General features: G+C 41.2%; 1 non-coding gene across 1 annotated transcript; it reads right to left on the bottom strand.

Annotated features, from left to right (window-relative positions):
• Window positions 1-498: 498 nt before the first annotated feature.
• Window positions 499-605, bottom strand: LOC133813574 (small nucleolar RNA R71). The gene has a single exon (XR_009884584.1). It is a non-coding gene; the product is annotated as a small nucleolar RNA R71 (small nucleolar RNA).
• Window positions 606-72,089: the final 71,484 nt, after the last annotated feature.

Raw genomic sequence — 72,089 nt, 5'->3', positions numbered from 1 at the left:
ATAGATCTTGAAATTGAGAGAACGTGCAGAAAGAATCGAAAGATAAAGAAAAGGTTGGACTTTACCATGGCTGAAAATGCAAATAATGTTGTCAACAACAATGCAAATATGGGTAATGAAGCTGAAGTTGGTCCACCATTAAAAAATTATGTACTCCCTACTGTTACGGGGATACATTCAAGCATTCGTCCTCCAACTGTTGAGGCTAATAATTTTGAGATAAAACCCTCAATTATTCAGATGGTGCAAAACTGTGTACAATTTTGGGGGTTACCAAATGAGGATCCAAATCTACATATCACAAAAATTTTGGAGTTATGTGCGACATTCAAAATGAATGGGGTGAGTAACGATGCTATACGATTGAGACTATTCCCATTTTCACTAAGGGACAGAGCTAAGAGTTGGTTGAATTCTTTACAAGCCAATTCTATACATACTTGGAAAGATTTGGCTAAGAAGTTTCTTGGTAAATATTTTCCTCCTACTAAGTCAGCCAGAATAAGAGGAGAGATTAACAACTTCCATCAACTGGATGGGGAGTCTTTGTATGATGCATGGGAACTATTTAAGGAATTCCAAAGGAGATGCCCACATCATGGAATAGAGAAGTGGCTGTTAGTTCATACTTTTTACAATGGTTTGGGGGAAATATAAGAACAATTATAGATGCAGCATCGGGATGAGCGTTTATGAGAAAAAATGCTAATGAAGCATATGAACTTTTGGAAGAGATGGCTATGAATAATTATAATTGGCCTACTGAGCGTGAGAATAAGAAAGTAGAAGGAGTCTTAGAAGTTGATCCAATAACGCTATTGACTGCTCAAGTAGCATCTCTAACAAAACAATTGCAACAAACTAATCTCGCCGCATAAGTAGTGCAAGTACAAAATGTTGTGAGTTGTGAGATTTGTGGAGGACCTCATTCTTATGAACAATGCTCGAGCACAGCTAGTTGCTCAGATGATGTGAATAATATGCCCTTGGAACAAGCACATGTTATAGGTAATTTTTCAATACCTGCACCCAACACTTACATAAATTCCCATACATCTGTTTGGAAAAATCACCCTAATCTTTCTTGGAAAAATAATCAAGGGTTACAACCACAATATCCACAGTACCGACCTCAACAACCCCCTCATAAACCAACTTATGGATTACATGCTAGACCATATTATGATCCAAACCCATGCTCATCTCATCCACCATCACATCCTCAAATGAACCCACCAACAATTCAGCCAAACCAATTAAATCAATTCATGACAGAGACAATGTCTTCAATTAGGAGTTTGGAGACACAAATAGGTCAATTGGCTTAAATGTTTTCTAGTAGACAACAAGGAAATTATCCTAGTTCCACAGAGGTAAATTCTAAAGAACAATGTCAAGCTGTCACTCTGAGGAGTGGGACTAAGTATGATGGACCTACAGTGGAGAAGAAAGGAAAGAATACAGAGAATCAACATGTTTCTAGTCCAATTTAAGAGGAGGTTACTGAGGACCTTCCAAAACCAGAAAAATCCAAAATATACTGAGCCTCCACCAAAAATTCCATATCCTTAACGGTTTCGAAAGGCTAATCTTGACAAACAATTCTCCAAATTCCTTGAAGTATTTAAGAAACTTCACATTAACATCCCATTTGCAGAGGCTCTAGAACAAATGCCTAGTTATGTGAAGTTTATGAAGGAGATATTGTCTAATAAGAGAAAAATGGAGGATTATGAAACCATTGCATTAACTGAAGAGTGTAGTGCAATTATTCAAAAGAACCTTCCTCAAAATTTAAGAGATTCGCACAATTTTACTATTCCTTGCACTATTGGAAACTTTCATTGTGAGAGAGCTTTATGTGATTTAGGTGCAAGCATAAATTTAATGCCCCTGTCTGTATTTAAAAGACTTGGTTTGGGGGAAGCTATACCCACTACTATTACTATTCAATTAGCATATCGTTCATTAACACATCCCAGAGGTATTATAGAGGACGTTCTAGTAAAGGTAGATAAGTTCATTTTCCCAGCGGATTTCATTGTATTAGATATGGAGGAAGATGGAGATGTGCCTATTATATTAGGATGACCATTCTTAGCCACGGGGCAAGCGCTAATAGATGTCTAGAAAGAAGAATTAAGGCTTAGAGTACAAGGAGATGAAGTTGTTTTTAATGTTTTCAATGCTTTGAAATATCCTTCAGCTAGTGACACTTGCTTTTGTGTTAATATATTGGAGGAACCAAATAAAGGGATTGAATCTATTAAAGATCCATTGGAGTTGAGTCTGATAGAAAGTCCTGAAGAAAGTGCTGGTACTGAAGCCAGTGAGTATGTTAAGTGGTTGAATTCACTAGGGCAAATATATAAAAAGAGATATGAGGAATTAGGGCAACTGCCCGAGAGACCTCTTCCATCCATTGAGAAGCCACCAATTCTTGAATTAAAAACCTTACCTGATCATCTTAAGTATGCTTATTTAGGTAAGAATGATACTCTCTTAGTTATTATTTCAGCTTCTTTATTTGAGACTGAAGAAGAGAAGCTTCTGAGGGTATTAAGGGCTCACAAATTAGCAATTGGTTGGACTTTGGTAGATATAAAGGGTATTAGTCCTTCAACAGTGATGCACCATATATTAATGGAAGAGGATAGTAAGCCTAGTTGATGCTCAAAGGAGGCTCAATCCTTCACTGAAAGAAGTGGTAAGGAAAGAAATCCTTAAATGATTGGATGTTGGGGTAATTTACCCAATATCTGACAGTGCTTGGGTTAGTCCTGTTCAGGTAGTTCCAAAGAAAGGTGGCATGGCGGTGGGTAAAAATAATAGTAATGAACTTATTCCGACTCGTACGGTGACAGGGTGGAGAATTTGTATTGATTACCGTAAACTAAATAAAGCCACTAGGAAATACCATTTTCCATTACCTTTTGTTGATCAAATGTTAGATAGATTGGTCGGCCATCATTATTACTGTTTCTTGGATGGATATTCGGGATATCTTCTGTAACGACCTAAATTTGCTAATAAGGCTTAAGGGCTTTGATTAGCGTGCCGGGAGGGCATAATTGGATTATATGTGATTTAATGATTTAAAAGCATGTTATATGACTATTTGAATATCTGTGATGCATGACTATGTGTATTAGTATGCATGTAGGCCCTGATTAGGTAAGAAGGGCATAATCGTAATTTTGGCCCGTTGAGGGCATAATTTTATATATATATATATGTGATCAATTGCCAAGAACACATTATTATGTGGATATATTTATAATCAGTGACTCAAGGCGATCCTAGTGAGCGAGTTAGCGAAAAAGTCACGGCGGGGATTTATACCCGGCCCGGGGCGAGTCTGGGGGTATTTCTAGGAATTTGGAGAGTATACTAGGGTCAATTTTGACATTAAGGAATATAATTGGTGATTAGTTAGGTGTCGGGGAAATAAGTGGTAAATATTAGAGACACGTGAGGAATTAGCGGAAATTGGGTGAAATGACCAAAATGCCCCTAGGTAGATTAAAAGGCTTATGATATTGTGGGAGGGTATAGTGGTCATTTGGCTTATAAAGGATAGGTATTATTAAGGTTTTATACTTAGTGGAATTTGTAGAAGGGGCTGGAATTCTGAAGGAAAGAAAAGAAAGGAAAGAAAGGGAATTAGAAGCCTGCTTTTCTCTCCATCGGTTTAGGCTATTTTCTTCACCATTTCTTGGGGTCTCTTGGAGCTAAGGTTCAGAGGAGAGCTAGGTCAAGCTTAGCAATTGGGTTCCTGAGTTAAGCTTGAGGATAAGCAGAGGTTACTCATCCATTTGAGGTAAGATTTCAAGGTTTTCTTCAGTTTCTGGTTTTGCTGCTGAACTAGATTTCTAAGCTGATTTTGATGGGAATTCTAGGGAATTAAAGTTAAGGGTTTGAGGAGGAGGAAGCCAAGGAAGTGTAAAGGATATCCTAACATCAAACTTTCCAATTAAAGGTAAGAAACTTTGAACTTGGACACTTGAATTCTGAAGTTTTGTTGTTTGGCTGAGTTTTTGAGCTCTAGGTTCAACTATGGTGAATTTTTTTTTTGGGGGTGCATGTGATTGAGTTTTGTGTGGTTGGGATGTTTGGGATGAGTTAGACATGTTGATAAGCTTGTTTTTAAGTTTGGTTGAAGTTTGGAAAAGTTTTGGTAAGGTTTGACTCGGGAAAATCGCAGGAGGGAAAAATGCAAGGGTGCTGTTTTGTGACTAGCGCTACAGCGCTAGGCCAAGTGTTTTGAGGGTGTTTTTGGTTCTGTTTGTAGCGCTGTAGTGCCCTCCAAAGAGCGCTGTAGCGCTACCCTATTTCCAGAAAAAGGTTTTTGGGTTATTTTCAAGGGTTTTTGCCCGAGGGTTCGGGGTTTGATTCCACCACCCCGTTTGGTGGAATTAGAGCTTCCCGAGGGCTCGGGATTGGTCCCGAGGCTAGGTTTTGGACTTGAGGTTTGGTGGTGATTTTGATCTATGGTTGTGACTAGGTGTACGCTAGGGCTCAAGAGGGATCGTGCTTGAGGATCAAATCGAACAAATCTAGCAAATCCAAAGGTAAGAAAACTGCACCCGGTTATGTGTTTGTGATGGGACTAAGAGCTCCCTATATCTGTATGATGTCATAGATGGTATTACGCCATGGGACATATGATAAACGACCTAAGGGTGCCGTGAATTATATTTGCGCACAGGGCACGGCTCGGCCACTGGTAGCCGAGGACAGCTTAATATTCACTGAGCTCGGTTTAAGCGGGCCGGAGTCAGTGGGATAAATAGAGGGTGCGTCCTAAGGGCGTTAACCATAGTTATCATATGTGAATTGATTATTAATATGAGTTGATGTACTTGGTATGATGAATACCTGATTATCATGAATGCCTAAACTGATTGAGTGCATGCTTATGCGGTATGAGATATCTGATTGTTTGTTGATTGATTGTGCTTTGTTATTGTGTTTTCTTGCTGGGCCTTGGCTCACGGGTGCTGTGTGGTGCAGGTAAAGGCAAAAGCAAGTTGGACTAATCCTGAGATGGAGGGCTGCGGGGTTGAATGTACATAGTCAGCTGTTTGGCCGCCATGACCGAGGAGTGGAACAGGACGGGATATACTTAACTGTCTGTTTTGTCTTAGTATGGCTGAGCACTGTATTTAAATCTTGAATCTTTTGTAGACAGACTTAAACTTATTATTTTTGGGATCCCATGTAAAAAGAAAATGATTATTATAAGAAATGCAGTTTTTAAAACCAAAATCTTTTAACCCTAGTTCAACTATAGTTTCAGTAACACGTTTTTAATTAAATGACTTGATTAGCAGGTCTTGCACATTTATAAACACATAGTGTAACGGCCTTGGTTATCCAGGGCGTTACACCTTCAAATTCCCATAGCTCCGGAGGATCAAGAAAAGACTACCTTCACATGCCCGTATGGAACATTTTCCTTTAGGAGGATGCCCTTTGGGTTATGCAATGCTCCCGCCACATTTCAAAGATGTATGATGTCAATATTTTCAGACATGGTGGAAAAATGTATTGAAATTTATATGGATGACTTTTCAGTTTTTGGACCCTCTTTTGATGGATGTTTACTTAATTTGGAAAGGGTTTTGAAAAGATGTGAGGAGTCAAATTTAATTTTAAACTGGGAGAAATGTCACTTCAGGTGACATAAGGAATAGTCTTGGGCCACAAAATTTCTCGCCATGGAATTGAGGTAGATAGGGTCAAGATATCAACAATAGAAAATTTACCTCCTCTAGTGTTTGTCAAAGGGGTTCGAAGCTTTTTGGGCCAAGCTGGATTTTATCGGAGGTTTATAAAGGATTTTTAAAATTTTTTGAAGCCCTTATCTACCTTACTCATGAATGATGTGGTATTTGATTTTGATTTTGATGGTTTAAAATCGTTTAATACATTGAAGGAAAAATTAGTCTCCGCTCCAATTGTTATATCACCAAGTTGGGAAATTCCTTTTGAATTAATGAGTGATGCTAGTGATTATGCAGTAGGAGCGGTTCTTGGACAACAAGTTGACAAGGTATTTCGAACAATTTATTATGCTAGTGGAACCTTGAATGATGCTCAATTGAATTATGGAACTACTGAGAAGGAATTACTTGCAATAGTCTTTACATTTGATAAGTTTAAGCCATATTTAATTGGTAATAAGGTGATTGTTTACACAGATCATTCAAAGATTAAGTATCTTATGACTAAAAAGGATGCTAAACCTCGCTTGATTCGATGGGTTTTACTATTGTAAGAGTTTGATATGGAAATTCGTGATAAGAAGGGGATAAAAAATCTAGTTATTGATCATTTATCTAGATTGGAAAAAGAAGAAGAGCATAGTGCGAAAGAAGAGTCAATTGATGAAAATTTTCTGGATAAAAAATGATTTTCAATTGAATGTGAAGAAAAGATACCATGGTTTGCAGATTATGTTAACTATTTGGTAGCTAAAGTTGTGCCTCCTGACATGTCAAGGCAGCAATTAAAAAAGTTATATTCAGAAGTGAAGCATTATTATTGGGATGAGCCCATTCTTTTTTGTCATTGTGCTGATCAAGTGATTAGAAGATGTGTCCCAGAAGAAGAAATGGCTTCCATACTTACTCATTGCCATACTTTACATTGTGGTGGTCACTTTGGGGGAACAAGGACATCAACAAAAATTTTGCAATGTGGGTTTTATTGGCCTACGTTATTTAAAGATGCTAATGTCTTTGTTAAGAGTTGTGATCTTTGCCAAAGGACCGGTAATATATCTAGAATAGATCAAATGAATATGACTGGAATTCTGGAGGTTGAGCTGTTTGATGTGTGGGGCATAGATTTTATGGGACCTTTCCCATCATCTTATAATAATAGTACATTTTGCTTGTAGTAGATTATGTTTCTAAATGGGTTGAAGCTGCAACAACTCCTACTTGTGATGGCAAGGAGGTACTTAAATTTCTTCATAAGAATATTTTTACTCAGTTTGGTACTCCAAGAGATATTATTAGTGACAGAGGCAGTCATTTCTATAATAAATCATTCACATCTCTATGTGCTCGTTAAGGACTTCATCACAGAAAGGCTATGTTTTATCATCCATTAGCTAATGGTTAAGTTGAGGTGTCAAATCGAGAAATTAAAAGTATTTTTGTAACGACCCAAAATTGCTAATAAGGCTTAAGGGCCTTGATTAGTGTGCCAGGAGGGCATAATTGGTATCTATGTGAATGAATGATTAGATGCATGGTTATGTGATAAGCATGCTTATATGATTATATGAATATATGAGATGCATGACTATGGGCATTAGTATGCATGTAGGCATGATTAGGTTGTAAGGGTATAATTGTAATTTTTGGCCCGTTGAGGGCATAAACATGATTATTTGTGATAAATTGTTGAGACCACATTATTATGTGGATATATCTGCGGTTTGAGATTCAAGGCAATCCTCGTGAGCGATTATGCGAAAAAGTCACAGTGGGGATTTATACCCGGCTTGGGGGAGCCTGGGGGTATTTTTGGGAATCTGGGAAATATATTGGAGACTATTTGACACTGAGGAAAATAATTGGTGATTAGTTAGGTGTCGAGATGTAAGCGGTAATTATTAGGGACACTCGAGGAATTATCGGGAATTGGGAGTAGTGACTGAAATGCCCTTAGGAGGATTTAATTTTTAGGTTTAAAATGGGAGGGAAAAATAGTTATTTTGCTAGTTAAGAAGTGATAAGGATGTTCTCAGCTTTATGGCTTTAGTGGAAGCTGTAGGAAGTCTTAGAAATCAAAGGAAAGAAAAGAGAAGGAAAGAAAGAAGGAAAAACATGGTATATGGCATATCTCTTTCTCTCTCTCGGTTGGGTCATCTCCCCACCATTTCTTGTGGCTGCTGGAGCTGGAAACTCAGGGAAAAGGCTGAGCAAGGTCTTGGGAGCTTTGATTCTTGGAGGTGGTTGAGAAGCTAACTGGAAGTAGCAGCTAATTAAGGCTTGAACTTGGGGGTTTGAGGAGCTAAAGTGTGGAAGAGCATCTAAGACAACTTAGGGTCGAATTCATCCAGCTAAGGTGTACGCTAGAGCTTGGATGGGATCGTGCTTGAAGGTTGATTTCACTAGTCAAAGCTATTGGAATCAAAGGTAAGAAAACTGCACCCGATTATGTGGTTAGGTTGGGACTAAGTGTTCCCTATGTTTGTATGCATTGTTATGTGATTGTGATAAGCCATGTGAACATAAAGGGACTAAGAGCTCCCTATACTCGAATATGATGTCATGAGATGGTATTATGCCATGGGGACATATGATAAACGACCTAAGAGTGCCAGAATCAATATTTGCGCACAGGGCGCGGCTCAGCCACTGGTAGCTGAGGACAGCTTATTACTCACTGAGCTCGGTTAAGCTGGCCGGAGTTAGTGGGTATAACACTGGGGGCGGCCTAAGTGAGCCGAAGACAGTGGGTTAAACAGAGGGTGCGACCTAAGGGCGCCGACCCTGAGTATCATTTGATGGTTGTGATAAACTGTTGATTATGAATGTGATTATTATTGTTAACCTGATGAATATGAAATGTTGATTTTATGGATGACAAGTTGCTAATTTGTCGATTGCTATTATTGAATAGGTGAATCTTAGGAATTGTTGAATACTTGGTCTTGCTTGTGAAGTATTTGTTTATTGATATAGATCATGCCGCAATATTATGTTTTCTTGCTGGGCCTCGGCTCATGGGTGCTACGTGGTGCAGGTAAAAGCTAGGATAAGTTGGATCAACCATGAGTTGGAGAGCTCTAGGGGCAAGGTGTACATTGTCAGCTGCTCGGCCGCCATGGTCAAGGGTTTGTACAGGGACAGAAACCTAAAATGTGTATTTTGCCATTAGAGTGGCCTGAGTTATTTATGACTTCTGGAATTTTTGTAAACGTGTCTTTTAAACCCTGTTTTGGGATCCCATATACTAATTAATTATTTTAATGAAGATTATCTATTTATGACCAAAATCTTTTAAACTTAACCTGTTTATGATTATAGGATCACGTTTTCAACTATATGACTTGGTTAGCAAGTCCTGCACTATTTAAACTACACAGTGTAATGACTTTGGTTGTAACGCCCCAACTCCTGGGACTGTTACGGTGTGCCTTGTAAACAGTGCTAAACTCGCTAATCGAGTCATTTGGCCAAAACGTGATCTAAGTATGATTAGCAGTTTAGGGTTTAAACACTTTGGTTATGATGTAACGTTTCATTAGAACGTTTAATATATATACATTGGGATCCCAAAAATATAAATTTCAGAGTTTATTACAGAAAATATTTACTACAAGCCGTCCTAAGCGGCAAAACAGGGTTCAACCCTAGTTCCACTTTAAACCTCGGCCGTGGCGGTCGAGCAGCTGCATATGTACACGTCATCACCTAAGCTCTCCAACTCAAGGATGGTCCAGCTTCCTCTTGCCTTTACCTGCACCACATAGCACCCATGAGCCGAAGCCCAGCAAGAAAACATAACATTTTTTCATAAACATTATCAAATGATTATCATTATAATCACACGGAGCATAAATCTTTCAAACCAATGGGTGAATATCACATGATTCTAGCGGGAGAGTGGCTGTTAGGTAAGCCACTAGCCTCCAAGCTCTCTTTTCTAGCGGGACAGTGGCTGTTAGGTAAGCCACTAGCCTCCAGGCTCTATTTTCTAGCGAGAGAGTGGCTGATAGGTAAGCCACTAGCCTTCAAGCTCTATTTTGTAGCGGGAGAGTGGCTGATAGGTAAGCCACTAGCCTTCAAGCTCTATTTTGTAGCGGGAGAGTGGCTGTTAAGTAAGCCACTAGCCTCCAAGCTCTGTTTTCTAGCGAGAGAGTGGCTGATAGGTAAGCCACTAGCCTTCAAGCTCTGTTTTGTAGCGGGAGAGTGGCTGTTAAGTAAGCCACTAGCCTCCAAGCTCTGTTTTCTAGCGAGAGAGTGGCTGATAGGTAAGCCACTAGCCTTCAAGCTCTGTTTTGTAGCGGGAGAGTGGCTGTTAAGTAAGCCACTAGCCTCCAAGCTCTGTTTTCTAGCGAGAGAGTGGCTGATAGGTAAGCCACTAGCCTTCAAGCTCTGTTTTGTAGCGGGAGAGTGGCTGTTAAGTAAGCCACTAGCCTCCAAGCTCTGTTTGTTCATCGACCCTCAGGGTCGGTCAGGCATTAATGCTCCTTGAGTCATTCAATGCTAGTAGTCGATTAGATCTAATCTCTGTTGGCTTGCGTGATTCACGCTAAGGCCGTTCTGACAAATAAGTCAGCACTTCCTGACCTGTGTCCAGTAACACTGCCGAGCCTGACAAATAAGTCACAGCCTCACAGCTGATACTAACACTTTTGTCGATTATGACTAATTAGTCAGTACCATACACAAGTAAGCAATGCTATCAACATATATCATATGCCAGTTATCCAAGAATAGGGCATTCAGCAGGCTTACTAAACAGTTTCCAGCATAATCATAATCATGCACAAATTCAGAGACTCAAGCTCTGGCCAATCTCATATTCATCATTCATGGCATGCCCTAATCACATGTTTCTCGTGCATTACATGCATCACACTTAATCATCAAGCATGCCTCAACAACAATCATATGCAAATGGGCAAGATTGCCAAGCATTCATTATGCTATCAACATTTACATTTAAACATCCAACATGCTTCAATAATAACCATGCATGTCATACTCAATAATCAACCAACATGCTTCAATGATAACCATGCATGTCACATATACACAGGGTGCAGTTTTCTTACCTCAGATTCGAGCTAGTACCAATATAAGAACGATCCTTGAGAACGATCAACCTTTAAGTCCTTAGCGGTCACCTAATCATAACCATATATGGAATACCATTAATAACATGATAATCAAAGGTTCCACACCAATATCTAGCCCCCAAGAGATCAATCCAAACTAATCCAAGTAGTAGGGACACTCCCGAGGCCCATAGCTAAGTTCCCGGGGTCAAAACGAGCAAACGGGGTGAAAACAGGGCAAGGGCTGCGGCCCTAGCACCTTGGGCCGCGGCCCCCAGAATTTCCAGAGGCAAGCGCCGCGACGCCCCACACAAGGGCCGCGGCGCCCAGCGAAACAGAAAGGCCACCGCTAACTCGAGCTAGGGCCGCGACGCCCAACCCAGAACCATTCTCCAACATGTTTTCAACACTTCAAAGTCCCCAAAAACACACCTAAACATTCCCCAATCATCAAAACAAAGTTCCCAAGCTTCCCAATACCTCAAAACCCTCAAAACCCAAGGTTCAAACAAACCGAAAACTCAACGATTCACAAAATCAATTCAAAGCTTAGAAACTCGAAATAACTCAAAACTTAAACTTCAATTACCTTTGATTGGGTTGTTTCTCGTCAAATCCTTCGGTTAAGAAGCTTCTAATCTTTCCTAGGATCGCTATGCCTCGACCCTCGCTTGATTCCGACTCCTAGAACTCAAGATTTTCCCAAAAAGGCTCAAACGGTAAAACGGTCTGTTCTAAGAGAGAACGAGAAGTTTCTAACGTACGTTCTTATCTGTCAAGCTACTTCAAGCTTAAATAACCTCAAATAAAACCTAGTGCTCGGGGTCCCGAAATCACCCCCGGGGACATTATAGTCAAAACTTCCAGAATTTCACCCTGATCTCAAATATTCCCAATCTATCACCAAATAAACATTCCTATTACCCCAAAGTTGACCCCGTTATGGTAAAACCGCTAACTCATAATCTATGATCGTCTCATGCCAAGTAGCTCGAGTATATCTCCATAATAATGAAATCTCATTCAAAGATTACAATATGCACCCAATAGGCCAAATTACCAAAATGCCCTTATCACTATAAATACACCCATGTGCATGCATTTATCATCATATAATAATATAATTCACATGAACATGCATATATTCATTTTATAACATATTAAATCAATTATGGCCCTCCCGGCCTCCTAATCAAGGTCCTAAACCTTATTAGGAAATTTGGGGCATTACATTGGTTATCCAGGGTGTTACAATTTTAGAGAAAACCGTAAACACATCAAGGAAAGATTGGTCGAAAAAGCTTGATGATTCATTGTGGGCGTATCACACAAATTTTAAAACTTCGATTGGTATGTCTCCATATCGGTTGGTGTTTGGGAAGGCCTGTCATTTATTAGTTGAACTTGAGCATCGAGCTTATTGGGCGGTGAAAAAGTTGAAAATTTTGAATGAGCTTGATGAATTTAGAAACGAAGCTTATGAAAATGAAAAGATTTATAAAGAAAATTCCAAGGCTTTTCATGATAAAAGAATAATTAGAAAGGATTTCCAACCAGGAGATAAAGTTATGTTATTTAATTCTAGATTGAAACTGTTTCCTGGAAAATTAAAGTCTAGATGGTCGGGACCCTTCACAGTTGTGGTCTCATTACCTTACGGAGCAGTACAAATTCATAGTGAGAAAACATGACATTTTAAAGTAAATGGTCAGAGGTTAAAGCATTATTTGGAAGGACTGGTGGAAAAGTGTAAATCAGTGATGGTTTTGGAACCCTTTTAAATGGGGTGTTCAGCGTCCGACTAAATGACGTTAACGACAGCGCTATAGGAGGCATTCCTATATTTTATTTTAGTTTTTATTTTTATTTTTAAGTAGCAAAAAATTTTATTTAATTTTATTTTGGAATTGTAAAGTTTAGTTATTTTAATTTTATTTATTTTTCAGTATAAAGTTTGCAAAAATCGTGAAAATCGTGAAAAAATGTGTTTTTCAATTAGTCATTGGGCCAAGTCGTGACATTATCAAAGTCAGAGAGTATTCCAAATATAAAGAAGGGGCGGGTCGTGACTTGGGCTTATGAGTCGCGACCCTAGGTTGAAACAGAGAGTAAGGAGTTCTGGTATATAGGGGCGGCCCGCGACTTGATGATTTGAGTCGCAGCGCTTGGAAGCGAGTCTGCTGGAAAAATTTAGGGCGGGCTGCATCTTGAATAGGCTCGGTCGCGGCGCGCCTGTATCAGACAGAAGAAAAAAAACGATTAAAAATATTTTTTCAAATCCTTTCTCTCATTTTTCACATTCTCTCATTCCAAATCAATTTTCCTTAAGAAAAATCTCTACAATTTTCCCTATTTCCTTCTATTTCAAATTCTCTTAATCTATTTTCCTAATTTCTACTTCACATTCCTCATTGATTTCTTTCATTTCTTTATCCCTAATCCTAATTTTTGTTCTATTGGTGCTCATTGAGGAATGGAAGGAGGATTAAAGGGTGGTAGATTTTTCAAATTTCAAGGCTTGTAAGTTTTTCTTTTTGAAGTTTTCATTGAGTTGCATTTATATTAAAAGCTTGCCTTTGATTGTTGGACTCTTTGTTGGTATATTGGGTGTTTTTGGGTGAAATTTTTAGGAGTATTTAGAGAGGAAATTTCAGAATTTTAGGAGAAGTGTAGCAGAAATTTTTGTGTGCCATTTTTGAAAAATTGTGAAGGTATGTGACTAAGGAAGCAACCCACTAGGGCAACATCTTCAAAGAATACTAGTCGCCCTTCATCATCCCGTTCCCAACCACCCAAACCCGCCAGCACCTAAACAAATTTTAGAATATGATCCCGCGCGCTTCATTAACAAAGATGCCCATGATCTTTATCAAATGCTATCCAAGCGGCCAGTTATTCAAGAGCATGGGATGGACATTAAAGGAGAACTGTACCCTAATGACACTTATCATATTATTAGGAATGAAATTTTATGCCGAGGTTGGCAGTTGTTTGTGGACGATAAGATGCCAAAAGCCAATTGCTCCTTGGTTTATGAGTTTTACGCCAATTTTCCTGGGGCTGTAAATAGAAAGGTGTTTGTTAGGGGTGTTTCAGTTGAATGCGCTATTGATAATATTGATGCATTATTTAATGTACCTGAGTTATCTCCATAAGAGGATGAGTATTATCAATTGGCATATCATAGTGAGGTTGGTTGAACGGAGGTGGCTGAGACCTTAGGAATTCCTGGTGCTTCCTTTGTTATACAGAATGGGGAGTCGAAACATTTAAGAAGATACCAAATGAATGCCGTAGCTAAAGTTTGGACTCTTTTTTGTGAGTGCATGGCTTATGCCAAACACCTACTTGTCTGAAGTGGGGACTGATAGGTGTCTTCTGGTGTATGCAATTATGACGGGGCTCTCCATTGATATCGGGCGAGTTATTCGCCAAAGCATGATGGATTTATGTAGGTTAATCACTACTACTGGGTTGGGGCATGGTTCTATGATTACTGACCTGTGTGAAGTCTGGGAGGTGCCAAAATATCCTAGTGATATTTATAGGAAGTTGATGAGGGCTATTTCTCAGGCTATAGTGAATAAATTCAATGTCCCATCCTTAGGTCTACTAGTACTGATACCCAGGAATGTAAGAGTGGCAAGGGAAGGAGAAGCAGCTGAGGAGCCCATACCAGACAATGATCAAACAGAGGGAGTGAGGGCAGCTAAGGAGGAGAGAAGAGAAGAATACCCTAAATATTTGGTGATTGAGGCTCCACCGGATCCGCACTTGGCCAGACTAGATTACATCATTCGGCAGAACCAGCATACGCACAATTATTTGGGTGAGCTTCATGATTTTCATAGAGCTCAAGTTGATAGAAAGAACGAGTTGGTTTACCGATGGTCAAACCAAGAGGCGGACCGTCAGTACTTCCCTTATTCACCGCCTTGTCATCAATTTCCAGAGCCTCCACCATTCTGAAGTGATTCGCACCAAGTAAGTTTTCTTTTCTTTACTAATTTTTAAACATTGGGGACAATGTTTAGTTTAAGTTTGGGGGAGAGAGCTTATTTTTTTGTTAGTGTTTTTTGTGTTTTTTGTTAGTGTTGTTTTGTGTTTTTTGTTTATGTTAGTGTTTAGAGTTTTGTTTTAGTGTGTTTAGTTTGGTACCAACATGAATGAAAATTGGCAACAATTGCCGATGAGAATAAAATGAATATTATGAGTATAATTCAAAGAAAATGAAACCTGAAAACAAAATCTGTGTGCTTGATTAAACACTTTGTTAGTTCATTTTAGTTTAGATAACATTTGTTGAATATTTTTTCATGATGTTAAATTTATGTTTTTGATATTGATTATGCTTGCTGAAATTGGTTAGTGGAATGATTAATGGAATGTGAAAATTATTTTCAACAATTCTAGAACTTGCTTACTTATTTTTGAGGCGAAATAATATATTATGTATTCTTAGGAATATGATTTAGGCTATCATTTGCATCGTTTGAGCTTTTCTTGCCAACCTTAAATTACTTAATCCTTTATTTACCCCTTTTCAGCCTAATCTTGTATCTTTTTGTTCTAAACCATCATTTAAGCCTAATACTTTAAACTTGGTTATATATCCGTCCCTATTATACTATGAGCATATGATTGAGAAAAAAATTATGGGGATTGATGTGTAATGGGTTTAATTGTGATTTGAATGGGTTTAGAAAATGAAAAGGAAAAAAGAATGAGAGAGAGTATATATATTGAAAATATATATATATATATTTCAATACACTCCCAATATGAATATATAGAAAAAAATCAAGTTTGGGGGAGTGTAGTTATTATTGAATATATATATATGTATGGAAGACTTCTCAATGGTTACTACCCATAAATGTGTACTAACAATTATGATGATGTGGCAACATATTGACTTGGTATATCAAGTCACCAATAGGTAAATATTTTTTTTCTACATTAATTTCGTATTTAATTATTTTTTTTGCCATAATTAATGGTGTTTCCAACTAATGAGAAACACTAGCTATATTTAGAAATTGACATGCATTTGAAAAATGAAAAATTTACAATATTATATTTTCATAATAAATACATGTTTTTCATCAGGTAATCCTTCCAAAAATTTGAAAAAATCAAAATTTATTTTTAGAAATATTAATTAACAACTATAAATATAGACCATTGATCTTAATCCAATGGTTAACATTAAAGTAACCATTAAGAGTGCACCCATATATATATATATATCTAAAGAAAGAAAGAAAAAAATAAGAAAGGGGATTATGAGATTGTATTATTATGGAAGTAAAGTTGGTGAGTTTTGGGCATGTGCTTATAGTAAAGTGAGCTTAAAAATTCATTTTTCATCTACCTTTACCTAAGCCATCGTTACAAGCCTATAAAAGTCCTATTGATTCTTATTCATATTATGATTTATATTAGTGGGTGAGCTTATGGAATTATTTAGTTTGAATGGATCGATTGGAAAGAAATTTGGTGAGCATAATTGATTTCAAATTCATTTATTTAATGATCATGATTTGATAATCCAAAATGTTAGTAGACTAAGGTGTGTTGATTGAGTGTTTTGATCAAAATTCTAGATTGAATAAACTGTTGAGTAGTTTTCAGAGAAATTATATGATTAACCTTCATGATTTTGAGGCATAATTGTTGTTGTTGGTATAGTTCATGTTGTTAGAATCTAGGATTGTTTTGAGTCCTTTGTTCGAGGGCGATCAAAGAGTAAGTTTGTGGGAGTTTGATAACTTCATTTTAGGGTCATTTTAGAATGTGTTTTTGTGGTAATCTTGAGTTTTTATGTGTGTTTTGTGCAAGATTATGCTTTTGTTTGTCTTTGTTGTAGGTTGGAGCGATGAATCATGAGAAAAATGCAAAAAGAAGCGAAAATGGTGGAAAACGAGGCTCTTGGCGGTTATTGGACTAAAAATGATACTAACGATGCTTAAAGGACAGGTTTTGATGAAAAGATGAGTTGAAAGATCTAATTTGAGAAAAAAATTGAATTAAAGTCACGACTTGGGCTTTTGAGTCACTACTCAAGGTGAAGTCAGAGGCACATAGCTTGCTGGACGGAATTAATGTTGAGATTTGGGCTTACAAGTCGTGACTCAAGAGGGAAACAGAGGCTCAACTAAGGGGAAACTCAGACATGGGCCGCGACTTGAGATTCTTGAGTCGCGGCGCCAAAAGCCATTACACGAAAGAGAAGGGCCCCAAAACAGACACGGGTCGTGACCCAGAGAAGGCCAAGTCGCGGCCCACACACGAAAAAACACAGACTTTCTTATTTTTTTACTATAAATTTGTTTTTAGGGTTTAATTAAGTCATGAGGTCAGTTTTTAATTACATTTTTAGAGACTAATTTTGTTTCTTAGGCTAGTAATTCTGCAGTTTTATATTTTTCTTTGTTCTTTATGTTTACGAATCTTATGTTCTTTAATTAATATTTTATTGATTTAGTCATGTCTGATATGAACTAAACAATTTTTATCTAGGATTTAATGTAGTCACTTGGATTTCTATTTAATTTAATTATGATATTCTTTTGATTTTTCTTTCTATTCTAATCTATATAATGTGTGTTTAATGCTAGTAAATACTTGATCAATATTTGCTTGATTTTATGATTTTGATTCAAAATTTGAAAGATGAGAATTGAATATGCTATCATTATATAGACATAGGTTGCATATTGGATGAAAGTACCTGTATGACTTGTGTAGTAATTAGGTTTCCATGCTTAATGCCTTCTATATGTTTAAGTTTATCACAGAGGTGTAGAAATCCTGCATATAGATTGAGATCTTATATCTTGAAAAAGAATATGAATCAAATCATGTTAACCTGCTATTGACGGTGAGAACTCGTCAACGATATAAGGTCAGAAAACTCAAACTGTATTGTGAAAGATATGTAGGAAGAAGATGAAAAGAACTTGAAAGAGAGAGCATGCAGGGGTACAATGGAGCAAAAGTCATATATTCCTTAATGGTGTTTGAATACAAAGAATTTTCCAACCCCTTAACTTGAGGGGTTGAAGACTATTTATAGGTGGGCTCTATTGGCCCCTGATACAAGTAGGTCCCAGGGGACAAGGACGTACGCAAGTACATTGCTAGGGTAGTGGCTCAGGACATTGTGGTGTCTACTCTGACAATGCCAGGGCAGTGGCGCAGGACATCGTGCTATCGACTCTGGCATATGGTTGAGGGTGCTTAGGTAGTGCCTCCACTCTCTGTACGGGTTCGTACCGCCACTACTTGTCAGACGCGGATGTCAGGGCCATGCCTCTGTCCTCCTCAGGATTGTACACCCCGTACTCATATACTTACCCTGTACCTAATGGTCCTTCTTATATATCCGAGAGACATCATCTCTCCAAGATATCTCCCATTTCACTAAGTGTTTTTGATCTTGGGAATTCATCTCTATGGTATAGTGGGTTTCCCCTGGATGCCATGGGAAGAGTTCGTAACATCGGGGACACACATGTGTTCAGGCCAATCCATTGGCGGGTGACATTGGTGCCCACGGGGCCTAGCCCAGATCTTGCATAGCTAGACTGGCCGTCAAGGGTTCCTCCATCCAAAGACCCCAATGCGTGACGTACGGAGAGCCTTGTGGGGGTCTTCGCAGCAAGCCACCCTTGCACGTCTTAGCCCCTCGCGCAGTGAGCCACTCCCGTGCCTTGGTCCCTCGCGCAGCAAGCCACCCCTGCGCGTCTCGGCCCCTCGCGCAGTGAGCCATCCCAGCGTCTCGGTCCCTCACACAGTGAGCCATGCCCGCGTCTTGGCCCCTCGCGCATTGAGTCTCCCCTGCGCCTCGGTATCCCAACGTCTCAGTCCCTCACATAACGAGCCATGCCCGCGTCTTGACCCCTCGGGCATCGAGTCTTGCCCGCGTCTCGACCCCGTAGTTGGGTTAGGCCTCACATAGCGGGGCCTTTCATAGCAGTGGCTTCACTTGGGGGCATATAGGAAGGCATCATTCCACATAGCTTGACGCCTCCATATACAAGGCCTTCCTCCTAGTGGACCAACTAACGTATGGCCTCTCTTAGGTGAGGGACTACGTCCATGACCCCGAACATAGCGGCCGTTGTGGCTTCAATTTCATTATGCAAGCTAAGGGTGTCATGGCATCTGCATACCCTTGATTCTCATATAGCGAGGCAATTTCATCCTTCGTCGTGATGGCTTGTGAGACAGCTTACGAATGGCTAAGCATATGACTCTCCAATGGGGATCTCTACAATAAATTCTTCTTGGGAAATTATCCAACATTCACACTTACCCCCGAATCTATAAGTACACTTTTAAGTGTTCTTGTAGACTTTTTATTCTCCTCTTGGTTGATATGGATGGAAAGTTTTGGGAGGCTCAACTTTGGTGCACTATCCAATGTTGCTTGAAGAAACACAAAGTGGATTTAGATGGTGTGTTTCTTTCTAGTGTCCAAAGAAACACAAAAACCAACCAACTTTTGTGATGATCCAAGTATGTCCCTAAGATTGAATAAGGGCCAATCATTTCCAAGCGCGGATCCCGAGGTTGAGCAATGCTCTTGATCTCCACCATTCATGTAGATTGGATCCAATGGCTAGGAAGCCTTGAATTTCCTTATAAATACCCCAAGACTAGATCCCACTTCTCCACACCAAAACTTGTTTAGCATAGTGGCATTCCTCCTAAGTCATTTCCAAGACCTCCAAGGTTCTATCCTCCATAGAAACATTCTTGTGGTAATTGTCTTCCCTTTTCATTTATTCATCCTCTCCCTCTCTCTCTCTCTTTTTTTTACTTATTTCTTTTTATAACGGGCTTGCATTGTAGTGACACTAGACATTCTCTTGCTACTAAGGACCTGCCCTCGCTTGTCGCTCGACTGACCTTACGCCTCCACAAGTTTATCCTTGCACACCTGCGGATCCATACACACACCTCCAGGTATACCTCCTTCCTCCAATGATACATATGTTCTCTTTATCTATTACATGGGGGTAGGATCACTGGCTGTAATGCACTCATTCTTTAGAGGTTGTCATTCTCTTTTCTTATGGCCCTTCAAGTACATATGCATAGGCCCTTTTCTTATACCCCTCATACTCATGTTGTAGATATAGGGTTATCCTCACGCATATACGTCCTCGAGTCTTAGCTGGCCCATGGTGTCTAGGCGATGTCCTAAAGGTTCATCTAATGCTGAATTCATTGAGTTGTCATCCTCCGACTCTGAGGTTGATGTTCGCAGACCCTCTAATCGTGGGGGTGTGCAAATGCTCTACCTCCAGAGACTGTCTTACCTCAGGCAAAAGGCATGTGGCATGGAGAATAAACTAGAATCTATTACTAGTGACGAGGGTTTAGGTTTCTCCCCCTGGCATGCGACGTACGTTTCCTAGCTACAATCAGCCCTTCATGATTGCCTTTCTGAAATTGCCTGCCTAGAGGAAAACTTGCCCCCTGAGCCTTTTTCCTTTTGTGGTGACGAGCCTTCCAGTCATAGGGGTCCCCTCCCTGAGGGCAATAACTATGAATCAATTGAACATGAGTTTCTTTCTATGATCCCACCCACGCTTCCTCCCCTGTCCCCGGTCTTACGCCCTGGGGTCAAGCAGAGTGCTGGAAGATATAAGACGTGTGGGGGATCTTCCAGGACCTTGAGAAAGTCTATAGCTCACAAATTGCCTGTCTCTGTCCAGGTACCTGAGATGCCAAAGAGGACCTCCGACACTTCCAAACATGAGGGCAGGTCTACCCTTACTAGCGTTAAACTTTCCAACATGCTAAAGGCTCATCAGCTATCATCAGATCTTAAGTTCGTCATCCCAAAGCGTGAGGACCGCGCATCTGAACCACCCGAAGGGTTCGTGGCCTTTAGTGGCTCCATAATTAAATCTGGTGGGGCTCTGCCGCTTCACCCCTTCTTCGTTAAAGTACTTAACTATTTTGAACTAGCGCCTCTACAACTGTCCCCCAACTCTTGGGTGATGCTTAGCAGCTTATACGTGTTGTAGAGGGCCTTCCATGAGTGAGGTTCATTACCTCTTCACCCTTAGGGCGAATTCATCTGCTCCCGAGTTCTATCAGCTCCAGAAAGTTGTGGTCCATAAAGGGTCTCCCCTCACGGAGGGCCTTAGTTCAAACAGAGGCTCATGGAAAACTGACTACTTCTTCACTTATAGCATGTCCACCCGACACACTTGCTTCAACGCTTCAAGTAAGACAATTCTCACCTTGAGTTCATACATGAGAGGTTTCTCTTTTACTCAGCTTTTTCTTTTATGGTTTATCTAAATACGGTTATTTATTTTCTCTTGATTGCAGGTCTCATAGGGGTTGTTGGCCCTACCTTGAAATCGTCGGCTCGCGATCAAGTGATGAAGATCCTGGACTTGCCGGCTAAATGCAAACTAGCCTATGCCATTTTTTACTGAGAGCAACCTTCACTCGTACAAGCTGCTATCCCCGGACCAACCCGTCTCTTTATGTTCTGTCTCATATGAATCCACAAGTCCGTGGCTATATGACCATGATGAAGGTAATTACGACGAGGCAACTGATATGGAGTATGTTTACCCATCAGGTGATCATATGGACACAGAGGAGGCGGTGGAGTCTGAGAACTACTCATGCCTGCACTCTTTGGCCGGCAGGGCTAGGGACGTGGCCGACGACGGACATACCGACAGTGTTACTTCTCGGGTGCCACCATCGATGCCCGGCGATGAGTTTGCCTTCAACGCCTCTGTCCCCCGCCCTTTTGTGCCTAAAAGGAATTTTGTTATTCCTTCTTTTGGTGGGACTCCTCTACCCTCGAGGGGGTGTTCTAGGTGGGCGTCCTCGGGCGCCTCTTTACCTAAAGAGATGACTCCATGCTCCTCTGCCCCCCGCACCTCTGCGGATGGATCAGGACCTTCTCGGTCTCCTTCCCTGTCAAAGCGTGTCTCGGCTAGCGCACACATTTCCCCATGTCGTGCTTATGCTTCCGCTTCTAAAGACCATCCTCTGGCAAGCCAGTACGGGGAAGCCATGAGCCATCATTTGGGAAACCTTCCCAAAAGATAGTGGGGATCCTTGCATGACGTTCGTGACGCTGAGCTGGAAGACGCTTATATGCGAGCCTCCTTGCAGGTATTCGTCAAGACATTCGATTTATTTATTTATTTATTTTTATTATTTTTTTGTTTTGATATCGCTTGACCCTCGAGGCTTTATTCTATGTTTTTGCCCTTACTTAGGCTTCTATCCTGGGTCACCGGCTTATCGCCTCGAGCTCTTCATCAACCTAATGGCTACAACGCAAGCTCAAGGAGGCACTGGGGAATCTCTCAATGGCTGAGGCGACGAAGGATATCTTGTCCGCACGAGTTTGTGACTTGGAGAGTCAACTGGCCGAGGCGGTTTGCCAGAGAGACGCCGCTTTAGCCCAGGCTGCATTGACTTCTCACTTCAACACCAGGCTGGAAGCTACCATCCATACCTTAAATGAGAGGATTACTGCGCTCAAGGCTGAGCTTGTGAATGCCGAGAATGGCATAGTTGAGCGTACGCTGCATGCCGTATGGAGGACCAACCCAGCCGTTGACTTGTCTCCCTTTGGAGATTATGCAGTTGAGAAAATCTCTGAGTGGAAGGGTCGAGATGGAAACTTGTAGATCCCTTTGCATTCAACTTATATATGTTGTTTCCATGTAATCCCTCATATTATTTCCCCTTTCTCTTTTTTTTTCTTTGTGTTTATCAAACTTAAGGGGCTTTGGTAAGTCCCTCTTATTATTATTATTATTATTATTATTATTATTATTATTATTATTATTATTATTATTATTATTATTATTATTTTTGGATTACATATCTCTTCCTTGATCTGATGATGATAATCTTTTTGGTGCACCTTGACTATAATCTTTTTGGTGGTATGCATTGAGCGACTTGATAGGGTCTTTCCCAGTTCGCCCCTAGTACCCCCGCCCCCAGGTCTCGCGTGTTGGGGGGTACCTTTCTCAGTACCAAGTCTCCTACCCTGAACATTCTTTCTCACACCCTCGAGTTGTAGTACCTTGCTGCTCGCTGCTGGTATACCACCACTCTCATTTGCGCCCTTTCTCTTCTTTCTTCTAACATGTCTAAGCTTTCAGCCATTGTTGCATGGTTAACCTGATCCTCGTATGCATGTATCCTAAAGGAGTTAACCTTCATTTCAATCGGGAGAACAACCTCACATTCGTTGCTAAGGCGAAAGGGGTCTCCCCAGTGGTTGTGCGCAGGGTGGTCCTATAGGCCCAAAGCACATTAGGTAGCTCCTCAACCTAGGCTCCCTTCATCTTCTCTAGCTTCATTTTTAAGTTCTTCTTAAGGACTTTGTTAATGGCTTCCACCTGCCCATTGGCCTGTGGATGCACAATAGCTGAGAATCTTCTCCTTATTCCTCTTTCCCTATAGTACTCCTGGAACGTTCCCCCTCAAACTGGGTGCCGTTGTCAGAAATGATTTTGTAGGGCACTCTGTATCTGCAGACAATGAATTTGTTGAAAAAAGTGGTGATATGCTTGGCCGTTATTTTTACTAGAGGTTCTACTTCAACCCACTTGGTGAAGTAATCTACGGCTACGATTGTGTACTTTGCTCCACCCCTGCCTGCGAGAAGGGCGCTGATCAGGTCTATCCCCCAGGTAGCAAAAGGCAGGCTAGTTAACTCATTCGGGGGTTTCCGAGAGTAGTTTGCATGTCTTTGGCATTAGTCACATTTTTCTCGCGAAGTCATTTGCATCCCTCTCCATGGAGGGCCAGTGATACCCTTGCCTCATGGCTTTCCGAGCCATGGATGGTCCACTTGCACGGTTGCCACACTTGCCCTCATGTATTTCATATAGCACTTTCATTGCCTCCTCCTCACCAACACATCGCAAGAGCATCATAGATAACCCTCTCTTGTACAAGATCCTATCCACTAAGGTGTATCGGGCAGCCTTATACACCAGCCTCCGAGCCTCCCTCTTGTCTGTTGGCAAAGCTCCACCCTTTAGGTAGCTTACAATTGGGTCGGCCCACGACTCCTTTGGGATGCTAATCATAAGAACATCTGAATCAATGATGCTTGGCCTCGGTAAGTATTCCACAGGTACTGATTCAAGGATATCCCCATCCTTAATAGAAGCCAGCTTTGCGAGGGTGTCGGTACGGGTATTCCTCTCTCTTGGGATTTTCTCTATGCTATACCCCACCAACTGCCCCGGATAGCCTCTTACCCTTTCCAAGTATGCAGCCATCTTAGGACCCATCGCTTGATACTCGACCTTCACCTGGAACACCACCAAATGTGAGTCACTAAAAATGTGTAAATGTGTTACCTGTAGCCCCTGGGCCAACCGCAACCCAGCTAGGAGTGCTTCGTATTCCGCCTCGTTGTTCGAGGCTTCGAACCCAAACCGTATCACGCAGTACATCCTGTGTCCCCCGGGTCCAATCATCATGATACCTGTTCCAGCTCCTCCTTCGTTGGATGCTCCATCCACATTTAGGCTCCATTCCTCAAAATTCCTTTGCTCTCCTTCTCCGATCGACTGTCTCTCTCCTTCATCTCCTCCTTTATTTGGTCGATAGGTGAACTCCACTATGAAGTCTGCAAGCACTTGCCCATTGATGAAGGTCCTTGGGGTATAAGTAATGTTGAATTGACTTAACTCAATCGACCATTTCATCAGTCTCCCCGAGGTTTCAGGTTTATGCAAGACCTGTCTTAAAGGGCTATCAGTGAGTACCTCGATCGCATGGGCATGGAAGTAGGGCCTTAACTTCCTTGAGCCCACGACTAATGCGTATGCTAACTTCTCTATCTCCGGGTATCGGTTCTCCACATCTACCAACCGTTTGCTGATGTAGTACACGGGTTGCTGATGCCTCTTCTCTCCTCTAACCAGGGCAGCGCTTATGGCATGCTCGGATACTACTAAGTATAAGTATAGTCTTTCGCCCTTTCCAGGTTTAGCAAACAAGGGTGGACTCCCTAAGTGTTCCTTCAACTTGGTAAAAGCATCCTCACATTCTCCACCCCAAGTGAACTTTTTGCTCCCTTTTAGGATGTTGAAGAAGGGGAGGCACTTATCCGTAGACCTTGAAATGAATCTGTTAATGGCTGCCACTCGTCCCGTTAGACATTGCACCTCCTTCTTATTCTTGGGTGGGCTCATTTCTATTAGGGCCTTTATCTTATCAGGATTAGCTTCAATGCCTCTGGAGTTGACCATGACACCCAAGAACTTTCCTGAGGAGACACCGAAAGTGCACTTGAGTGGATTCAACTTCATTCGGTACCTCCTGAGTGTGTTGAACATCTCACCTAGGTCCCTGTTGAGTTCTGTGGCATTTTTGGTCTTCACCAACATATCGTCAACGTATACTTCCATGTTCCTTCCTATCTGGTTAGGGAACATTTTGTTCACCAATCTTTGATAGGTGGCACCTGCGTTTTTTAATCCGAAAGGCATTACTTTATAGCAGTGGAGTCCTTTATCCGTTATGAATGACGTATGCTCTTCGTCAGCTAGGTTCATAGGTATCTGGTTGTATTTAGAGTAGGCATCCATGAAGCTAAGTAACTCATGCCTGGCCATCGCATCCACCAGCTGATCTATTCTTGGAAGCAGAAAACTGTCCTTAGGACAAGCCTTATTGAGGTTTGAGAAGTCCACACAAGTCCTCCATTTTCCATTCAGTTTCGGGACTGGTACGAGGTTCGATACCCATACAGGATAGAATGATTAGCAGATGAACCCATTCGCCTTCAATTTGTCAACCTCCTCCTTTAAGGCTGTGTACCTCTCCGAGTCAAGCGCTCGTCTTTTCTGCCAAATGGGCCTTGCCTCGGGGGTGATATTCAAATGGTGGCACATGATCACAGGATCTATCCCCACCATGTATTTGTGACTCCAGGCGAATACATCCAGATTTTCCTTCAAAAACCTCACCAACTTCTCCTTCGTGTTGTCCTGAAGGTTTTTTCCCACCTTCAACTTTTGCAATGGCTCTTCCATCACCATGATTTCCTCTACCTCCTCCACGGGTTCTGCCCCTAGCTCCTCCATGATTCTAGGGTCTAGTTCCTGCGGGTTTGCGCCTCCATGTACTACCATCGCCATTGGTTATCGTGATTTTACAGACGTGCGAAAGGAGGTGTTATAACACTCCCTTGCTTCTCTATGTTCTCCTTTCATACTTGCTATTCCATAGGGAGTTGGGAACTTGATGGCTAGGTGATATATTGAAGTTATCACTTTTAATTATCTTAGGGATGGTCTCCCCAATACCGCATTGAAAGCTGAAGCACAGTCTACCACAATGAAGTTTGCCATGACTATGGTCTGTCTGGGTTGTTCTCCCATGGTGAGTGCCAATTCGATCACCCCTAAGGGTTATATCGAGTCCCCCATGAATCTGTATAAGGAGGATTGGCAAGGTTTCAAGTGTCTGACGCTTAAACCCATCTTCTCCAAGGCGAGGCGGTACAAGATATCCATGAAACTTCCGTTGTCTATGAGGACCCGATGCACCCGCATGTTGGCCAATTGAACCGTCAACACCAAAGGATCATTGTGGGGAAAGTGCACCCCTCGTGCAACCTCCTCCGTGAAAGTGATTGAGTCATTTTCTCCTTTAAAGCTTTTCAGGGGTTGTTGCTCCAAACTCATGACACACGGCGGTGGACTCCGTCTGGCTTCTCTAGCGTACCTGTCTCGACCCTTCCTGGACTCTCCTCCAAACCCCGGACCATCGAAGATCATTCTCACTTCTCCTTGTATCTCTGAGGCTCTTTATCGGGCTTGAGGTATCACCAGCTCATCCTTCGATTTCTGACTTTCCCTTCTGACATATCTGTCTAGGTGCCCCTGTGTATGAGCTCTTCAATTTCTTCCTTCAAATGGGTGCATTCTGCTGTGGTATGGCCGATGTCCTTGTGGTACTGAAAGTATTTGATAGGGTCCCTCTTTGATCGATCTTTTCTCATCAGCAGGGGCCTCTTGAAGGGAACCCGACCTTCATTCGTGAGATAGATATGTTCTCTGGTGTCTATCAAGTTTGTATAGAAGGTGTAAGCCGTTTGCCTGGGGTCACTTTCGCATTTGGGCCTTCTCTGGTGGTCATCTCTCGGCCCCTCATACGCCCTCTTATTTTTTGTCCCATTCGATCTTTCATGGGTTGAGGGCTTAACATGGGATTCATTTTTTTCCTGCCTTTAAGTTCTCATGGCCATCCTCGACATGAATGTTATTTTGTGCCCTTTTGTAGAAGTCATCTAAGTCGGTGACTTACCTTTTGAGCATATTATCCCAAAGCTTGCAACGTGGGCGCACTCCAGCTGAGATTGCCATCTTGAGTTCTCCCCTGGTCAGGCTTCCCACCTTGGCTGCCTCCATGTTGAACTTATGAATATAGCTCTTTAAATTTTCTCCTTCACCTTGCTTTATGTTAGTGAGACTAGTGCTCGACATGGTGTAATCTCGCACGACATGATGTTGTTGGAGGAACTCGTCGGAAAACTGCTGCCATGACCTAATGGTCCCCTTCCTCAACCTCTTAAACCATTTGTAAGCATGCCCTTTCAGCGTGACAGCGAAACAGTGACACCTCTCTTTGCTATTGATCCCTCTTAGCTTCATTAAATCATTGAAGGCATCCAAGTGGTACTTGGGGTTCGAGGTACCCTCGTATGGGGTCATATGTGGTTCTTTAAAGTTAGCCGGGAGTCGTTCCAATTGGATTTCTCACGTGAAAGGTGACTCATAGTTGAACTCTTCATCATTAACGTGCTCCCCTGACGCCGTGACAATCTTGCTCCAAAGGCTCCTCATCTCGGTGTCTAGCTCTTGTCGCCTCTTATGTAAGGAGTACCTTATCTCAGTGGGATTGACCTTTCTCTTTTCTCCGTCTTTCGAAGGGGCCACAGGGGGCGTCGTCCTCACTTCTAACCTCCTCCCATTGAGCTTTTCTCTTAGGTCAGGCATCGCCTCCTTAGAAGTGACTTCAGCCTCGTTCTTATGACCATCGTTGTTCCTCCATCTTTGCTCATAGGGATATTTCATCGGCCTAGGTCCCTCATGGTATTTTTTCTAAGGGGTGTTGCTGGTAGAAAGTCGAGTTCTCTCATCGTCCACGGGAACAACGGTTTCCCTTCTTTCTCGCTCTTTCTCTTTGTTCTTTGGAATGGGTAGGCTCAACTTTCCTTGTAGAAGGTCGTTTAAGACCTCCTTCATGTTCTCTAGCGTGGCTTCCAACTTTCAGTTCTTTTAGTGCAACTCGCGAATTTCGCCCACATAATAGCGAGTCCTCGAGCTGGAACTCACCGAGTGTACCTGGGGACTTTTGCCTAGCCTCTGCGTCGAGGGACCCGGGTCTCGATGGCCAGAGCGGGATGCCACCGGGGGTCAGGGATGTGGAGGCGCTGGTGGCTCTAGGTGACCTCCGTCGAGCCGGATAGCTGGGGATAATGCTTCTTTCTCCTCCATTGGTGGAGGACATTCCTCTGGTATATCCCTCTGCTTAGGCGGAGGGGGTTCCTTCCGGGAGGCCCTCAGTTGTTCTCCGTCCAGGCGAACCTCAACATCTTGTAGTTGACTTAGGCATTTCGAATGCCTTGGCATTTCTCCCTTCCTGGAAGTGATGAAAGAACGTTGGCTTGATATTCGTTTTCCCACAGACGGCACCAAACTGTTGATGGTGAGAACTCGCCAACGATATAAGGTCAGAAAACTCAAACTGTATTGCAAAAGATATGTAGGAAGAAGATGAGAAGAACTTGAAAGAGAGAGCATGCATGAGTACAATGGAGAAAAAGTCATATATTCCTTAATGGTCTGTGAATACAAAGAATTTTCCAACCCCTTAACCTGAGGGGTCGAAGCCTATTTATAGGTGGGCTCTATTGGCCCCTGATACAAGTAGGTCCCAGGGGACAAGGACGTATGTAGGTACATTGCCAGGGTAGTGGCTCAGGAAATTGTGGTGTTTACTCTGACAATGCCAGGGTAGTGGTGCAAGACATCGTGCTGTCGACTCTGGCATATGGTCGAGGGTGCTCAGGTAGTGCCTCCACTCTCCATACGGGTTCGTATTGCCACTACTTGTCAAACGTGGATGTCAGGGCCATGCCTCTGTCCTCCCCAGGATTGTACACCCCGTACTCATATACATACCTTGTACCTAATGCTCCTTCTTATATATCCAAGACACATCATCTCTCCAAGATTTCTCCCATTCTACTAAGTGTTGTTGATCTTGGGAATTCATCTCTACGGTATAGTGGGTTTCTCCTGGATGCCAGAGTTCGTAACATCGGGGACGCACATGTGTTCAGGCCAATCCATTGGCGGGTGAGATTGGTGCCCACGGGGCCTAGCCCAGATCTTGCATAGCTAGACTGGCCCTGTAACGACCCAAATTCGCTAATAAGGCTTAAGGGCCTTAATTAGTATGCCTGGAGGGCATAATGGGAATTATGTGTGACTTTAATGATTAAGATGCATGATTATGATTTAAAGCATGTTATATGACTATCTGAATATTTGAGATGCATGACTATGTGTATTAGTATGCATGTAGGCCCTGATTAGGTTAGAGGGGCATAATCGTAATTTTGGCCATTATGGGCATAACTGCTTGATATATGTGATAATTGTCGAGACCACATTATTATGTGGATATATCTGTGATCTGTGACTCGAGACGATCCTAGTGAGCAAAGTAGCGGAAAAGTCATGGCGGGGATTTATACCCGGCTCGGGGTGAGCTTAGGGGTATAAATGGGAATTTAGTAAATGTACTGGGGTCTATTTTGATATTGAGGAATATTGTTTATGATTAATTTGGAATCAGGAGTTAAGCGGGAAATATTAGAGACACTCGAGGAGTTAGCGGGAATTGGGTAAAATGACTAAAATGCCCTAAGTGGATTAAAGGGTTAGACTTAATAGGGTGGGCATAATAGTCACTTGGCTTACAGGAGTTAAGTTTTACCAAGGCTTTATGTTAGTGGAGATTGTAGAAAAGTGTAGAAGTCTAAGAGAGAAGGAAAAGAAAGAAAAAGGAAAGGAAGGAAAAACAGAGTAGTTTTCCCTGAGTCGGTTTGTGCTTTTATCACCACTGTTCTTCATTCTTTTTGGAGTAAAACTCAGAGGAGAGCTAGGTCAATTAAGCTACAAGGTTTCTGAGCTGAGCTTGAAGATTTGGCAAGGGTTTAGCAAGGTTAGGCCATCACTTGAGGTAAGGTTCTGTAAATTCTTTAGTTGCTGGTTTTGGTTTTTGAACTGTGGTGTGTAAGCTGGGTTTGATGGGGACTTTGGGAAATTCAGGGCAAAGGTTAAGGAAGAGCAAGCTAAGGAGGTGTAAAGGTTGTCTTGAGGTCGAAGCTCCATTAAAGGTATGAATTCTAAGCCTCTAACCTTGATGTTTTGACTGGTTTTACTGAGTTTCTGAGCTTAGGGACAGCTATGGAGAATTTTGGGATTGGAGATGCATGTAGTTGGGTTTTGAGTTTTTGGGATGCTCGGGATGAGTGGAGTATGTTTATAAGGTTTTTTTTTGAGGTTGGCAAAGGTTTGGGGAAGTTTTGGTTGAGTTTGGTTCGAGGAAATCGTAGGAAGAGAAATTTGGTGTTGGCCTGTCTGTGACTAGCGCTAGCCTTTGGGCGCTGTAGCGCTAGGCCAAGCTTGCTGATGGGGTTTTGCTTCTGTTTGTAGCGCTGTAGCGCCCTCCCATGAGCGTTGTAGCGCTACCCTGCCTTCTGAAGGGGATTTTAGGGTTGTTTGCAAGGGCTTTTGACCTAGGGTTTGGGGTTTGATTCCATCTCCTTGTTTGGTGGAACTAGGACTTCCCGGGGGCTCGGGATCGGCCCCGGGGCTGGGTTTTGGACTTGAGGATTGACGATAACTTTTTCCCATGATTGTGTTTAGGTGAGCGCTAGGGCTCGAGGGGGATCGTGCTCAAGGAGTCGAGGGATCAAAGCTAGTGAATTGAAAGGTAAGAAAACTGCACCCGATTATATGTTTGTGATGGGACTAAGTGCTCCTGAGATTTGTATCATGTCAATGATGGTATTATTCCATGGGACATGTAAAAGCGGCCTAAGAGTGCCGTACATAATATTTGCGCATAGGGCGCGGCTTGGCCACTGGTAGCCGAGGACAGCTTAATATTCACTGAGCTCGGCTTAAGCGGGCCAGAGTCAGTGGGATAACAGAGGGAGCAGCCTGTGAGCGCTAGCCCTAGTTATCATTTGTGCAGTGATATGTGATATGAATTGATATGCTTAGTATGTTGAATACTTGGTTATACAGAATGATTATGTGATTGAGAACTTGTGATGCAATGTGAGTTATGGATTTGTCTGTTGATTGCTTATGCTCTGCTGTTGTGTTTTCTTGCCGGGCCTTGGCTCACGGGTGCTACGTGGTGCAGGTAAAGGCAAGGGCAGATTGGACCAATCCTGAGATGGAGGGCTGCAGGGTTGAATGTACATAGCCAGCTGTTCGATCACCATGGTCGAGGAGAGGATCAGGACAGGGATTACCTAACTGCTTGTTTTGCCTTAGTATGGCTGGTTATTGTATCTGAACCTTATAACTTTTGTAAACGATCTTTAAACTTGTATTTTTGGGATCCCGTGTAAACAAATAATGATTCTTAATGAAAATGTGGCTTTTGAGACCAAAACATTTTAAACCCTAGTTCCTTTACATTTTCGATGACACGCTTTCAATCAATTGACTTGATTAGCAAGTCTGGCACTTTATAAACACACAGTGTAACGGTCTTGGCTATCCAGGGTGTTACAGGCCCTCAAGGGTGCCTTCATCCAAAGACCCCAATGCGTGATTCATGGAGAACCTTGTGGAGGTCTCCAAAGCAAGCCACCCTTGCCCGTCTCGGCCCCTCTCGCAGCGAGCCACTCCCGTGCCTTGGTCCCTTGTGCAGCAAGGCACCCCCGCGCGTCTCGGCCCCTCGCATAGCAAGCCATCCCAGCGTCTCAGCTCCTCGCGCAACATGCCATCCCAACGTCTCGGTCTCTCGCGCAGCAAGCCATGCCCGTGTCTCGGCCCCTCGTGCATCGAGTCTCCCTTGTGCCTCGGCTTTCCAGCGTCTCGGTCCCTCGCGTAGCAAGCCATGCCCGCGTCTTGGCCCCTCGCGCATCGAGTCTTGCCCGCGTCTCGGCCCCGTAGGCGGGTTAGACCTCGCATAGCGGGGCCTTTCATAGCAGTGGCCTCACTTGGGGGCATATAGGAAGGCATCGTTCCACATAGCTTGACGCCTCCATATACAAGGCCTTCCTCCTAGTGGACCAACTAACGGACGACCTCTCTTAGGTTAGGGACTACGTCCATGACCCCGAACATAGCCGCCCCTGTGGCTTCAATTTCGTTATGCAAGCCAGGGGTGTCATGGCATCTGCGTACCCTTGATTCTCATATAGCGAGGCTATTTCATCCTTCGTCGTGACGGCTTGTGAGACAGCTTACGAATGGCTAAGCATATGACCCTTCGATGGGGATCTCTACAATAAATTCTTCTTGGGAAATTATCCCACATTCACACCTGTTATTAGAATAGGAAGAAAGAAATCTAGAATTGATTAATAAAATTAGTAGAATGAAAAGTTGATGAAATTAACACCCGAGGTCTTTTTAATAGTGATATAAATCTTTTAATTAGTTGTGTTTGTTTAAAGTTATTTTTAATTTTAAAATTAAATTCAAAAAATCAAAATTTTAGTTGCCAAATAGAAATTTAAAGAACAATTAGTGGTACTTGGAAAATAGTCTTTGTGGGACGATACTCTACTTATCATATATTACTTGAATCAATTGCGTGCACTTGCGTATATACATATTTTCACGATCACATGTTCCCAACCGTTCATGTTATTGAATCTCAAAAATAAAAGTCACTAGCCTCATTATATCAAGAGAACTTAACAAATGAATCAAAAGATCCAATAGACATAAAGAGGAGTTCATGATTACTCAGGATTTAGAGTGATGTACAAATGATCATCTATTATGATATGGATTAAATCTTTATGGAAAACGCTAAGTTTATAAAGATAGTTAATTCATATCGGTCCTGTCATATATAATCATTATTATATATAACACCTTTACCAAGATGTCTATCCATATTAGTAATCCGAATCTAGATTACTTGCATCCCATATGCTTAGTAAACCGTACTAGCAACCATTCATTAAAGATTCATTACTTAAATATGTTGCTGACTATTTTATTCATTATATATGATATTGTCAACCCTTGAATTGGTCAACGACACGGAGTCAAGTAAAACGATAGAAATGAGATGAAATCAAGACAAAAAGATAAACGACACAAAAATATTTATAGTGGTTCGGCCCTAGTAAATGGTAATGACCTACGCCCACTTAGTGTTCTTATTGATGTAATATCCCAAGAACTGTGATCAATGAACTAGGGTTCACGAGTTTTAGGATGAATACAAGTACGGCGGATAAAAACACTCTGATTCTCTCTTAGAATTCTCAAGTTTAGAAAGTTCAAAGAAAAAGCCCCCTCTCTTGAGCCCTTTGATTCTTATTTATAGGCTCAAGGAGTTTTACAAGGGCCGATGGGCCTTAATTACATTTAATACAGGCGTATCTAAATAATAAATGAAATTGCAATTATTACATCAATGCAAAAAAACATATCTGAAGAAAATAAATGAAATGTTGCGACCAGACTAGTCGCCCATAAAATATGATATATGCTAAATGGATTCTCTTCTGGTCGATGGTCGAGCAAATCATACTCACTTAAATAGTCACGTGTATCCCACGTGTAGGTTAATTCTGCCACGTCATCAGGTAGTCTTTTTTTGGGTAAACATTCCCCCCCCTCCCCAAATTTTATTTTACTGCGACCAGCATATAATAAACTTAATCGATCGACCTTCTGCCTGACCTGTCACATCTGTCAGTGCCTTTTTGAAAAAGTAACTAATTATGGACGTTGCAGTTTCCCAAAGAGTTTTGACGGCTAACACGATTCCCCACGTATCGAAAACTCACCCCCATCATTACATTTTTAATTGTGCCACGATCAGTATAAATATCCCACTCTTCTCATTTTTTACCTTTTACCACACTTTTTTTTCTCAAGAACTTAGAAGAACAAAGCAAGAAAAACTTAGAAAAAATTGGTGATCCAAGATGTGTCCGTCCAGCCCCAAGCATCAACGCTCGTGACTTCGCTCCAATCTTCCATTCAAGTAAGTTTCTTGATCTTCTTTGTCTTTGATATACCATGCAACATTTATTTCTCAAGTTTTCTGATATTCGGGCTTTGAGTTTTTTAATGTTCTTGAGGAAAAAAAAATTCGAGGTAATCAGGCTCGTAGGTAGTAACATGATAGGATAGGAGTTTTGTTGACGCGGTTTTTCCCCAACAGTGAATTAAGAAAATAACAATGTTGAATTAGTGCTTGATAATAAACCAAAATAAGAAATTAAATCTCAAGAATACATATCTTTTTACGTGGTTCAGTGGTTAAAATCCACCTAGTCCACGAGTCTATATTATTATTGTTTTCCTCTCTCTATTTTGGAAGAGTTGCAGTATTACAGAATAATCCTCCCTCTTCCTATCCAATATTCTCAGTATTTATAGAGAAATTCCTTGGACAGGTTTGGGTAACCGCGTGAGTCAATCATGGATTTACATATTTATTACATTTAGTATGAAATATTTCCATTTATACTAGGATATGATCTGATCATGAAATAAATGGTCTCCTAATATCTGGGACATTAAATATTACAGACTGGCCATAAGTGATCGTATAAAATACTCGGGCCTTTGGGGATCCGTGGATTCGTCATATGCTCAAGTTACCACAAACTGGATATGTCTCCGAGCTCGTACTGTGGAGGCCGTGCCATATGAATATCATAAGCTTGCGCTTCGCAACTTATGAATTCCTAGCTTGTATAACCATCGTAAAAATCGTGCTGTCCACGTGGATAATATATGGATTCCTTGACTATTTCTTCCATGTATTTATTTGCCAGCTATACCCAAGCTGAGTGAAAGACTCGTGGTGAAATTAGGGTACACATTTGCCCCCCAAGTCCCTGCTCGTGGTTCATGACGTCACCTTCTGACCTACACAGTAGGGACTTTTGGATTTCCATTGCAATAAACCATGCCTGCCCACTACTCGAGTACTGGACACGTGGAACACTATAATTGGCATCTCTTCGGGTTTCGAGGACTGCAATAATTATATTGTCACCCTTTTGCTGCCATTTTGTCTTTTGAAACATAGCCCTTGGATTTTTTACTGACCAAATCGGATGGCAAAAATTGATCTATGCCATTTACGTATAAATAGGGTATGCAATTTTCACAGTTCACCACCTTTTATTCGAAATCTTTCTAAATCTTCCTTGGGCCTGTGCTAATTGAGTTTATTTTTTGTGCAGCCATATTCGTGAGGATGGGGTAGTCAGTGACCCTCGGGGGTCAGTATGAAACATTTTATGGGCTCCCACCTAGCAAGAAGGATTACCTCCAGCTCGTGAAGGACGCCATGATGCTGGTGTGTAAGTTGATTGGAAAAGGCCAGATGTTGGCCTTAAGAGGGACCCAGGATACCCTTCCGGTAATCCCCGAGCTCTCGCCTTCTCAAGAAGAGGACTCACCAGCCATCGAAGGTGAGGAGCAAGAAGAGGACGAGGTACCTCTTGTGCGGAAGAAGCGAGTTCCTAAGGTTGCTCGGGAACCTGATTTAGAACGAGCATCGTCAGGGGCAGCAAGGTAACCCATACCCTTATAGGGAACTAGATAGGGTTGTTGCCAATTTTAGGTTAGTTAGATTTAACCGAAATTAGCTCGTCCATCGCCACCCTAACAATCCAGACTGTAATGTCACCCTGCTCCAGTGTGTGGATCACTTAGTGTTGCGCCATGATACTAGTTACCCTAAGGGCACCATTGTTGTAGATAACACCTTAAATTTTAGGTCCGCCATTTTTTAGGAGTATGAGACCAATTGTAGGTCATGACCTTCTTTGCTCCAAGGCGCCTTTGCCCCTGGATTTAGGCAGTATGTAGACGAGTCTAGCCCCGAGGTAGAACCTGAGCCCAAACCTCCTAGGGTCCAAGAAATATTAGACTTAGATTCTCCTTCTCCTCCAGTAGTCCCAAGGCCGGAGGTCGTGATAATAGACTCCTCCCCCAGCCTGGAGGGTAGGATCTTTATTTATTTCCTTTGTGTATGTTTTTTACTTTACTTGTGAACTAATCCCCTTTTTGTTCTTTTCAGGCGACGAGATGAAACAACCAAGAGCTCCTGACCTCCGTACGACTTTCCAGGGCGGGAAATTTGGCTCGGGCCCTGTTGTGAAGAGGCCTCGATATACAAAGAAAACCCCCCATGCGGTAGGAAATACCTCAAAATCCCCTGCTAAGGGGAAAGGCACAAGCTGGACAGCTCTAGTGTCTACTGTCACTGAGAAGAGGATTCCTCATCCTCCCCCTTTACCTCGGTTTGCGTCTTCTCAGGATCGGGTAATACAAGCTGATCCCCAAGCTCCTCCTGCCCCAGCTGCTATTGTCCGCATACCAGTTGATCCCCAAGATCTGGAGAAGATCCCCGAAGCTTTTCGAGGAATCCTCTACGAGATGATGAGCCACATGGTGGGGCACGCTTACAGAGCCAGCTTGAGGGACTTGAGGATGATCGAGGAGTGGAGCCTAGAGAACGTCCTGGAGTCAGCCTTGGCGATGACCCTCATAGTAAGATATCATTCCTTAGTGACATTTTTCTCTTTATTTTGCCAAAGGGTACATCTAACTTGCCTTGTTATTTTGTAGTCTGCCTTGGCTCAGTAGCGTAGCATTGCCCGAGCTAGGGCTAGAAATGATGAGCTCCAGGCCGAACTCAATGCCGCTAAGACTGCTGCTCAACAAGGCGAGCAAGCTGCCAAAGCTGCCTTTTCAGCTGCACAAAAGAGCGAGTACGATGCCAAGTTTGCCCTTGCCTCATCTCAGGAAAGCGAGCAAGCCGCAAAGATTGCCTTGACTGCTCTCCAGGCCCAAATTGCTCAGCTCCAGGCTGAGGTTGCTGAGGCCAAAGCAAAGCAGCTAGAGGTTGAGGCTGCAGTTAAAGAAGAGAAGGCGGCCTCACTGTGCTCCATGGAAGGTATGTTGTACCATTGCTGGGCTTTTAACGAGGATGGAAACTTTTTTTTCATGGCTCCCGCATTGTGGGATCCATACCTTGAAAAATTCAAGGCCCAAATCTTGCAAGAGCCATCGGAAATGGGGGATGCTTCTACAGCGGGCGAGCACGAAGGCGGGGAGGTCAGGTCCTTAGAGCATCCTGGAAGGGCTCAATGAGTCTTTTTGTTTTTTTTTATATTTGTTTGTAAACAATTGCCCTTGGGCTTAGTTCGAGGTTTTTCTCCTCAGGACAAATTTAATTTCAATTTATATATCTAACTTTTATTCTATTTGTCTTTTCCTTGATTATCTCTCATGTTTATGACTTCTTAGACTTGTACATTCGAGATTTTAGGAATCGATTTTTAGATCAGGATAGATATTTTAAGCTCGGTTATGTCCAAACTTAATGTGTTGATTTATATCAAACCTATTAAGAATCAGTCCTTGGACCCAATTATATCTGGGATTTTAAATATTTTAAACTTAGTTCGTGTTAGGTTTATTGACATCTTGAGCTCTTAGAAAAGCCATCGAATATTCAATTTTGCTGACTTCTAAGTTTTGGACCTGGTTATATCCAGGGTTTTAAGTGATTTAAACTTAGTTCGTGCTAGGTTTATTAACATCTCGAGCTCTTAAAAAGCCGTCGAATAATCAATTTTCCAAGCTTCTAAGTATCTGACCTGGTTGTATCTAGGATAGTTTTGTACCTGGTTGTGTCTAGGATTTTAAATGATTTCTCATCTAGCGATCTTATTCTGATCCACTTCGGGTTATATGCCCCCCCCCCCCCCCCAAGTAACCAGAATGTAGAGAATTTCTTGGTTGCTTTTACAAACATCCACACACGAGCTAATACAACCTTATAAAGAAAAATTATTTAAAACCATTTCAACAAGAAAAATCATTTAATAATCCATTTGTTATTTAACTAAGTGTCTTTTATATTTAAGCCTTACATGGATGACTGTATTATTGATAATACTTTTTGAAGTGCACGACGTTCCAGGTCAGTGGGACTGTTTCTCCACTAAGCCGAGATAACTTGAAAGTTCCCGCATGCAAAACTTCCACGATCTGATATGGTCCTTCCTAGTTCGGGCCTAAAATGCCGTCCTTGGGATCCTTGTTAGCCAAAAAGACCCTTCGAAGAACTAGGTCGCCCAATCCAAAACTACGTCTCTTGACCTTAGAATAAAAGTAATGAGCTGTAACTGTGAATCCTCTCGTTTCTCATCAATCAGGTCGAGAGATGGATTAAGTAGGTTATCATTCTGCTCCTGGCTGAATGTCCTTAGTCTGTGCGTGGATACCATAGCTTCAACGGGAGGGACGACCTTGCTTCCAAAGGTCAAGGAGAAAGGAGTGTGTCCTGTGGAGGTCCTGTGGGAAGTTCGGTATGCCCAAAGTACTTGCAGGAGCTGCTCAGGCCAGACTCCTTTGGCCTCATCTAACCTTTTTTTAAGGCTCGCCTTTAGGGTCTTATTCACAGCCTCGACCTGTCCATTGGCCTGTGGATATGCTACCGAAGAAAAACTCTTAATAATGTCGTACTTTTCACAAAAGTCAGTGAAGAGATCACTGCCGAACTGGGTCCCATTATCTGACACGATCTTTTTAGGAAGCCCAATCGACATACAATGTTCTTCACCACAAAGTCTAGGACTCTCTTTGAAGTGATGGTTGCCAAAGGCTCGGCCTCTGCCCACTTCGTGAAATAATCGATTTCCACCACCGCGTAACAAACTCCTCCCTTTCCCATAGGTAAGGATCCTATTAGGTCAATTCCCAAACTGCAAATGGCCACGGGGATGAGATCATTGTTAGCTCGACTGGAATAGCTCGGGCGACTATGGCGAAGCGCTGGCATTTGTCGCATTTCTGAACATGGGAGATGGAATCTTTCATTAAAGTGGGCCAAAAATAGCCCTGCCTTAATATTTTTAAGGCTAGGTTTTTCCCCCCAGCATGATCTCCACAAAAGCCTTCATGCACCTCTTGCAGAATGGTTTTAGCCTCCTAAGGCAGAACACACCATAGGAGAGGCAGTGAATGACCACGTCAGTATAATGTACCATCTACTATCACATACCTTGGAGCTTGATAGAGTATTTTTCTCGCGTCCTTTCTTTCCTCAGGTAGCCTTCCTGTTGTAAGGTATTACACTATGGCGGTCATCCAGGTTGGCCTCGTGCCGATCATCTCGACCTCTACCATTTTTTCTGTCATGCTCAGACTCTCAAAGAATTCCACTGGTACTACATTCAAAGTCTCAGCTTCCTTGGTGGTGGCAAGCCTTGCCAAAGCGTCAGCATTAGAGTTCTGCTCACGAGGTATCTGTTCAACAGTACTGTACTCAAAATTTGATAGCTCCCCCTTCACCTTAGCCAGGTAAGCCATCGTCTTGGTACTACGAGCTTGATACTCCCCCAACACCTAATTGACCATGAGCGAGGAATCGCTATAGCACTGGACGGCCTTTGCTTTCAGCTCCTTTGCCACTCTAAGTCCGGCTTGCAAGGCCTCATATTTGGCTTTGTTGTTAGATGCTTCGAATCCGAATCTCAGAGCTGTATGGAATCAATGCCCTTCTAGAGAGATCAATATGATCTTAGCTCCGGATCTATTCTCGTTTGATGAGCCGTCTACAAATATTTTCCACAACTCCTGCACCGGTTCCTTCAAAAGCTCCTCTTGAAATCCGGCATTCAGCCACAAAATCAGCAAGGGCCTGGCTTTTGATCAAGGTCCGTGGTACATACAGTATCTCGAACTGGAGTTCAACTGCCCATTTTAAAAAACATTTCGATGTTTCAGGTTTGCAATTCCTTCCTTAGAGGTTGGTCGGTCATGACGTGGATTGAATGGGACTGGAAATATGGTCTGAGCTTCCTGGAAGCTAATATTAGGCAGAACGCTATCTTTTCTATCAGTGGATACCATGATTCAGCTCCGAGAAGTCTCTTACTTATATAATACACCAGTTTTTGAGTGCGATCTTCTTCCTGAACTAACACGGCACTGACTGCATTTTCTGTTACAGCCAAATAAAGGAACAGGGGTTCTCCAGACATAGGCTTAGACAATACTGGGGGCTTGGCCAAGTGCGTTTTTAGGTCGAGGAATGCCTGCTCGCACTCAGTCCATTGAAATTTCTTATTTCCTCTGAGCAGTTGTAGAACGGCAATCACTTGTGAGTGGATTTTGAAATAAATCGGTTCAGAGCTGCCACCTTTCCAGTCATGCTCTGAACTTCTTTACGCAAGCTAGGCGAAGGCATTTCCAATAATGATCTGATTTTATCTGGGTTCGCCTCTATCCCCCTTGTATTGACTATGAATCCCATAAATTTTCCCGACGTTACTTCGAAAGTACATTTCTGGGGATTCAGCCTCATGTTATACCTCCTCTTGATCTCAAAACATTCATTTAGATCAGATACATGGTTATCGGCAGTCTTGGATTTAATTAGCATATCATCGACATACACTTCCATATTTTTCCTAATCTGACCAATGAACATTCTGTTAACTAACCGTTAGTAGGTAGCTTCGGCATTCTTCATAAAGCTAGTATGCTCTTGGTCAGCAGGATTCATTGCGATCTGGTTATATCCAGAATATACATTAGTTGGAGTCATAAAGCTAGGACATGAGCATGTGTCCTGCGGTGGCATCTACCAACTGATCAATCCTCGGTAGTGGAAAACAATCTTTAGGAGAAGATTTGTTTAGGTCGGAGAAATGGATGCAGATCCTCCACTTTCCATTTGGCTTTGGGACCAGAACAGGATTCGTGACCCAGATCGATTATTTTCCTTCACGAATAAACCCACACTTTAATAGCTGGGCCTCTTCTTCCTCCAGTGCTTCAGCTCAGACTGTTCCTAAACGTCTTTGTTACTGGGATTTCGCAGGTATGCTTTTGTCCAAGTTTAGAGCGTGCATGATCACACTCGGGCTTATTCCCACCATATCTTAATGGGATCAAACGAAAACATCTAGATTCCCTTGTAAAATATAACTAGCTCATTTTTCCTATCATCATCAAGATTTTTCCCAATCTTAATGACTCTTGAAGCGTCTTTGGGATCTATGTTTACTTCCTCGAGCTCCTCAATCGCTTGGAGCTCTGATCTGTCCTCCCCCATTCGTGGGTCGATATCATCACTTGGGGCGACGTCACTATCCTTTGTTTCTTGAGGTTCTTTTGTCTCACAGGCAACTTCCACTTCTTGGGACTCCTCACCTCCGTCACTTATGGTCATTGCTTGCTACCCAGGTTGTATTTTTCCCTTCATAGAAATGCTATAGCATTCCCTGGCAGTGAGCTGATCGCCTTTGACAGTGCATATTCCCGCAAATGAGGGGAATTTTATTGCTAGGTGGCAGATAGAGGTTATGGCTTCAAATGCCATCAACGAAGGTCGGCCCAAAATCGCATTGTACGCGCCTGGACAATTGATGACCACGAACTCAAGCAACTTGGAGACAGTTCGTGAACCTTCACCCAATGTTACCACCAATTTGATCGTTCCGATGGCAGCTGACCCTTCACTAGAAAGACCATATAGAATCATTGAGGTTGCCTTCATCTCGGTTACAGACAATCCCATTTTTTCTAAGGTGGACCTAAAAAGTAGATTCACAGAAATTCTGTTGTCTACTAGCGTCCTGCGAACTCTTCGGTTGACAAGCTGAACTATTATGACCAGTGGATCATTATGTGGGAACTGGACATGGCTAGCATCTTCCTCCATAAAAATGATTGGTTGTTTTCCAATCACTGCTGCTTTGATAACTGTTGTTCCGGGATGAACTCCACTCCATTATGGGACTTCAGTTCGTTGATATACCTCTTCTGGGCACCTCTGCTCGTACTTGCCAGATGAGGTCCTCCCGAAATAGTGGCTATATCTCCTCCTGTTATCGAAGGAGGATTGTCCTGATTCATCCGAGCTCCGGCTTGATTCATTGAAGCTTCAGGAGCTGACAGAGGGTTTTGTCCAGCGGGCTAACTAGGAGTCGCTCGATTCTGGGCATATTGTGCCAAAGGTCCTGCTCTGATAAGAGTCTTGATCTCATCATTTAGCTGTCTACAGTCATCAGTATTATGACCGATATCATTGTGGAATCGGAAAAACTTCGAAGGATCTCTCTTCGCTCTTTGGTTTTTTAGCGGTTTTGACTTCTTCCATGGAAGGCAAGTAGAATTAGCTAAGAAGATGCGTTCTCTAGTATCCGTTAGATTGGTATATGTTGTGTAGACCGGTTTAAATTTCTCCACGAACTTGTTTTTCTTTGTTCTGCTCTGGTCGCCCTCACCATTTCCCTTTCTATTATTATTTCCCCCTTAGTTATTCTGGGCAACGGTTTGAGCCGTAGCTGCAACATCCGTTACCGTTCTAACGGGCTGGACATGGACTTGGCTGGTTCTTACGATGGAAGCTCGCGCCTCTTCCAGGTTAACCCACCTTTGGGCTTGTTTCAAGAAATCGTCCACGGTATTAACTCCTTTCCTCTGTAGCTCTTGCCACATGTCTCCTCCAACAAGATAGATCCCCATCTCCGTCAAACTTTGACAAATATGGCATCCTGAAACCCACTGGATATGCAATCGTTGCAATATTCAGGGAGAAAAGCTCGAGCTCATCCTTTGAGTTACACTCATCTTTCTCTTTTTACGATAAAAGCTTCTTCATTAGCTCCTCCATCTGGGCTAGCCTTTCGAGGGTTTGGTCCCTGCTTCTTGCGTTATTATGCGGCTGCTCAACAGCTCCCGTCCTATCGTACGCGTTCGGCGGGTTGTTGTCCTTCCAAGTTCGGGCTTGGTTTTGTGGGACATTCTTGTTATCATGTACTTTGGAAGGACCTCCCCCTTGACGAGTGTAACTGACTCCTTCATTTCGGGCTGAATTTCTTCTCTGTGAATTCAGGTGATCTCGCAGATCAGGCTGTGTATCGTATCGAGGACTCTGTGCCGAACTTAGATGGTTTCTCAGATCGCCCTCGTACCTACCACTTTGATGACTTTCAGTCCAATAAATTCCATTTGTGAAGCTTACTTCTCGAGGTTGAGGCCGAGGATTTGGATTATCGACACGTGTTTGTGGGACATAGGTATGGGTAGACGGAGGAGGATTTCTCCTGCTGTCTCCATAAGCAGGAATGTCCCGCGCAGAATGAGGCAGTGTCGGATGTCTTATGGGTGATGGGGGATGCCTAACTGGCAAGGAAATTCTTGTCCCATCAGGGAGAACTAAATTAGCCCGCGGTTGTTCCTCCCCATCATTTCTAGCTCTCTGCGCCTGGCAATCCGATCGTGACGCAGGAGGGTTGGCTGGAACATTTTGTCTCTATGAGCCTGTTCCAGCTCTTCCCCGTGGATTGCCATGGGTACCTCGAGGCGCTGGGGAAGGAGGTACCAAACTTGGGGTTGCGGTCCTAATTAACCGACTGACTTGCTGATGTCCTCTCCGAGGGCCACTAGGTTTAGCATTTTGGCGGTCTTGCGTTGTAGGCACAGAGCTTGGGGTGGCAATTCTGACTGACCGACTTGGTTTGGATTGACTATTTTTGTGGGACTTATGAGACCACTTTGCCTTTTTTTGACATTAGCATCGGTTGCAAGAGGGGGTAACCGAGCCAAAACTTCCTCAATTTGCCTGTTTTCCTTAGCAAGATGGCCTCTTAACCGCATGTTTTCCAACTCAACTGCAGTCGAGTAGTCTAGGTTTGGATTCGGTGGCAATGATGCCAAACTCCCAGTATCACCGTGGCCCACCGATTGCTTTCCCGGTCGTTGCTGAACTTCAGGGCCATGCTCATTTGAAACAGCGGTATGATGGGCCCCCTGCCCACCATGTTGTTCCATCTCATTGTCGTGCATTGAGCGAGTGACCACCATGATGAGATTTTTTATTGGGATTTTGGTGAAAGCACTAATCTCTCCTCTCAATGAAAGCACTAAACTGTTGGCACAGTTTTTCGCTAACAGTGAATTAAGAAAATAACAAGGTTGAATTAGTGCTTGATAATAAACCGAAATAAGAAATTAACTCTCAAGAACACCGATCTTTTTACGTTGTTCAGTGGTTAAAATCCACCTAGTCCATGAGTCTATATTATTATTGTTTTCCTCTATCTATTTTGGCAAAGTTTCAGTATTACAGTATAATCCTCTCTCTTCCTATCCAATATTCTCAACATTTATAGAGAAATTCCTTGGACAGATTTGGGTAACCGCGTGAGTCAATCGCGGATTTACATATTTATTACATTTAATATGAAATATTCCCATTTATACTAGGATATGATCTGATCATGAAATAAATGGTCTCCTAATATCAGGGATATTAAATATTACAGACTGGCCATAAATGATCGTATAAAATACTCGGGCCTTTGGGGATCCGCGGATTCGCCATATGCTCGAGTTACCACGAACTGGATATGTCTCCGAGCTCGTACTGTGGAGGTCGTGCCGTATGAATATCATAAGCTCACGCTTCGCAACTTATGCATTCCTAGCTCGTATAACCATCGTGAAAATCGTGTTGTCCATGTGGATAATATATGATTTCCTTGGCTATTTCTTCCATGTATTTATTTGCCAGCTGTACCTGAGCTGAGTGAAAGACTCGTGCTGAAATTAGGGTACACAAGTTTTAATTAGCAAAAACACTAAGTGAGGCTTAGAAATTGGCGTGGGAAGTAGGAATACGGATTTAGGGTCCAAAATTGAAGTAAAAATTCGATTTTTATGCTTTCGGAAAAATCTGGCTTTTTCTCGTCTATTTTCGGAGTAAAAATGTTTCCCTAAAAAAACTTTTCACTTCCGCTTTTAATCTGTTTTTCAAACTGTTCACATGTTTTTAGTGTTTACGTTAGAATGCTACTGGTCGTATAAAAGCTTAACTTTTATACGCGAGCAAAGTTATCCCAACGTTTTCACTTCTTCTATCTGTTGGCCGTAGATTCTCATCTCCCATTTTCTGTTCCCAGATATTCATTCATGGTCCTTGGGGAGGTGAGAGGTCAATCGGCGATGATCTATTTGCGCTACTATTCGAGGATCAAGAACAACCGTCACTGTTGTTTCCGAAAGTCCTATTTTCTCAGCAAAACACAGCGACTAGACCTACGACCAGTCAACCGAACATGGGTCACGTGAAGTATACTGCTCGTAGAAAGAAGAAAATAGCCAACCCTCCTTCTAACCAGCCTGCCCCTCTCACCAAGGACCTTTCTACAAATCCCCAGCCTGTAAATATTGCACCCGCAGAAATCCAACCTACAACCCGACCTCGCGACGGCTTTAGGCCAGAGGTCGAATGGTACGTAGCGCCTCCTAGCATCATATCAGCTAGGATGGTGAACAAATATCTTAAAAAGTACGGTCTTCCTGGGATAACCCTAATCAAACCTTCACCCGACCAGAGGGCAAACATGCCTGGGGGTGCCTTCAGCGCCTGGTCGCGGTACCATATCGAGGCATTGGCTATTTTGCCTTTGCACAAATTTTTTCAGGGGGTGGCCAATTTTTTCAGGGGGTGGCCAATTATTTTGAGGTCTCCCCCTTTCAAATTACTCCCAACGGATATAGAGTACTATTTGCACTCTATATCCTTTATAATCATAAGAAGTGGCCTGTACCTACACCACATGAGATCAACTACCTGTTCTATCTCAAGTCCAACCCCAACCACAACAACACGGGGTTCTTCCACTTCTACCACCAAGAGTCCGCTCGTACCTTCTTGAGTGACATCACCTACAAATCCAATGTAGGTAAGTACTTCCAAGATTACTTTCTTACAACGGACCTGGTCGCTGATAACTTGGCCTTCACCCGAGGAGGTAAATCTTTTAATCACTGGTCGTTTAATTTCTTCTAGCTTTTCTATATCGTCTTTAGAACTTTGGTGTTGTTTAGGTCCATGGTATCGACCAGACCTTACTCCAGAGATGGAGATAACGGCAGCAACCTTGGCCAGAATGACGAACATCGAGAAGAGCGTTAAAGAGCTGGTTACTGAAAGCAACTTAAGGTTGGTCGGCCTTCTGGCACCTCACCAGGAAGTGAGGGAGTCTACAGCAGGGAGTGCTACTGGAGGAGAGATCCTCGATGTGTCATAGCCCCTGAGAAGCCGGGCAACCCTCCAGCATCCCATGAGCTGTTGCTGCTCCGACCCAACATGGGAAGGGCAAGCAGAAACTTCCAGAATACCCCGAGCCCATACTCGAGTCTTCTGATGAGAACGATAGTGAATTCTCACTTTTGGAAAATTTTCCCATTCCCTGTCATTTATTCGACGGGGATGGCAACTTTAAATATGCGATCAATAGTTTAAATTTAGACTTCTTCGAGGCAGAGAGTGAGTGTAGCAGTATTACCATAAATACTGTATCGACTAGTAATAATAGCTCTAGTATACCACTTAGAATTTTTCTTGCAATTATTTCCTTGCTTTTTTAAGTAACTTAGTTTATATTGTCTAATCATTTGTTTCCATCCTGCAGTCATGCCTTCCAGTGAAGCGTTCAACTTGTACAACAACCCCAATGCCACGGCTCCTGTGAGCAGGCGACACCTCGGGAAAGCAGTAGTGATCCTTCTAAGAAAATGGCACGGACTGAGAATCCTCCTGCACCAACACCTTCTAGAGACACGACTCCTCCTCCAGCTCCTATCGACCTGACTCCTCCAGCTTCTGTCGACCCGAATTCTACAGCTCCCGTCGACCAGACTCTTCCAGCTCCTCGCAACCTAAGTCCTCCTGCTTAGTCAGGAAAAACTCAGGCCGAGGCTATCCTGAACATAGCTTACAACTCAGCCAATGATAGGCTGAAGAAACTATCGAGACACCGGCGCAGACAGGAAGCCTTCAACAACGTCTCTACCATAAAAGTCAACCAAATCATCAGCCGCGCACTGAATAAAGTACTCAGTGTAAGTAGTCATTTTTTCTGTGGTTTTATTCTCTATCTTGCCCTTTTATTCACACTAACAACTTTACTTTTCCTCTGATCGCAGGGGGTTTTGACCATGAGTACCAGTTGGCGTCGCTCGGAGGAGATGGTTGCCAAGCATGCTGAAGAGATTAAGACGGTCGAGGAAAGACTCGCCGAACAACTCAAGGTGGCTGAGGCCAAACATGCTGAGCAGCTGAGAGCGGTTGAGGACAAAATTGCTAAGCTGGGCGAGGAGCTAAAGCAGCACCAGGAGACTTTGGTCAAAGTTACCGAGGCCAAATAAAAGTACAAGGAGGCTTCAGTGCTGAACTTAAAAGAGGCCTCCAAGCTCCAGGACGACTTGGTGATTAGCAGAAAGGAGACTGCTGAGCAAGACGAGCGCATCAAATTGCTCGAAGAAACCAACGCTCGCAACCTGGAGAGGTTCAAGGGAGCGGCGTTCAACTGCTTTTATATATTTTGGAAAAGCAACCCCGATGCGAACTTTGATTACTTGCCAGAACATATGAAGGAGGCTGAGCTGGCTAAGTGCATTGCTCACCTGGAGGAAGAGGAGAAAGCTCAAGGATCTCATGAGATCTCTTTGGCAGCAGGTATTGAAGGCATCGAAGAGGATGCTGAGACCACAGTCGAACAGCAACCCCAACAAGATCCTCCACCTACTCCTGCCACTCAATAACTTTATTTATTTATTTTGATTTGTAACTAGGACACACGAACCACAGTTCGTGATGTCAAGACAATTTTTTGCTGTGTAGGGCATCTTTTCTTTTAATTAGTAATTACATCTGCGCAGCAACTGCTCGTGGTGTAAAACATTTTACTTTGATATTATAATATTTGTAATTTATTATAACATATGTTCGCATGACCGAACTTAGCATAGAACTTTGTTTTGATTTGACAAAATTTAAACAAAATTTTGAAAAATACCCTAAGTACTGTAGTATGCTTTCCCTTATTTTGCTCGTGTGTTTACATATGCATGTTGATATGCTTTGCTTTCTTAGTACCTTATATGCCCCCCAAGTGATTGAGGAGCTTAAGGTCCTCGGTCACTTTCCATGACCAAGACCTGTTCGAGCATTACTACTCGTAATAAATACTTATAAAAATGATAATATAGCAAAACAACACACGTAATGAGCAAATACTTGTAATAAATACAATAATTGGCAAGAATAACTGGCTGCGCACAGTTCCCTTTATTTCTCATAATAAATGGACATTCGTGTCTATACGAGTGATCAAAAATTGATCTTACACTTATAAGCGACTAGTCATATAACTGTTTAACCCTTGTTCATAAACTTGTAAAAAGTGAAATTAATACAAGCCAATTCTTTAAAACAAACTTTTTTATTGATAATACTTGCGCAGGTGTTTTCCACTCCAATAGCGAGGAATGAGATCTCCATTCAAGCGAGCAAGTTTATAAGTGCCTGGTTGGAGGACTTCTTCGATTTGATACGGACCCTCCCAGTTAGGTCCAAGCACTTCGACAACTTGATCGCGGGTGTTAAGAAAAACTCTTCTAAGTAACAAATCTCCCACATTAAATTTTCTTTCACGTACTTCAGAGTTGAAATACCGAGGGACCTTTTTCTAGTAAGCTGCTACTCGGAGTTGAGCTTGCTCACACCTTTCATCGACCAAATCCAAAGATTCCATCAATAATTGACTATTAACACTCTGATTGTATGCCAACCTTCTATGTGATGGTGGGTCTAATTCAACAGGCAACATGGCTTCATATCCATAGGCTAAAGAAAATGGAGTATGTCCCGTTGCTATTCGATGGGACGTTCTATACGACCAAAGGACTTCTGGTAGCTGTTTTGGCCATTCCCCCTTCACTTCTTCAAGCCTTTTCCTTAGGGTATCCTTCAGGGTTTTGTTGACAGCTTCAACCTGTCCATTTGTTTGCAGATGAGCTACTGAAGAAAAACTTTTGATAAGCCCATGCCTCTCGCAAAAATCTGTGAACAGATCACTGTCAAATTGTGTGCCATTATCTGAGACAATATTTCTTGGCAACCCATAGCGACACACGATGTTCTTCACTACAAAATCTAGCACCTTCTTGGTTGTTATTGTTGCAAGTGGTTTAGCTTTACCCACTTTGTAAAGTAGTCAACAAGAACTACTGCATACTTGACATTTCCTTTTCCTGTGGGTAAAGACCCGATCAAATCTATCCCCCACACTGCAAATGGCCACGGGCTTTGCATCTGTTTGAGCTCATTAGGGGCTGCTCGTGGTATGTTGGAGAATCTTTGGCACTTGTCGTATTTCTGAACAAAATCCACAGAGTCCTCATTCATGGTAGGCCAAAAGTATCCTTGCCTTAGGATCTTCTTTGATAAACTCTACCCCCCAGCATGATCTCCGAAGAAACCTCCATGGACTTCTCGCATTAGTTCCTTGGCCTTTTCCTTTGAAACATACCTTAAAAGTGGCATCGAGTATCCTCTCCTGTATAAAACTCCATCAACCAGAATGAATCGAGCCAACTGCCTCTAGAGGGTTCTTGCTTTGTTTCTGTTTGCTGGCAGCACTCCTTCCTCTAGGTATTCAATGAAGGGCGTCATCCATGTGTCTGTTTCTTGAATTACCAGGGAAGACTCTTCTACTTGAATGCTTGGTGCGGACAAATGCTCAACTGGTACTATGTTTAAGGTGTCAACATCTTTTGTGCTTGCTAACTTGGCCAAAGCATCGGCATTCGAGTTATGGTCATGAGGTACTTGCTGGAGAGTATATTTTTTGAACTATGCCAATAAGTCCTTTGCCTTGTTCAAATAAGCAACCATTTTAAGACACCGAGCTTGATATTCTCCAATAATTTGATTAACCACTAGCTGGGATTCACTGTAGATCTCAAGTGACTTTATATCCATGTCCTTGGCTAACCATAATCCCGCGAGTAGAGCTTCGTATTTGGCTTCGTTATTGGATGTTGTGAAGTCAAATCTAATTGCGCAATGGAATCGATGTCCTTCAGGCGTGACTAAGATCAAACCTGCTCCAGCATTGTGCTCGTTGGAAGAGCCATCTACGAACAACTTCAAGAAGGAGCTTGACTTTGGAGTTCAGGCTTTTCTATCGGCTCGATATTCTGGATTCTAGTGAATTCCACAACAAAGTTTGCTAAAGCCTGTCCCTTTACAGCTGCTCGTGGAAAATAGGAAATATCGAATTGCCCAAGTTTGACTGCCCATTTCAATAATCGACTGGTGGCTTCTGGTTTTTGCAGAACTTGTTGTAGTGGCTGGTCGGTGAGTACCACGATAAGGTGAGCTTGGAAGTATGGTCGCAACTTTCTGGAGGCCAAAATCAAGCAATAAGCTAATTTCTCAATGGGCGGATACCGCAACTCTGCCCATATTAGCCTCTTGCTTATATAATACACAGCTTTTTGAACATGCTCCTCTTCTCTGATCAGAACAGCACTAGCAGGATACTCGGTGACTGCCAAGTAGATGAACAAAGTTTCTTTCTTGATCGGCTTGGATAAGATCGGTGGTTGCGACATATGAGACTTTAACGCCTGAAAAGCCTGCTCTCACTCTTCAGTCCAATCGAAATTCTTGTTGCCCCTGAGTAGATTAAAAAATGGAACACACTTGTCCGTTGATTTAGAAATGAATCTACTCAAAGCGGCAATCCTTCCGATTAGACTTTGAACATCTTTAATTTTGGCAGGCGCCTTTATCTCGATCAGGGCCTTGATTTTTTAGGATTAGCTTCGATACCTCGCGAGTTTTCTATGAATCCTAAAAAATTTCTCGATCCAACACCGAATGAACACTTGAGGGGATATAGCTTCATTTGATATTTGTTTAAGACGCTGAAGTATTCTCGTAGGTCCCCGATGTGCTCTCCTGCCTTCTTAGACTTGACCAGCATGTCATCGACATATACCTCCATGTTCACACCAATCAACTCTTTGAACATGTGGTTGACCAATCACTGGTAAGTCGCACCAGCGTTTTTCAAACCGAAAGGCATTACTTTGTAACAGTAAAGCCCCGTATCAGTTCGAAAGCTAGTGTGATCCTCATCAAGTGGGTGCATATTGATCTGATTGTATCCAGAGTATGCATCCATGAATGACAAGATCTCATGCCCTGATGTGGCATCGACCAGCCGGTCGATCCTTGGGAGTGGGAAACAATCCTTCGGGCAGACTTTATTGAGGTTTGTGAAATCCACGCACATCCTCCACTTTCCATTCGGCTTGGGAACCAGTACAAGATTAGAGACCCAAGATGGATAAACACTACCCTAATGAATCCATTCTCCTTTAGCTTATCGACTTCTTCTTTTAACGCCTTTGATCTATCATTGTCGAGCAGCCTCCTTTTTTGTTGTACTGGTGGAATTTTTTTTATCTATATTGAAGACATGGTTGATAACTGCTGGGTCAATCCCAATCATATCTTTGTGTGACCAGGAAAATATCTCCTGGTTCTCCTTCAAAAATTCTACCAGTTTTTGCTTTGTTGTTGTCTCTAAGTTTATACCGACTTTCACAACCCTGGTCGGATCTGCCTCATCAACTTGGACCTCCTCGAGGTCCTCCACTGGTCCTACATCTTCTTCAAAATCCCCAAAGTGAGGATCTAAATCCCTATCCTCACTTTGGGCAACACCCTATTTGGTGACCTGTTCACCTAATTGGGCTTGTGCTTCGTTTACCAACAACAACCTTTTCTCGGCTTTTTCCCCCAATCCGCCCCTTTTTGCCTTGGTGATCGAGGAATTGTAACATTCTCGTGCTTCTCGCCTTCTCGTTGGTTTCCCAACATGCATCCTACCCCTGCGTTGGTTGGGAACCTCATGGCTAGGTGCCAGACCAAAGTAACGGCTCGCAGGTCGACTAGAATAGGCCTCCCAATCACAGCACTATATACATAAGGACAATCAATTGCTATAAAAGTAGTGAGTAATGTCCTGTTCGCTGGTGCAGTTACTGCTGTGACTGGAAGCCTAACCGACCTTATTGGCGCAAGCCCTTCGCCGGAAAAATAATATATGGTTTGGTTGCATGGTTCCAAATCTTGCACTGAGAACTTCATTATTTCCAGCAAGGATTTGTACAGAATGTTCACTGAGCTCCCTGTATCCACCAATACTCGCTTAACCATCATATTAGCGATCTGGACATCTACAACAGGATCCGAATGGGGAAATCAGACATGCTAAGCATCAAGCTCAGAGAAAGTTATCGGTTCTTCCTCTGTTTGAGCTTTTTTGGGAGTTCGCTCCTCTACGTTCAACATTTCAATATCCTGGTCGTGATGTAAGTTTCGGGCATACCTTTCCCTTGCCTTCCCACTATCTCCTCCCAGGTGTGGGCCACCGCAAATGGCCAGCAATGTACCAGCAATCGGAGCTGGCTGTGAAGGGGGCGAGCGTTGGCGTACAGGTGCCAGCTCGTTGTCTCCTTGAGCCTCTCCTTGAGAACCTCCAGAGGCTTGTACATATCTTCTCAGGTGCCCTTGTCTGATAAGGAACTCAATCTCATCTTTAAGCTGGTTGCATTCGTTGGTGTCATGACCATAGTCGTTATGAAAACGACAGAACTTGGTTGTATCTCTCTTGGAGATATCTTTCCTGATTGGGGATGGATGCCTGAAGGGAACAGTGGTGTTAGTGGCCCGGTACACTTCTACTCTGTTGTCAACTAGGGCCGTGTAATTGGTGAACCTCGGCTCGTATCTGTTACTTTTAGAGCGCTTGTTCTCAGATGTTGATGGATCGTGGTTCTCCCTTTTTCCTCAGTTTTTCCCATTATTTTTATCGTTGCCATTGGGTTTCACAGACCCACTGGCGGCTTTGGTGGGATCATCTTTTGGCCCCTGGTCATCTGCAGGCGCCTTCCCTTCGTTGGCAATGGCCTCTTCGAGCTTGATGTACCGGTCCACCCGGTCTAGAAATTCTTGGGTGCTCTTTTCCCCATTCTTCCGCAAACTGTTCCAGAGGGATGAATGGTGCAGTACTCCAGCAGTAAGTGCCATCATCTTCCCTTCATCACCAACTATTTTAGCCCCAGCAGTGGCTCGCATAAAACGTTGGACATACCCCTTCAAGGTTTCTCCCTCCTTCTGGCGTATCTCGACAAGTTGGTTAGCCTTGGTAGGATGTACACGACCAGCATAAAACTGTCCGTAAAATTCCTTCACGAACATTTCCTAAGACACTATGCTGGTAGGAGGGAATTTGAAAAATAGTTTCGGACAAGGTGTATGGGAAGATTCTGCATCAAGCGTCATCTGACACCTTCTGGATGTCCATTTGTATCTCGAATTTATTTACATGAGATACTGGGTCTTCTAATCCGGTGAAGTTGGGCAAGACCGGCAACTTAAATTTGCTTGGGGTCTCGACCATTGCTATTCTTTGTACAAACAGAGTGCCTCTTCTCTGGTTGTATTCAATGTGGGATGTCCGCCTCCCCACTAGCTGTTGGACGACCTGATTCAATGCATCGAGCTGGGTCTGTACAACGTCTGGTATTGTTGGGACGACCGGTGCTAGCGGGGCATACTCGTCGTGTCTTTCTCATCTGTCATTGAGAACATCCCTCAAATCCTCATCCCTACGCCTTTGTTCGGTAGCGCCCAATCAATCAAAGACATTAGGTTGCCTAGGCTGCCCCCAGCATTCTGGCTCATCAGCCGGTTCTTTCTTGGTGGGGGGTTCCGCTCTCCACCCCTATCTCCTTGCTTTTGATCAACATTTCCTCTGCCGAAATCTACCTCATTGTAGTCATGGCCATCCCTATCTCTTGGTGAACGGGTTTTCCAAGTTTTGTTTCGACGTTATCTTCATAACTGCCACATCACCTCGGTGCACAATTTCTCTTACCAGATGGTATTTCCTTTCTATATGCTTTCCCCTCTTGTGGCTTCTAGGTTCTTTAGAGTTAGCTACTACTCCACTGCTGTCATAGTACAGGATTAATGGCTTCTTCATATCTGGAATTATTTCCAGATCAGTGTAGAACTTCCCAAGCCAAATCGCTTCCTTAGCTACTTCACAAGCCACTATTTACTCAGTTTCCATGGTTGAATATGCAATGCTGGATTGTTTGATACTTCTCCAGACTACAACTCATCCACCAAGAGTAAACACTGACCGAAACGTCAACTTACGACTGTCTTTATTTGATTGGAAATCAGAATCAGTGTATCCAGTAGGGTTTAAGTCACCCCTTGAATATACAAGCATATAATCTCTCGTTCTTCAAAGATTCTTAAGAATATGCTTTACTGCAATCCAGAGTTCCAAACCAAGATTTGATTAATAACGACTTACAATCCCCATTGTAGAGCTTATGTCAAGCCTAGTACACAACTTAGCATACATTAGACTCCCAACTGCTGAAGCATAAGGATACTTCCCATGTTCTCTTCTTCTTGAGGTGTCTTTGGACATTTCTCTTTGGAAAGATTAATTCCATGTTTGCTCGGTAACTGACCTTTCTTGGAATTCTCCATAGGGAACTTTTCAAGCACCTTATCTGTATAATTAGCTTGAGAAAGTGCCAAGAGCTTGTTCTTCATATCTCATAGGATTTGGATTACTAGAATATAGCTCGCTTCGCCCAAATATTTCATTTGGAACTTTTCAACTAACCACTTCTTCACGTTTGATAGTTCTCTACATCATTTCTAATGAGAAGAATGTCATCCACGTAAAGAACTAAGAAAACCACCACTTTACCTTTGACATATTTATTCACACATGTTTCGTCGACATTCTGCTCGAAGCCATATGTTTTAATTGTCTCATCAGAGGTGATGTTCCAAGATCTAGATGCTTGCTTCAATCCATAAATGAATTTTAGCAGCTTACACATCTTATGATCATCCCCTTTCTTCACGAACCCTTGTGGTTATACCACATAGATAATTTCATCAAGAAAGCCATTAAGGAAAGCTGTCTTGACGTCCATCTGCCATATCTCATAATCATTGGTGGCATAAGAGGATGCGTATGGACTTTAGCATGGACACAAGAGAAAATGTTACTTCATAATCAACGCCCTCTCTCTCTATGTGTAACCTTTTGGCTACTATCCTTGCTTTGAAAGTCTCTACTTTCCCATCTACACCTTTTTTATTCTTAAAGATCCATTTGCGCCCAATGGGCCTGACATCTTCAGGTGGGTCTACAAGTTCCCAAACAGATTGGAATACATTAATTCCATTTCTTGGTTAATGGCCTCTTACCATTTTTCCTTTTCAGGATCTTCCATTGCCTCTTTAAAGGTCAACGGGTCATCCTTGTCTGTGAAAGAAACAATGATATGTGCCTCATGTTCATAGCGAAAAGGTTGTCTCAGAATCCTCCCACTACGACGTTGCACTGGAGCTTCCATTTCAGAAATAGTGGTTTCCTTGGTTTTTCATTTATCATTTAATGATGATGATGTGATGTAATTTTATCAGCTATGAGTTCCTCCCAAACTACCTTACTCTGAGGTTTATAGTTAGTCATATAGCCATGTTCAAGGAAGATCACATTTGTGGAAACAAGTACCTTTTGGTCCTTGTGACTATAGAAGTAACCACCTCGTGTCTCTGGAGCATAGCCCACAAACATGCACACTTCAGACCTTGAGTCAAGTTTTCCTGACTTAGGTCTAAGAATATGAGCAAGACAACCCCAAATGTGGAAATGGCACAAACTAGGTTTGTTACCATTCCACAGTTCTAGTGGCGTCTTGCTTGTGGTCTTAGATGAGACTACATTAAAAAGGTAAGTCGCTGTTTGAAGTACATATCCCTAGAATGAGAGAGGAAGAGATGAGTAGCTTAACATATATCTGACCATGTCTAACAAGATCCTATTTCTTCTTTCAGAAACACCATTTTTGCTGTGGTGTTCGAGGTGCTGTGAGTTGGGATAGAATACCATGCTCCAACATGAAGTCTTTGAATTCTAAATCCAAATATTCACCACCTCGATCTAATCGAAGTGTTTTAAGAGTCCTACCTAACTGCTTCTCAGCCTCAGCTTTGAAGTCCTTAAACTTGCCAAAAGCTTCTGACTTCCTAAGCATTAGGTAAGTATGACCATATCTTGAGTAATCGTCAATGAAAGTGACGAAGTACTCATAACCCCCTCTAGCCTGTACATTGATTGGACCATAGACATCGCTGTGTACAAGCTCTAATGGCTCTATTGCCTTTCACTAAGAAATGGCGTTTTGTCATTTTCCCTTCTAGATAAGACTCACAAACCAGAAGAGTTCCAACAGTTAGTTCTCTCAATGGTCCATCTTTTGTTAACCAGTTTATTCTGTCTGGACTAATATGACCTAGTCTAAGATGCCATAGATATGTGTCATCCTCATTTGAAACTTTTTGTCTTTTGTTACCTTTTGTTATAGCTACCTTAAATAATTCAGAGTTATTTAGTGATCAATCATTAGGCTTGAGCATATATAGGAATAAAAATCTTGAAACCATTCTTTGAAATAACAATCACATTATTATCAAAAACAATGTCAAATGATTGTTCATGCAACATAAATAAAGAAACTAAGTTTCTCGAAAATCCAGAAATAAAATAAACATTATTTAAAATAAGAAAATTATTCCCAAAATATAAATGGATTGTTCTCATTGCTCTTGCTGAAACAAGCGCTCCACTTCCAACTCGCATAGTCAACTCGTCATCAGCAAGTTCCCTTGATGGCTCAAGTGTCTACATAGAAGAACAAACATGGTTAGTGGCCCATACAAGCTTCAAGTACAGGCAAATCAGATTTTCCTTTCTTTTTTTAGCTCAACGAGATACTTTTTACTGTTTCTTCTCCAGTGACCTTCAACTCGATAGTAGAAACACTCTCCCTTTGGTTCCTTCCTTTTGGAGTTATTTTCATTCTTGATCTCCTTGGCTTTTGGTGCCTTCTTTCCTTTCTTGGACTTCTTGCCCTTACTCGTGTCCTTGTCATTATTGTTCTTCCTCTTCTTGGTTTTATCCTCAGAGGTTGAAGGTTTCTCTTCTTTCACATTTGCCTCCACCTCTTCAGTTATGGTTTTATTAAGAGACTCAAATGTTTGGAGTTCATTTAACAATTGGTTCATAGTGAACTCCAACTTATTCATAATATAGTTGGTTGTGAACGCAGAGAAAGCAAGAGTGAGCGATTCAAGTATGATGCTTACTTGGGTACACTCATCAATGACAACCCCATGTATTTCTGCTTCATGCATCACATTAATCATGCTCAAGACATTTTCAAGTACAGAAACATTGTTCTTCATCTTAGTAGTCATGTAGGTTCTAGTAGCCTCATGTATACTTTAATCAGATTGCTGCCTAAACATGGCCTGCAGAGATTCCATTATCTAAAAAGCAGTTTCCATGGGTTCATGCTTTGTTCTCAGAACATCATTCATGCTCACAAGCATGTAACACTTAGCCTTATTGTTGATTGAATCCAGGCATCATATTTGTCAGAATATTTTTCAGGGCATTGGCAGTGGGTTCTTCAGGACATTCCTCAGTTATGACAAATTTATGGTTCTCACATATTAACATCAAATTAAGATTTGATTTCCATCTTATAAAATTATCACCATTAAGTTTTTTAAGTGAAAGTAAAGCAGTAATAGGATTGCCACTGGTCGACATTACTAAAAGAAATAAAATACAAGAATATTATAATTTGAAAATAAATATCAATAATTTGAAAAGTAAATATGATGAATGAATGCAACAATTAAAACACATAAGTCGAACATTTACTATTCCACGATAAAACTACCCAACAAATAAAGAGCTGCCTTAGGGTCGAGCAAATTAATTTCAGATAGAATTATAAGACACTCTTATCTTTATTATTTAAAACTTAAAAATGCTCAAATTTTCTTTTTAAAAAATAAATTACCGCTCTTTTGGTCAAGATATAATTATCCACTACAAAAGCTTAATTGTATCTTTGTAAGTGTAACCCATTATTTCTGAATTTATGACTTAACTTAGAGAGTGCCGCCTTAGGGTCGGTCAAACCTAAAATACATCACTCTTTCCTATCTTCATAAGCAGCCAACCTTGATATTAACATGACCAGAAACCTTCCTTAGGGGGACGGAAACAAAGCCGCCTTAAGGCCCTAATCATATTTCACGGTGTTGTACAAATAATGGAGACCATAGGTCACATTGAGATGTTAACCCACTTACTATTTTTAGAATATATATGTGTTTATTAAACTAACCAATTACTAGCTTATTAATAACCCTATGAATATGATTAATTACAGAAATTATAAAATAACAAAAGAGCATGTTTCTATAATTAAAGTGATCTAAATAATTACCCATTACATTCATCTAATACTACTGCCTTACCCATTACATTACTTTACTAAAACACTTTTTTAATAAAGTTGGTTATCCTTAAGGGGTCGTTTGGTATGCAGGAATCTGGACACGGGAATGAGAATCTGAACACTTTCTCATGTTTGGTACTGGGTTTGAGTTTTTCTAACATGGGAATCTGTACTCCAGGGGTTTTAACTTTTCCTGATTCTAGGTTCAAGTGAAACCCATCTGACAAGTGGTTTTCAGATACCCAGGAATGTGAAACACTTCAAAATTATTATTATTTTTTTAAAAAAAAAAATCTTAAACCAATAATTTTTTAGTTAATAACTTATTTTATTTTTGAAGCTTATAATATAAAAACAAATGTACATATATCAAACTATAAAATGATAAATAATATTTGTTTATTTAAAGAAATTGATTTGTAAAACCTTTATATCATTACTTTAGTTTAAAATAACAAATGAAATATTATTAAAAATAAAATAAGGGTATTTTTGTAATTTTAAAAATTATACTTGATTCTAGAATTCCATAGATGTATTTTTTTAATTCTGTTAAAAAATATTTCATGAGTAAAATTGTTTATAAATTATTTTGATGAAATATATTATTATATTGATTTTATGAAAATGTGAAAACTTAACAGATTCCTATGTACAACCAAACATAGAAAGTGATATTCCCAGGAATCATAGATAAGATTACAGTGCACAACCAAACACAATGATGTAAGTTTCCAGACTATCAGATTACCCTCTTCAACTCTCCCAGTAATATGAAAACTATGAACTCCTCATACCAAACGACCCCTAAAGGTCTATAATAACTACTGCCTTTATTATGATGTGATTTACAAAGTTTTAACTAATTTAAGACTTAGCAGTACACCAAACACAATTCATATTAACACTTAGGATAATCCTAGATAATAATGTTTCTAAAAGATGCATGATTAATTAAAACTGTGTGGGGTTTCATGTATGACATGTAATAGACTAATGTATGATCATGTTATCAATCAAATATCAATTAATATTTATTTAAATAAATACAATAAATAAATAAACAATAAATGATGAACTGGGTACTATTGTATTTCTAAATTTGCAACCCTTGAAAAATAGAAATTTAAATTACAAAGTGGGCTTCATTTGTTTACAAGACTCCAAATTCTCTTCTCATATAGGTCCATTTTCATAATTCTTAGGAATCCATTAGGCTCAAATAATTAATTAGAAACTATTTTTCTAATTTATTTATTTAATTAAAGCTAATTTTAATTAAATAACTCTTTTTGTCATCTTTTTAATTTAGTTGAATTTTAATAATTAAAATAATCAAATTCAAACAATTATTTAAACTTAAGATAAGATCTTAACCAACTAAAATATATTTTATTTTTCTAATAAAAATGAAACAAGATAATTATCTTTTTAAATTCAAACAATTTAAAAATTAATTAAATAAAAGATATTGAGCACAAAATTAGGTATTTGTTGGGCACCATTGAATGGTGCCCTAGGGTTAGGGTCGGCACATAGGGCAATCCCCAAAGGTGGTCAGCACATAGGGCAATCCCCAAAGGGGCTCGGCATGCTTGGAGGGATGTTGGGGCTAGTGGCGCGGCTGGTTAGGCAGGTCATGAGGCTAGGGGGCGCATGCATGTGGATGTGCGCCAAGCAGGAACGGGCGAGGCAATAGCTGCTCCTGGGGCACGGGTGAGCTCTTGGGTGCGCAGGGGCGCGAGAGGCCTTGGGGCGTTTGGCTTTTGTGGCTCGGGCTGCTGACACATAGGGCTTGGGCCGTGTGCCTAAGGTGCATGGCTCGAGTCCTTCTATGTTTTCCTCTTATCTTTGTGACCATAATTTTTAAAACCAAATTTCAAAAATAAAATTACAAAAACTCCTATGCCCCATAATGGCTTACAACAAGATCTAAGAAAAACAAAAAACAATTCCTAACCTAATAGGACTATATAATTAACTATCTATTATTCAACCAAACATTCAAAAAGCATAACCATCCATTCAATATACATATCAATACACATATAAAAAATGCAAGAAACCCATACAACATTTAATATATATATATATATATGTAGACTGCTCGGGTACCTATTGTTGGTAATAAATAGAAAAATATCAAAATACGCATTGGAAGGTAGGGGAGGGGATTTTAAAAATTATTAATATCAGCCAAGATCATACACATATATATATATATACATATATTAAATTAACACATACAAGGATTTAGAGATTACCTCTCGTAGCCTATCAAGTGTCATTGAATCTTTTATTAAAAATCAACGATATTCCTATCCTTATGAAAGCTCACACCTTAGCCTTCCAAGTCTTTCCTCTAACACACAAGGATATGTGTGGGCACGTAGGATTCACAAGTTGATTTTAGGCTCTCTAGATGTACTCAGCACATGAGATCAAGAGAGATTTGATAAGAGAAAAGACTATAGAAACTTCTAGAATTTCAGCATAGAAATTCTATCGTTTCTTTTCTTTGAGAGAGTCTGATAACCTTGAAACAACTGACTTAGAAAAAAATCATTTCTTTTATGATTTATAAAGATAATTAAAACTATTTTAATATTCTTTATTTAATTAAATTAAAACTAATTAGTTATAACCAATTAATTATTTAATTTCAAATCATATTAAAAAATAAATTTTTAAATAATTAAATAAACAAAATTAATTTAAAATTTAAAATTCAAATCCCTGGGATGTGGCACACTGTGTGTGGTGCCACTCACTGTCTAACACAGTGAGTGGCGTGTGCCACTTATTGCTATCATTGATTTTCTCATTTGTTTGTTTAATTAATTTTAAGACAACATATTTATTCCCAAAATAAATATTAGTTAATTCAAAATTAACATTATCTTAAAAATTATCAACTTTAAATAATTATCTTATATTAATATAATAATTAAACTCTCCCAAATATTAATCCAAACGTGGTTGATATTTATTTTAACTAATATAAAGTTTTCAAATAAAAACTAATTAGTTAATTAATTAAGTCACAATTATTCAATTTCCCATAATTATCACATAATTATCTCTCCTTGCCCAGGGAAGTTAATTCCTTTGCAATTTAGACATTTTTTCTATTAATCTTCTTTGTGACATCCTTACCCTTGACAGTGTAGGACAAATGCGACTCGGGGACCATGGACCTATAATATGACGACCCTTAAAACATACAAGACCAAAATCATGCAGAAATTTAAACTTTTTACTTATAACGCATTGTACCGAAAATCCATATAAAAAAACTTTTAAAAAGGTCATGTGCACATACTTTTAGTTTAGCAAATAGAAATACAACTACTCTTCCACAGAGTTATAACAAAACAATTATCCCAAATGAAATAACCTTTTCATTTCAAAATGGTGATCCATCAAAAACCTCCCCAGGTCAGCCACATGTACATATCCATAAGCAGACTTCAGCGCTCACTGCTCCACTTTGCTTTTGCACTTACCTACAACATGAAACAACTAGGTACGCGAAAATACTTAGTAAGAATAACCTTACACACAAATATACTAAAACCCAGTAATGGGTTGACCTAAAGTAGATATCTCTACCAATCATTAGGGTATTGGATAAGTTTCAAACCTATCATACAATTCTCAAACAATAGCCAAAACAGAATCCAGTACTTTGATTGTACCTAACAACCAACGTTACACATATCATGATAATTTGCACTCAAAAAATCTCAGAACATTCGAGATATATATAATTACACAATTTTATCAACTCAACAAACATAAAGGATCCTGGCTCCAACCTGGATTGCCTCTTAACGTCCTGGATCTAACTCGGACTATCTCACCATGTCCTGGCTCCAATCTGGACTTTATCTTACCATATCCTGTGTAATGCCCCGAATTCTCCGATGTGGTTTAATGGCAGGATTAGTAGGCCGGGAGGTCCATACTTGTTTAATTATTCCATTAAATGATATTATGCATGTATATGTGAATTATATTATGATATGATGTTAAATGCATGCATGTGGGTCCACATTTTAATTACAGGGGTGTGATGGTAATTTGGCCCGTTGAGGGTATAATTTTATATTTGTATGCATATCAGTGATATGTGTTGAGACCACATTATAATGTGGGCTGGTTCGAGCTATTCGGCATGAGACAGTCTTAGATTATCGATTAGCGGTCTAGTCATAACAGGTTTAAGTTCGGGACTCGGGTTGAGTCTCGGGGTGATTTTAATGATTGGAGCGTTACCGGGAGTTAAAGGGTAACGGGATATGAATTATTGGTGTTTGAGATTATTGAGAATAGTGGGAATTGGAGAGCGTTAATTATGATTAACGAGATAGGTGGGAAATACCAATTTTTCCCTTGGGAGCCTTTAGAAACTTTAAATTGACCTAGGGGTAAAATGGTCATTTCATCCCTAGGATAGATATAACCATTGTTGGCTGAGAAAGAGGTAGAAAACAGAGCAAGTTTCTAAGCTTCTCCAATACCTTCTTTTCTTCATCTTTCTTTGAGATTTTTGAATCATTCTTGAGGATTCAAGCTTGGGAAGCAAGCCTTGGGAGTTTGGGAGAGTGTTCCACCCTTGAAGAGCATCATAAGCTGAACTTTGGGTAAGTTTCTAACCATGGAATTATTTGGTTTGCCCTGTTTTCGTTCTATTTTGCAGTTGTGATATCTAGTTTGAGATCTTGGTCTTGTTGGGAGTTTTGGCTAGGGTTCCTATGGTTGGGATGTTTGGGATATGTTGAGATGGTTTTTGGGTTCATTTGGCATCAAAAATAGGTTTTGGAAGCTTTGGAATCAGGTGGGAATCGAAGGAGATGAAGAAGGTCGGTTCAGGGGAGTTCTGGTCTGGAGGTAGCGCTATAGCGCCCACCCTAGGGCGCTACAGCGCTACTCAGGAGGCAAATGGGCATGTTGGGGGTTCTGAGAATAGCGCTGGGGCGCTAGGGGTCAGCGCTGTAGCGCTACACTGTTCCTTCAAAGTCCCGTTTTGAGTGTTTTTAAGGGTTTTTTACTTGGGGTTTCAATCCTTAAGGCCCGGGATCGAATCTACTCATCGTGTGGGCATGTTTCGAGGTCCCAAGAGTGGTGCTTAGGTTAAGACCCTATCCATGTTGATTCTCATTAATGGAAGTTATAATTGGCTGTGACTAGGTAACCACTAAGGAACCAAAAGATCGATCGTTCTCAGGGGCCGTCCTTATTATATTTCTCGCTCGAACCTGAGGTAAGAAAACTGCACCCTGTGTATATATGACATGCGTGATTGTTATTGAGGCATGTTGGTTGATATATGTGGACATGGATTGCATATTAAATGCTAGTGAATGTCGATTACTTGTATATGGCACTGACTAGTCAGGGACACTGACCTAAGAGTCAGAAACGGCATAAGCGTTTTGAACGCAGGGCCAAATGAAGATTAGATCTAATCGATATCAGTGTTGAATGGCTCTAAGGCATTAACACTGGACCAACCCTAAGGTAGATGAACCCATAAGCGCTTGGCTAGTCTAAGACTAGTTACTGAGAGCCAGGGCATAAGGCCCAGGTGACTGCTTGTCACATGGCTAGGGAACGATGTTCCAAGGTTATGACTCTATGGTCATGAGGTAGGTTATGTTGGTGACCAGTCACCATGCACTTATCCTGGTTAAGCTAATGAAAGGTTCACTTAACTGTTAAGCCCCGGTGACCCTATCATCATAAGGCTAAAGGGAACTGTCCCCATCTTAGTGACTTTTGCGATCGTCACCTATCTGTTTTGGATTGATAGTCCTGAATGATTATTATGATCATTGTTGACATTATATCATGCTATATTGTATTTTCTTGCTGGGCCTCGGCTCATGGGTGCTATGTGGTGCAGGTAAAGGATGTTGATTCTCATTAATGGAAAGTTATAATTGGCTGTGACTAGGTAACCGCTAAGGAACCAAAAGATCGATCGTTCTCAGGGGCCGTCCTTATTATATTTCTCGCTCGAACCTGAGGTAAGAAAACTGCACCTTGTGTATATATGACATGCGTGATTGTTATTGAGGCATGTTGGTTGATATATGTGGACATGGATTGCATATTAAATGCTAGTGAATGTCGATTACTTGTATATGGCACTGACTAGTCAGGGACACTGACCTAAGAGTCAGAAACGGCATAAGCGTTTTGAACGCAGGGCCAAATGAAGATTAGATCTAATCGATATCAGTGTTGAATGGCTCTAAGGCATTAACACTGGACCAACCCTAAGGTAGATGAACTCATAAGCGCTTGGCTAGTCTAAGACTAGTTACTGAGAGCCAGGGCATAAGGCCCAGGTGACTGCTTGTCACATGGCTAGGGAACGATGTTCCAAGGTTATGACTCTATGGTCATGAGGAAGGTTATGTTGTTGACCAGTCACCATGCACCTATCCTGGTTAAGCTAATGAAAGGTTCACTTACCTGTTAAGCCCTAGTGACCCTATCATCACAAGGCTAAAGGGAACTGTCCCCATCTTAGTGACTTTTACGATTTTCACCTATCTGTTTTGGACTGATAGTCCTGAGTGATTATTATGATCATTGTTGACATTATATCATGCTATATTGTATTTTCTTGCTGGGCCTTAGCTCATGGGTGCTATGTGGTGCAGGTAAAGGGAAAGAAAAGCTCACCCAGCCTTGAGTGGAGAGCTTAGGTGGTGATGTGTACTACGCGGCCGCTTGACCACCACGGCCAAGGAGTTCTCAGAGGGCTAGGGGGTTTACCCTATTTTTGCCACTTAGGTCGGCGGGGTTATGTATTTTGAAATAGTAGTGGCCATTTTGTATAATGAACAACTTGTAAATGTTTTGAATAGCTCATGAGTAGTTTATGTATTTAATAAAATATATCCTTTCCTCTTTATTGTTTTCACCTTAACCTGTTAATAACACTTAGAACACGTTTTTAACCAAAGGACTCGGGTAGCGAGTCAAATTTCCGGTTCACCGATCACCGTAACTGTTCTGGGGTAACCAGGGCATTACATCCTGGCTCCAACCCAGACTATAATTTTACCATGTCCTGGCTCCAACCCGGATGATAATTTCACCATGTCCTGGCTCAAACCTGGGCTATAATTTCAACATGTCCTGGCTCCAACCCGGACTATAATTTCACCATGTCCTGGCTCCATCCCGGACTATAATTTCACCATGTTCTGGCTCCAACCCAGACTATAATTTTTCCATGTCCCGGCTACAACCCGGACTATATTTTACCTAGTCTTGGCTCAACCCCAACTCACTTGCCAATAAGCCGTAGAATGCATAAGCATTGCAAAGGTAGGCATTAAGCATACCCTAGTCTTAACGACCCGAACAAAAATAGTGTAATCTACTACTACAAGCACACACTAGTATATTCATGTTGTAGTCAAGAAAGAGAAAGGCTAATTTACTTGGAGTCCTTAGTTCCCAACTGGATATTTAACACCGCTATTCGTTTTTCCTTTTGCGGTTACTCCAATTAATACAGTGTACTTGGATTAAACTATGACATACTCTTATAGCTAATATTCTACGATAGCTACATGCAATAAAGTTCTTTTAGAGACTCTATACTATAGCCTCTTATCTTATAGTGTATAAGACCGTATTTCGTTTCAATCTTTACAATATCATGAGAAAATAGGCCTCACCACAACTCGTTCTCCATGCCGTGCATCTTTATATTCTTTAACTAAAGAACTCTCTTATTGGATAATTCGTATTTTGGTTTTAGGAAAAACGAGTTCTACTCAACTCAAAACTTTAGAAAAATACCAACTTGTCGTCCTTTTACGAAAGTTTACCGTTTTCTATCATTTACCAAGATACCGCATTTTTACCCTTTACAAACAATATCTAACAATGTTATCCCATTCTTTTAAAGGTTCTAACCCAAACTCCTATTTTTACCATTTTTATCCATAACCTAGGATCTCTTTTTATGTTATTTTTGAAAAGAAAGGCAATTGGACTTATAAAATGGTAAAAATAAACTTTTAAATTAGCTCAAGCTAATTTGGGATTGGTTAAATCTCCAAATACTTAGTTACCTTTGCAAAGGGTTATTTCTTCTCATTTCCAAAACTTTAATTTCATTATATGTCTTAAAGCGATAAAGTCTCGTTTTCAAGCTTTTTCCCTCAATTGAGTTTTTAACCAAAACCCTTAAACTATCGTTCACGTATTCTTTGTAATAAGGATGGGTACTAGGAAAAAGCCTCACGTCAAAACTTGTTTTAGGTTAAGAGAACTAACCTCCCAAAATCATTTTTTGTTAAGGTTCAAAATTACTACTTTTCAGATTTTGGGGAAAACTTAGAAAAATAATTTTTCTTAAACCGTGACACATTTTTATACAATTTTTCAGGGATCCTGATAAACATATTTACTAATTCCCCTCAAAATTTCATAATTTTTGGGATGGCAAAACCCATTCAAATATTTAAAGCAATCTGGGCAGTGCCTGCTGCCCAGAAGTTTTTCCCAGATTTTAAGGTACTTTGGAAATTTATTTCTCTTACACCGTAGCCTAGTTTTTTCTAAAAAAATTTAGGATTATTTTTACATGTCTTAATTAGCTTCCTTAAAAATTTCATAATTTTTAGAGAAATAGAACCCATCAAAGTATTTAAAGCAATCTGGGCAGTGCTTGCTGCCCAGATGTTTTGTTTCCATATTCGAGGGAAAACTTTGAAAAATTATATCTCTTATACCATTACATATTTTCCTCTAAAATTTTATAGTGAACCTTATACATGTTTAAAATAATACCCTATTAAATTTCATAGCTTTTTTATTAGTAAAACCCGTTAAAAAGCCAAAACAATCTAGGCAGTGCATGCTGCCCAGAATTTTACAAATTTGCATAACAATGCCAAAAAGTGCATAACTTGGGTTTAAAAATACATTTTAACGATTATCAAAAGCCTATCATCAAGTAATCACAAAGAAATATGCAACTACATAAATATCTTTTACAAACAGAGGTAGTGGAGTGCGATCTGACCCGTCGGAAGCTAGACCATGTAATTTTGACAGCATGCATTTTTACACAACCTAACAACAATAAATATTTGTAGCATAACCCTAGCCACATGCATTCATGCAAATCATCAAATCACACAATATCAATCTTAAGTATAAAATAAAATCCAAAAACTATTAAAATAACCTATATAACCAGATTTACCAACATAAATCACAAAACTCAAGAACAACCATAAATTTCTACCTTTGATAGTTCTAGCTTGGAGATGTGTTTTCTTTAGCTTCTCAAACTCCCCCTTGTGCTTTACACTCTCAAATATAGCCCCAAAGTCCCACATACATATTTTTAAGAGAGAGTTAGGGTAGAAAGACTTTGATGAGGGACAAAACATGCAAACTACCAAGATCTTTTACCTTGCTTTTACTTGATCACCAAAGTGCTAAATCCTTGAGATCCTAGTCTGTAAACCGCCTTTCCAATGTGTTCCAGAACCTCAAACAGTCCTATGTATCTAGGGCTCAACTTGCCCTTTTTCTCGAACCTCATATCTCCTCTCAGTGGAGCAATCTTTAACAATACCTTGTCCCCAACTTCAAATTCTAAAGGTCTCTGTCGACGATCAGCATACTTACGTTGGCGATCTATAGAGGTCGGTAGCCTTTGACGATTCAACATAATGTCCTCCATAGCTTGGTCCACCTCTTTTGATCCCAAGAATTTCCTCTCACCAGTCACATGCCAGTGGATTGGATATTGACACTTTCTTCCATATAGTGCCTCATACGGATCCATGTTTATCGAGTCATGATAGTTATTATTGTAAAAGAACTCAATTAATGGAACTTTTACACTCCACAAACCTTGAAAATCTAGCACGCAAGCTCTCAACATATCTTCCAAGGTCTGAATTTTTAATTCGCTTTGGCCATCCATCTATGGGTGGAAAGTAGTACTAAACTTGAGTTTAGTTCCCAATCCAATTTGCATTCTCTTCCAAAACACTGATGTAAATCGTCCGCCATGATCAGACACTATAGAGATGGGAACCCCATGTAATCACAATATCTTAGCAATGTATAAGTCTGCCAACTTATCAGCACCGTCTGTTGTCTTAATGGGTAAGAAATGAGCGGATTTTGTCAGTCAATCCACGATAACCCATATTGCATCACGCCCCTTCGGAGTGTGTGGTAACCCAGTAACAAAGTCCATGCTGACCATTTCCCATTTCCACTCAGGGATCTCTAGCTGGTGTAATAACCCTACGGGTCGCTGATGATTCGCCTTGGTTTGTTGATACGTCAAATAGTGTGCCATGTACTCTGCTACATCTCTCTTCATTCCTACCCACTAAATGTATCTTTTGAGATCTTAATACATCTTAGTGGTTCTTGGGTGCATAGCGTAAGGAGTATTATGAGCCTCATAAAAGATTTGTTTCATGATCTCCTTATCATCAGGTACGCATAATCTACCCTTGAAACCCAACACTCCATCCTCCAAGATGTGAAACCCTGGCTGCATGTCTTTCGTAGTCCCATGCACCAGTCATTGGATCCACAGATCTGTGAGCTGTCCCCCTTGGATTTCTTCCATGGTCGTGGGTTGCATAGATAACTTTGCCAATATTCCCAATACTATCTCCAAATCCAATTTGGAGATATCTATTTGTAGTTCTTGGGGTATATCTTTAACTGAAATTACATAAGCCATTGGCTGCCTGTAACAACCCAAAATTGCTAATAGGACTTAGTGCCTTGATTAGCGTGCTTGGAGGACATAATTGGTTTATATGTGTGTTTAATTGGTTAAATGCAAGACTATGTGGCATCCATGATTAATATGATTATATGAATATATTATATGCATGTTTATGAGTATTAGATATGCATGTGGGCCCTTTATAGCTTTTAAGGGCATATTTGTAATTTTGGCCCGTTAAGGGCATAAATGTGATTTTGGGATATATGGTTTAGACCGCATTATTATGTGGATATATTTGCAGTATATGGCTCGAGATGGTCCTAGTGAGCGAGTTAGCGAAATAGTCACAGCAGGGTTTAATACCCGGCTCGGGGGGAGCCTAGGGGTATTTTTGGAAATTTAGAGAATATTTTGGGATTTATTGGGCAACGAATGAGCATATGGTAATTTATTGAACTTGACGAGATTAATTGATAAATGTTAGGAATAATTGAGGAATTAGCTGGAACCGAGGAGAGACTACTTTACCCATAGAACAAACTAAAGGACTAAGTGACCCAAAGGAGGGTAGTTTAGTCATTTTGAGTTAAGGATTAACTCAACGGTAAGTCTAGATCAGCCAGAAACTACCCCAAATGCTCTGAACTCTTAGCCTTTTCTCTCTCCCTTCATCTCACATTCTCACTTTCTCTCTAGAACACTAAGAAGAACTAGCTGTTGGAAGAAGGAAAACTCAAGGGGGCTAAGCTGGGATTAGATCTAGAAAATAAAAGGAATTAAGTTGGGATCATGAGCTAGATGTTATGTTTGGACCAAAAGGGTGGGAATTTTGGGCTTAAATCCAGGTTTGCCTGTTGGTTTGGGGTGGGAATTTAAGGTTAGACTCGTGGAAAAATGTTCAAAGGAGTTGGCTTTCCTGGGTTTAGGAGCTCGGGTCGCGGCCCTATTCTTCAGGCACCGCAACCCGCATGAATTTTGGAGGCTGGAATATGGGTGGGCCGCGGCCCTCAAGGGCAAGTCACGACCCGCAATGGATAATTAAGGGGAAATGAAGTTTAAGGTTCGGGGAGGCTCAGGAATTCAAACTTAGGCGCTCAGGATGAATTCTACTACCCAGTTTAGTAGAATTCGAGGTCCCGGAGACTAATATTTGTTCTTTAAGTATTTAATTGGATTAGAAATTTATGGTTACCCATTGACTCTGTGACTAGGTTTATCGCTAAGGTTCAGGACTAAGGGTCGTGCTCAGGACCGTTCTTAATTCCTCGCTCGAAATTCGAGGTAAGAAAACTGCACCCATGTGGTAGTGTTTGGGACTAAGGTTCCCTGTATTTGGATATGTGTTATGTAACTGTATTATTATTATGTGAAATGTTAAAGTATGGCCTAATGGAGCCAGGGCTGAAGATTAGCGCATTGGACGCGACTGGGCCACTGTGAGCCGGGGTCAGCTAAATAAACAATGGACTCAGAGTCGGGGTCAGCTTAGTAAACAGAGGGCTCAGCCTAAAGGCATCGACCATGTATTGTTGGTTAAAATATATTCTTGAAGTACATGTTTACTATTACTAGCTTGATGCTTATAATCTGTTGGGATTCTGAATGATTGTTTTATGATTGATTGGATGCTACTACTGTTTATGTGTTTGCTGTTTATGGTTTTCTTGCTGGGCATTGGCTCACGGGTGCTATGTGGTGCAAGTAAAGGCAAAGGAAAGCTGGACCAACCATGAGTTGGAGAGCTCTGAGGGTGGAGTGTACATAGTCAGCTGCTCGACCGCCACGGCCGAGAGAAAGTACAGGGACAAAGGCCTAAAACATGTATTTTTCCATTAGAGTGGATTTTAGTTGTATTAAACTTTTGAGGATTGTAAATTGTCACTTAAACCTTGTTTTTGGGATCCCATGTACCAAACATCTGTTTTAATGAAAATTAACTGTTTACAATGAAAATCTTTTAACCCTAACCTGATAGTTGACTTTAGGAACACATTATTTTTCAAACGACTTGATTAGCAAGTCTTGCACTATTTTAAAATACACAGTGTAACAGTGTTGGTTATCCAGGGCGTTACACTGCCGACTCAATGCATCAGCTACTTTATTAGCCTTGCCTGGGTGGTACAGTATATCGCAATTGTAATCATTGAACAATTCTAACCACCTCCGTTGTCTCATGTTTAATACTTACTGGGTGAAGAAATATTTCAGACTCTTGTGATCCATGTATATGTTGAAGTGGATCCCATATAGATAGTGTCTCCAGATTTTTAATGCGAACATTACCGCTGCTAACTCCAAGTCGTGTGTTGGATAGTTTCTCTCGTAGATTTTCAGTTGTCGAGAGGCATACGCGATCACTTTCCCATGTTGCATTAGTACGGCTTCGAGTCCTTGACCTGATGCCTCGCAATAAATAGCATATCCCTCGGTACCCTTTGGATTAGAGAGTACGAGAGTAGTCGTTAATCTGGTCTGTAGCTCTTGAAAACCTTGCTCGCACCTGTCCGTCCACTCAAATTTGACGTTCTTTCGGGTTATTGCGGTCATAGGTGTCACTATTTTGGAAAAACCTTCCACAAAGCGCCTATAATACCCTGCAAGCCCAAGAAACTACAAACTTCTTTTGCATTCTTCGGGGCCTTCCATTGTTTCACTGCTTCGATTTTGGCTAAATCTACTGCAATTCCGTCTCCTGACATCACATGCCCTAGGAAACTTACTTGAGTCACCCAAAATTCGTACTTGGAGAATTTGGCGTACAACTTTTTCTCGCGTAATCATTGTAAGATTAGTTCCAGGTGCTTGGCGTGTTCTTCCTGGTGTTGCGAGTATAAGAGTATATCGTCTATAAACACGATCCAGAATTTTTCTAGATACTCACCCAGTACCCTATGCATAAGATCCATGAATGTCGCGTGCGCATTGGTGAGTCCAAAAGACATCACCACGAACTCGT

Source organism: Humulus lupulus, chromosome 1, assembly GCF_963169125.1.
Source record: "Humulus lupulus chromosome 1, drHumLupu1.1, whole genome shotgun sequence".
In the NCBI taxonomy this organism is placed as follows: domain Eukaryota; kingdom Viridiplantae; phylum Streptophyta; class Magnoliopsida; order Rosales; family Cannabaceae; genus Humulus; species Humulus lupulus.
This window is presented reverse-complemented; position numbering and strand designations above follow the sequence as displayed.